The sequence below is a fragment of the Chiloscyllium plagiosum genome, unplaced genomic scaffold, assembly GCF_037043375.1.
Source record: "Chiloscyllium plagiosum isolate Xiang-an unplaced genomic scaffold, Cpla_swu_hap1 HiC_scaffold_27, whole genome shotgun sequence".
In the NCBI taxonomy this organism is placed as follows: Eukaryota; Metazoa; Chordata; class Chondrichthyes; order Orectolobiformes; family Hemiscylliidae; genus Chiloscyllium; species Chiloscyllium plagiosum.
The window spans coordinates 3,627,032-3,699,120 of record NW_028270165.1 but is presented as its reverse complement, the minus strand read 5'-3'; the positions used below and the strand labels follow the sequence as shown (position 1 = coordinate 3,699,120).

At 45.9% G+C, this 72,089-nt stretch overlaps 1 protein-coding gene and 2 non-coding genes across 3 annotated transcripts; 2 read left to right on the top strand and 1 right to left on the bottom strand.

The window, feature by feature from the left end:
* The first annotated feature begins 2,251 nt into the window (after positions 1-2,251).
* On the top strand, positions 2,252-2,341 carry trnap-cgg (transfer RNA proline (anticodon CGG)). The gene is given in 2 exon segments: positions 2,252-2,287; positions 2,306-2,341. It is a non-coding gene; the product is annotated as a tRNA-Pro (tRNA).
* A 39,823-nt stretch (positions 2,342-42,164) lies between these two features.
* On the bottom strand, positions 42,165-42,238 carry trnan-guu (transfer RNA asparagine (anticodon GUU)). The gene has a single exon. It is a non-coding gene; the product is annotated as a tRNA-Asn (tRNA).
* Positions 42,239-54,684: 12,446 nt separating this feature from the next.
* On the top strand, positions 54,685-70,077 carry LOC148142886 (uncharacterized). The gene is made up of 4 exons (XM_087973882.1): positions 54,685-54,762; positions 60,153-60,334; positions 67,839-68,423; positions 68,497-70,077. The coding sequence occupies exons 3-4, from the start codon at positions 68,238-68,240 to the stop codon at positions 69,067-69,069; spliced, it is 759 nt and encodes a 252-aa protein (XP_087830008.1). The 5' UTR covers positions 54,685-54,762; positions 60,153-60,334; positions 67,839-68,237; the 3' UTR covers positions 69,070-70,077.
* The last annotated feature ends 2,012 nt before the right edge of the window (positions 70,078-72,089 follow it).

The following is a 72,089-nucleotide window of genomic DNA, read 5'->3' as shown; positions in this document are numbered from 1 at the left end:
CAAAGATCAGCAAGGCGGCCTTTGTGTGGAGCTGCAGTAGATGGGGGGCGGGTGGGGGGGAGATACTGAACGGATATTGTGCATCAGTGTTTACTGTGGAGAAGGGCATGGAAGATCTAGAATGTGAGAAAGTAGATGGTGACATGTTGAAAAAATGCCCATATTACAGATGAGAAATTGCTGGATATCTTGATATGCATAAAAGTGGATAAATCCCAAGGACCTGATCAGGAGTACCCGAGAACTCTGTGGGAAACTGGGGAAGTGATTACTGGGCCTCTTACTGAGATATTTGTATCATCAATAGTCTCAGGTGAGGTGCCAGAAGGCTAGAGGGTGGCTAACGTGGTGCCACTATTTAAGAAAGGAGGTAAGGAAAAGCCAGGGAACTATAGACCAGTGAACCTGACATCCGTGATGGGCAAGGTTTTGGAGAGAATCCTAAGAGACAGGATTTACATGTATTTGGAAAGGCAAGAATTGATTAGGGATAGTCAGCATGGCTTTATGCTTGGGAAATCATGTCTCATGAACATGATTGGGTTTTTTGAAGAAGTCACAAAGTGGATTGATGAGGGCAGAGCGATGGACGTGATCTATATGGACTTCAGGAAGGCGATCATCAAGGTTCCCCATGGGAGACTGGTGAGCAAGGTTTAATCTCATGGCATGCAGGGACAACTAGCCATTTGGATACAGAACTGGCTAGAAGGCAGAAGACAGAGGGTGGTGATGGAGGTTGCTTTTCAGACTGAAGGCCTGTGACCAATGGTGTGTCACAAGGATTGATGCTGGGCCCGCTACTTTTTGTCATTTATATAAATGATTTGGATGTAAACGGAGGAGGTATAGTTAGCAAGTTTGTAGATGACACCAAAATTGGAGGTGTAGTGGACAGAAAAGAAGGTTACCTCAGATCACAACGGAACCTTGATCAGATGGGCCAATGGGCTGAGGAATGGCAGTTGGAGGTTAATGTAGATAAATATGAGGTGCTGCATTTTGGAAAATCAAATCAGAGCAGGACTTTTACACTTAATGGTAAGTTCCTTGGAAGTGTTGCTGAACAAAGAGACCTTGGAGTTCAGGTTGATAGTTCCTTAGAAGTAGAGACGCAGGCAGATTGGATAGTAAAGAAGGCGTTTGGTGTGCTTTCCTTTGTTGGTCAGAGCATCGAGGATAGATGTTGGGAGCTCATGTTGCCAATGTACAGAACATTGGTCAGGCCACGTTTGGAATATTGCATGTAATTTTGGTCTGCTTCCTATCGGAAAGATGTTGTGAAACTAGAAAATGTGTAGAAAAGATTTACAGGGATGTTGCCAGGGTTGGAGATTGGAGGGTCGGAAGGTTTTATGGGGATTTGGGACAAGTGCTGGCAAATGGGACTAGATTAGGTTAGGATATCTGGGCTGCATGGATGAGCTGGACCGAAGGGTCTCTTTCCGTGCTGTACATCTGTGTCACTCTGTGAGACTCCATGGGATTCTCTGCCCAAGAGAGCAGTTGAGACAGCTTCATGAAGTTTATTGAAGACGCAGTTGGATGGGTTTTTGCATGGTAGGGGAATTAAGGGTAGTCGGGATAGTGCAGGTTGGTGGAGCTGTGATCTTAATGAATGACGGAGCAGGCTTGACCAAATGGTCTACTCCTGCTTCTGTTACTTTGAATCTGTAACACTGCATTTCCCGCGGCCGGAGTTTTCCCACGGCACAAGGAGGTTTTCTATAGTATATTTAAACCCCTTGCTTTGCTTGAACTCAATCTGCATAGACTTGGAGGAGAGTGGGATTTGCAAAGTGCCCTCCCCTCCACACGTGCCTTAACTGCAGGACAGCTGTCCGGCCCGCCCTCCATTGTTGACGTCACAATGCGGATGCAGCCCTGTCAGTTTCAGAGTGAAACTCCCTCCCTCTGGGCAACATCTGGGATTAAAGCAATGTCTCCCCCTTTCCATATACCATCCTCCAGCAGCCAGGGGGAAGGGGAGGTAGGGGTGGGTGAAACACTGTTCACTTGTAGCAACTGGAGTGAATCCAGGGAGGGAGCAGACACTCCAAAGGTGCTCAAATACTTTCTATCTCTCTTAAAGCTATTTTCCTTGTGTATTCCCTCAGTTTGGCACGTATACAGTTTGCACCCTAGAAAAGGATTGCTTCTTTCCTCATGTTCACAACGAAAAGGTTCGATTTCCAAGGAACTGAGCAGCATTGGCACATTGCTCAAAAAATGGAGGACGCCCTGGGCCTGTGGCTCGTTGGTCTAGGGGTATGATTCTCGCTTCGGGCCTTCTGGTGCGTGGGCATGCGAGAGATCCCGGGTTCAAATCCCGGACGAGTCCTGCCTTCTTACTCTGCCTTGTACAAAAACGGCCAGTCAATACTCTCAAAAAGCAGCTTATGAACGCGGCAAGGGCTGCACTTATTCAAAGAGAATACGTGCGTTACTTCACACAGAGGGTGGTGGGCGTTTGGAACGCGTTGCCAGCAGAGGCAGGCACGGTAGATTCATTTAAAATGCGTCTGGGTAAATGCATGAGTGGGTGGGGAGTAGAGGGATACAGATGCTTAGGAATTGACCGACAGGTTTAGAGAGTACATTTGGATCGGCTCAAGCTTGAAGGGCCTGTTCCTGAGGTGTAAACTTTCTTTGTTCTATATGGTGTATATCTGATATTGTTGACTGTTGTAAAAGTTTCTTTGTAATTATTATTCACCTTCTCATGTAGTAATGGAGTTACGTCCTTTTTTTGTCATAACTTTTTATTTAATAGGTTAGCAGGAAGTCATTCAGCAATTTTACTGCCTTTCTTTTCTCAAGCAACCTTAACATTTCATTTTCATATCCTTGATTCAGCTCCATTTCCAGCATCTTTGTATGCAGTTTGTTCCATGTTATTGTCACTGAAATGAAGTTTTCCTCCATGCACAGCTAAGCCGATCTGGCTGCATGAGGGTTTTCAGGTTTCTGTGGCCTGGATAATATGTGATCAGCAGACATCTCGCAATCTACAGGAATTGCCACCTATGTTATGTTCATTAACTGTACTGACAGTGATCACTTATTTTGTGATTTTTCTTTGCAAGAAGACGTGCAGAAAGAAATCTGAAAACAAATGATACATCAACTTCTGACAGAGCCACTTGATTCATTGGGACTTGAATATCAGCAGCCATTTCAATCAAGAAGGCATGTTTGCTTTTGTTTGTTTGAGAGATTTTGGACAGTCCTGTGGCAGGAAGAATACTGAGACACCGAGTGAGGGAGATTCAGTGCGCTGACTGTGAAAAGTGCTTCAAACCATTTACTCAGCTTGGAGAAAGCAAAGTCTCACCCCTCAAGGTGAGAAAGACTATGTACCCGTTCTGTTTGTAATTTCAATCCCAGAGCAACACAAGGAAAGTTCCCTCCAAAGGGGAAACCTTGGAAATGTGGGGTCTGTGGGAATAGATTCCCTTCCCCATCCCTGCTGGAAACCCACAGACGCATTCACACCGGGAGAGGCCATTCACCTGCTCAGTGTGTGGGAAGGGCTTCAGTCGGATCTGCCATCTGCAGACGCATGAGTGAGTCCACAAGGGAGAGAAGCCATTCACGTGCCCCATGTGCGGGAGGGGTTTCAGTCAGTCAGCTGCACTGCTGACCCACCAGCGGGTCCACCTGGAGAGAGGCCGTTCACCTGCTGTCAGTGCCGGAAGGGATTCACCTACTCCTCCCACCTGCGGAGGCACCAGTGAGTTCACGCGCCATCACAGGGGGGTTGAAGGAGCGATGGCCGAGTGCCAAGTGCTTATGCACGAAACGTCGATTCTCCTGCTCCTTGGATGCTGCCGGACCTGCTGTGCTTTTCCAACACCATACTCTCGACTCTGATCGCCAGCATCTGTATTTTTCACTTTCTCCTCGAGGGCAAGGTTGGACTTGTCTTTGATTCACTCATTCACTCCTTACAGCCTGTCCTTTGTTGTGGCCTAACTGCACATACATCAATGCAAGTTTCAGAAAGATTTGTGCAGCTTTTTTTTGAAAAAAAAAATAACATTCTTCCCGACTGTAACGAAGTTTCTGAATATTTGGTTTTAGTTATTCTCAATTTTAAAAATCTGGAATTTCTCACATGCCGTGTTTCCCAGATAAAGTCATCACCATCCATTCTCTCTCTTCCCTGAGAAAAACTTCATACAGCAATCAAAGAGGGCTGAGGCACGAGAAAGGACGATTGTGGGGGTGGGGGGGGTGGGTGAAGGGATCGCTGGTGGTGGCGGAGAAGGGAGGAAAATGGACAGGGGAACAGACTGGGGTTCAGAAGTTTGGGGGAGAGAATAGAGGGTGCAGTATGAGGAGAGAGAATAGGCAGGGGGCAGTGGATGTGGAGAAAATGGACAGGGGGGCAGAATGTGAAGAGAGAGACAGCACAAATGCCACCTTCTCCAGGACTCGTGTCAGTCTCCCACGAACTGGAACCCACTCCTCCCACATTTCTCAAAAGACGCGTGGCTAAGGCAGTGGAACCATATCATCCCTACAGGCCATTCACACCGACCTTCCCAACAGCATCCCACTTAGACTCACTCGTTTAGGCTACAGCCCTGCAGTTCCCCATGGCTATTTCCTGACGAAGGGTTTTGCCCGAAACGTCGAGTCTACTGCTCCTCGGATGCTCCCTGACCTGCTGTGCTTTTCCAGCTCCACAATCTCGACCCTAATCTCCAGCATCTGCAGTCCTCACTTTCCCCCAGTAAGGGGTGAATGTTCTATTCCTAGTCTTTTAGATCTTTTAAAATCTTTCTCCCACACCCTAAACCTTTACCCTCTAGTTTTGGAATACCTCTTACCTAGGGAAAAGACAGAAACTTTGAGCAGACAGACAAAATGCAAAAGAAATAAAATCATAATTTTCCAGCATTTGGACGCTGAATATTTGTCATGATCGGGAGGTGCCCGTGTTGGACTAAGGTGTACGAAGTTAAAAATCACACAACACCAGGTTACAGTCCAATCGGCTTGTTTGGAAGCACTAGCTTTCGGAGCGCTGCTACTTCATCAGGTGGTTGTGGAATATCAGATCGTAAGATCATAAATTCTGTGTCTTACGATGTTATACTCTACAATCAGCTGATGAAGGAGCAGGGCTCCGAAAGCTAGTGCTTCCAAATAAGTCTGTTGGACTATCACCAGGTGCTTTGTGATTTTTAACTTTAAAATTTGTAAAAAATTCCTGCACACTGAGCATGCTCCATGGTGTCAGCAAGCACTGCGCATACTCTTGGGTGTCCACAGAAACGGCGAGCGAGCTCCTTTCCATGGAGCAATGGAGAACCTTGGAGGACGGGAAGGAGTCTGGTCCTCCTGCCAATCAGAGCCGGCCATTGTGGAAATGCGGAGGTTGTACCAAGAGCTCTGAAGGTGCTGCTGTTCTTTTCTCTCTGCAGAAGGTTAAACTTCACCCCAGACTGTAACTTCCTTCCTCTGTCTAACATTTGTGAGTACAACAGTGTTTTTCTCACCATTTTTTCATTCTGGGGTTCAAGAGTGAACCGAGGGAGGGGCCAGACTCTGGAAAAGTTGATCCAGGTCTGTGTGTCAACTTGCAAACACATGGAAAATGCAATATCACAATGTGAAGTTATAGCCTTTGTAGTGTGAATAAATAGCAGAAAGGAGGTGCATTGTTTAAATGGTGATATGTTGAGATGTGGCGAAAGTGAGATGCTGGAGTTCAGAGTTGAATATTGTGGCGCTGGAAAACCACAGTCGGTCAGGCAGCAACTGAGGAGAAGGAGATTCGACGTTTCGGGCACGAGCCCTTCATCAGGAGTGATGTGTGGATAGACAAAGGGGCCTTACTGTCCTTCTACACCAGTCACTGCCAGTTGTCAGAAAGTGCAGCAAGCAATGAGCAAAGCAAGTGGTATATCAGCAAGAGGAATTGAGTTCAGAAGTGGGGATGTCTTCCTGCAGTTAGGTCGGTTATTGAATGTATTCAAGGCTGAGTTCATGTGACTTTGAAGAACAAAGAAGTTACGGGAGAAGGCAAGAAAATGGTTTTAAAACCAGTACAGAACAGTTACAGAGTCATACAGCACAGAAACAGACCATTCAATCGAACTAGTCCATGCTGACGGTGTTCTGAAACTAAACTGGTCCCACCTGCCAGTGATTGTCCCATATCCCTCCGAACCTTTCCAAATGTCTTTTAAACATTGTAACTGTACCTGCATCCAGCAACTCCTCTGGACATTGATTCCTCACACGAACTACTCTTTATCTTTAAAAAAAAAGGTGCCCCTCATTTCTTTTTAAAATATTTCTTTCTTCACCTTCAAAATTTGCTCCCTAATCTTGAAACACCCACACCAGGGAAAGAATACCTGCCGTTCACCTCATCTGTACCTCTCATGATTTTTCATCCTCTCGAAGGTCACCTCTCAACCTCTGATGCTCCAGTGAAAAAAGACCCAGCCTTTCCATCTAGATGCAGGTATATTTATATCCAGTTATGAACTGTTCAATACTGGTGCCAGCTGGAAAGACAAATGACCTATTCCGGCTTCCAATTCTCTCACTGTGTCCAGGACAGCAAGAGACCATACGACATTGGTGCAGAAATTAAGCCATTTAGCCCATCAGATCTGCTCCACCATTCAATCACGGCTTATACGTTTCTCGACCCCATTTTGAAATATGGATTTTGGAAAGGCAGATCAGGGCAGGATCTACACATTTAATGGGGAGTGTTGTTGAATAAACATACCTTGGAGTGTTGGTTCATTGTGGAGTCGCAGGTAGGCAGGATAGCAAAGAAGGTTTTTGGTATATTTGCTTTAAAAGGTCAGTGCATTTCAATACAGATGTTGGGAGGTCATGTTGCGGCTGTACAGGAAATTGATTAGGCCACTTTTGGAATACTGTGTTCGGTTCTGGTTTCTCTGCTACAGGAAAAGTGTTACGAACCTTTGCAAGGATTTGGAAAAGATTTACAAGGCTATTGCAAGAGTTGGAGGGTTTGATCTATATGGAGAGGCTGAATAGGCCGGGGCTGTTTACTCTGGATCATTGGGGGCTGAGGGATGACTTTATAGAAGTTCATAAGGAGCATGGATAGGGTGAACAGCCAAAATCTTTTCCCCAGAGTGGGGGAGTCCAAAACTAGAGGGCATAGGTGTGATGTAAGAGGGGAAATATTTAAAAAGGAACTTTACAGGCACCTTTCTCACACAGAGGGTGTTGTGTGTATGGAATGAGCTGCCAGAGGAAGTGGTGGAGGCTGGTATAATTAAAGCATGTTAAAAGGCATATGGTAATAGGGAGAATTGAGAGGGATAAGGGTTATTTGCTGACAAATGAGCACCATGTTAATTTGGGATATCTGTTCAGCACGGACAATTTGGACTGAAGGAAAGCAGAAGTGTCATTGTGAAGACTGGACTTTCAAAGCAGCTTTCAAAGATGTTTTGTCCTTACTGGGAGCAGAAGCTACAATGAAATCTTTCATTTGTGAGACAGCAACTGAGTGAGTGAGGACATTCAGGATATTGGTGGAAAGTGGGAATTTTTTGCAATGTGGAGTTGAAGTGATTTAAGTAAAGTGTGCTGAGTAAGGAACCGAGTGAAGGGTTAGGTGAGTTTTTGTTTTAAACTGCTCATTTCTTTCAGCCTCCAACATTGTATTTCCAATGCTGTCCATCAGTGGGAGTGGTGAATCAGTAACTGGTATCGTTAGAAGCCTTATGATTTTCAGTACTGCAGGTATAGCATTGTCTCATCAGCTTTGTAAAGGTTACTGGTAGCAGCGGGAGGCGTGGGCTGGATTCACTGGAAATTATTAAGCAGTTTGATAACCTACGTACAAGAGGGCAGGGTGGGACTTGTCTTTCGATTTGCAGAAGGTGGGAAGTTTTGGTGCTGTGGTCCATGGCAAACACAACTGCGGTAACTCATAGAATCACGACAGCGTGGAAGCAGGCCATTCATCCCATCAAGTCCACACTGACCCATCCGACGAGCATGCCACCCAGACCCACCCTATCTAGTTGTTTCTGCTGGTGAGTGAGACTAGGTCACAAGATTAGGGGGAGTAGGTTTAAGACAGAGGAGAAGGAACTGCTTTTCCCGGAGAGTGGTGAACCATTGGAATTCTCTGCCCAAAGAAGCAGTAGAAGCAGCCATATTCAAGACATAGTTCGATGGGACTTTGTATGGTAGGTGAATTTAGGATAGTCAGGATAATGCAGGTATGAGGAGCTGAGACGATGGATAGATAAGCCATGATATTAATGAATGGTGGAGTAGTTAGATGGACCAAATGACCTACTCCTGCTTCTGTTGCTGCAAATGTATGAACATGCATTTTTCATGGCCAATCCGTATCAAGGCAGGTGAGCAATGTGGTGATGTGGAAATGAACATCAGAGAATGATAGAAAGGGACACGGAAAGTAAATGTCCCAGTCCAAAGATGTGCGGGTCAGGTCAAATGATCATGCTAAATTGTCCATAGTGTTAGGTTCATTAATCAGAAAGAAATGGGTCTGGGTGGGTTACTCTTCAGGGTGTTGGTGTGGACTTGTTGGACCGAAGGGCCTGTTTCCACACTGAAGGGAATCGAATCTAATCAATCAAAACTGGATTCTTCAGAACACAAGAATTGAAACTGAAGACTGTATGGCTGAATGTGTGCTGCAATGTAACACAACTGAATGAATTGACTGCACACATTGAAGAGAATAATTATGATCTGAGACTCCTTACAGGGACATGGCTTCATGATGACAAGGATTGGATCTGAATATTGAGGGGGTACGTGGCATTCAAGTTGAATAGGAAGCGAGGTAAAGTTGGAGGGTTGGCACTGCTAATCAAAGCACTAACAACATGGTACTCTGGTGTCAGCTCGGATTTCAGGTCCTGATTTCTCTGTCCTCTTCTCCCTGTTCCTACAGAGTAAGATGTTGTCTATTCTCAGCTCAGCTGGCTTTCTGCTGAAACTTTGAGCCCCTTTTACACCTTCCAGAGCAATAAAATATTTAGTCGATCAAGGTCCAATCCACAATGTTCTCTGCCTGACAACCATCCAGACTGAGAGAGTTATTGGAGCAGGGAATAAAACAAGAAAAATGAAACAAAATGAGACATAAATGCACATTTGGCGCTTAAAGTGTGTTCATTAGATAATAAATCAGAATTAGGGGTCTCCCAGGATTCTTATCATCCCCTACTTGAGGAATTCTCTCTCCCTAACAATATTTACATCAACAGAAATAAAGCATCTGTTATCAAATAGACATAGAGATATACAGCACGGAAATAGACTTTTTGATCCAACACATCCATGCTGACAAGATGTCCTATATAAATCTAGTGTCCCATTTGCCAGCATTTGGCCCATATCCCTCCAAACCTTTCCTATTCACACACCCATCCAGATGCCTTTTAAATGTTGTAATTGTACCAGCCTCCACCACTTCCTCTAGCCTATTCACCCTATCCATGCCCCTCATGATTTTATAAATGTCCATAAGATCACCCCTCAGCCTCCGACACTCCAGGGAAGCAGCCCCATCCTCTTCAGGCTCTTCTTATACCACAAACTCTCCTCGTGGGCGGCACGGTGGCACAGTGGTTAGCACTGCTGCCTCGCAGCGCCAGAGACCCGGGTTCAATTCCCGACTCAGGCGACTGACTGTGTGGAGTTTGCACGTTCTTCCCGTGTCTGCGTGGGTTTCCTCCGGGTGCTCCGGTTTCCTCCGGGTGCTCCGGTTTCCTCCCACAGTCCAAAGATGTGCAGATTAGGTGAATTGGCCATACTAAATTGCCCGTAGTGTTAGGTAAGGGGTAAATGTAGGGGTATGGGTGTGTTTCGCTTCGGCGGGTCGGTGTGGACTTGTTGGGCCGACTGGCCTGTTTCCACACTGTAGTCTAATCTAATCTAAATCTACCCTGGCGACATCCTTATCAATCTTTTCTGCACACTTTCAAGTTTCACAACATCGTTCCTATCCTTCAGTAGGGAGACCAGAATCGAATGCAATAATCCAAAAGTGGCCGAACCAATGTCCTGTACAGCTACAACATGACCTCCCAACGCCTGTACACAATACATTCAATGGGCCAAATGGCCTCTTTCTACACTGCAGCGATCTAATGATTTGATTTTGTATCAGAGTCAATTTCAGTCACTATCTCTGGGTTATGGTGTGTCAGGGTGGGATCACCAGTACCAGAATTGCATGCAATAATCCAAACGTGGCCTAACCAATGTCTTCTACAGTCGCAACGTGACCTCCCGACTCCTGCACTCAGTGCACTGACCAATAAAGGCAAGCATATCAAACACCTTCTTCACTATGCTGTCTATGTGCGACTCCCCTTTCAAGGAACTATGAACTTACCATCGAGTCATACAGCATGATCATGGACCTTTGGTCCAACCAGTCCTTGCCAACCATAATCCCAAACTAAATCAGTCTCTCCTGCCTGCTGTTGGCCTGTATCCCTCCAAACCTTTCCTATTCATGTACTAAAACAAATGTCTTTTTATTGTACCCGCATCCACCGCTTCCTGAGGAGGTTCATTCCACACATCAACCACCCTCTGTGTAAAATTAGTATTTGAATGGCAAGGATGAAGTTGAATTGAAATGGTTCATTAAAATAAACAGCTTCTACCAAACCCCTTACAGCAGGTATGGTAGCAACTCCAACTCTGGAGTCTCTCAAATCGGTATTTCCATGGAGTGGAGTGGGGAGTAAAGTGTTGGATTCACAGAGTGTTGGATTCTGAGAGTGTAAAGCTAAAATTAAACCCTGTGCTTTGCTTGAACTCAAACCACATTGACGTGGAGGAGATCGAAAGGAGTTTGCAAAGTGTCCTCCCCTCCCCATGTGCCTCAGCTGCAGGGCAGCGCAGGGGCAATGCGTCCCCACCCCATTGTGGACGTCTCAACGTGGAGGTAGCCCTGTCAATTTCAGAGTGAAACTCTCTCCCTCTGGGCAACATCTGGGAGCAAAGCAATGTCTCCCCCTTTCCATTCCTCAACCTGGGAGGGGGAGAGAGAGAGAGAGACAGGCGGGGGGGGGGGGGTGGAGACTGTTCACTTGTCGCAACTGGAGTGACTCCATGGATTGCTCAGATGCTCTCTGTCCCTCTCAAAGGTATTTTCCTGATGTATTCCCTCAGTTTGGCACGTATAGAGTTTGCACCCTGGAAAAGGTTTCCTTCTTTCCTCATGTTCAGAATTATAAGGGTAGTTTCTCATGGAACTGAGCAGTATTTAAGGGATTGGCACATTGATTTCAAAGGAAGACATATGTTGCTTCATATGGGAAATATCTGATATTGTTGGCTGTTATAAAAACTTTGTGTCTATGATTTTTCACCTTCTAATGCAGTAATGGAGTTACGTTCTATATTTCTTGTCTTTTTTTAATTTACTAGGACAGCAGGAAGTCATTCAGTAACTTCACTGGCTTTCTTTTCACAAGCAGCCTTGACATTTCATGATCATATTCTTGATTCAGCTCCATTTCTAACACCTTTGTCGACAGCTTGTTCCAGGTCATTGCCATCTAAATTACGTTTTCCTCCATACACACTTAAGGCTATCTTGTTGCATTAGGGTTTTCTGCGTCCTGCATAACATTTGGTCAGCACTCATCTAGCAATCTACAGGAATTGCCACCGATGTTATGTTCATTTAACAGTACTGACAGTGATCACTCAATTTGTGATTCTTTTTGCAGGAAGACATGCAGAAAGAAATCTGAAAACAAATGATACGTCATCATCTGACAGAGCCACTTGAATCAATGGGGCTTGAATATCAGCAGCATTCAATTTGAGAAGAAATGTTTGCTTTTGTCTGTGTGAGAGAATGTGTGAGCGCGACACAAAGAATGCTCCCCTCATGGGGAAATCATGGAAATGTGGGGACTGTGGGATAGGGTTCCCTTCCCCATTGGGGCTAGACACCCACAGATGCGTTCTCACTGGGGAGACGCCGTTCTCCTGCTTAGTTTGCGGGAAGGGATTCAGTTGGCTGTGCAGCCTGCAGACACACCAGCGAGTTCACATGAGGGAGCGGCTATTCATCTGCCACCATTGTGGTAAAGGAATCATTCAGTCGTCCCACCTGTAGACACACCAGCAGGTTCACAGTCGGGAGAGGCCGTTCTCCTGCTCTCTGTGTGGGCAGCGATTCATCGATGCATCCCAACTCCCGAAACGCCAGTGGGTTCACCTGGGGGAGAGGCCGTTCACCTGCTCTGAGTGCAGGAAGAGATTTGTCGATTCCTACACCCTGCAGACCCACCAGCAGGTCCACATCGGAGAAGCGTCGTTTAGCTGCCTTAAGTGCGAGAAGAGCTTCAGTCATGTGGGCAACTTGTGGAGGCACCAGCCGATCCACACCAGAGAGGGGCCGTTCACATGCTCTGTGTGCGGGAAGGGGTTCACTCAGACATCTACACTGTAATCTACCAAAGGGTCCATATCATGGAGAGGGCGTTCATCTGCTTTCAGTGTGGAAAGGGCTTCACCCGCTCCTCCCAACTGCGGAGCCACCAGCGAGTTCTGGAATTTTTTGAGGATGTAACTCTGAAGATGGACAAGGGAGATCCAGTGGATATAGTGTATCTGGACTTTCAGAAAGCCTTTGATAAGATCCCACATAGGACGTTAGTGAGCAAACTAAGGGCGCATGGTACTGGGGGCAAAGTACTGACTTGGATTGAAAATTGGTTGGCTGACAGGAAACAAGAGTAGTGATCAATGGTGCCCTTCCAGAATGGCAGGTGGAGACCAGTGGAGCACCGCAGTGATCAGTGCTGGGTCCCCAGCTTTTTACAATATATGATATTAATGATATAAAAATTAATGATATAAAAGATGGTATTAATAGTAATATTAGCAAATTTGCTGATGATACAGAGCTGGGTGGCAGGGTGCAATGTGAGGAGGATGTTAGGAGATTACAGGGTGACCTGGACAGGTTAGGTGAGTGGACAGATGCATGGCAGATGCAGTTTAATGTGGATAAATGTATGGTTATCCACATTGGTGGCAAGAACAGGAAGGCAGATTACTACCTAAATGGAGTCAAGTTAGGTAAAGGGCCAGTACAAAGAGATCTGGGTGTTCTTGTACACCAGTCAATGAAGGTAAGCATGCAGGTACAGCAGGTAGTGAAGAAAGCTAATAGCATGCTGGCCTGAAATATTGTGTGCAGTTCTGGTCTCCAAATTTGAGGAAAGACATTCTGGCTATTGAGGGAGTGCAGCGTAGGTTCGCGAGGTCAATTCTTTGAATAGAGGGACTATCTTATGCTGAAAGATTGGAGCGACTGGGCTTGTATACCCTTGAGTTTAGAAGACTGAGAGGGGATCTGATTGAGATGTATAAGATTATTAAAGGATTGGACACTCTGGAGGCAGGAAATATGTTTCCGCTGATGGGTGAGTCCCGAACCAGAGGACACAACTTAAAAATAAGGGGGAGACCATTTAGGACAGAGATGAGGAGAAACTTCTTCACCCAGAGAGTGGTGGCTGTGTGGAATGCTCTGCCCTAGAAGGCAGTGGAGGCCCAGACTCTGGATTCGTTTTAGAAAGAGTTGGATATTGCTCTCAAAGATAGTGGAATCAAGGGTTATGGAGATAAGGCAGGAACAGGATACTGATTGAGGATGATCAGCCATGATCATAATGAATGGTGGTGCAGGCTCGAAGGGCAGAATGGCCTACTCCTGCACCTATTGTCTATTGAGTTCACGTGCCATTGCAGGGGGATTGAAGGAGCGACGACCGAGTGCCATTATTGACTGGACTATCAACCCAGTTCCGGGGATTCCCGGGGTTTGAATCCAGCCAAGGCAGATAGTGGGATTGGAATTCGTTCAGAAATTTGGAGTTCTGAATCTAATAATGAAACCATTTTGGGGGGTAGAAAGTGCCATCTAATTCACTCGTGTCCCATTTAGGAAAGGAAACTGCCATTGTGGGAAAGGATTCACTCAGTCATCTCAACTGCATCCTTTATCGGTCTGGCGTCCACCTGACTCCGGACCCACAGCAGCATGGTTAACCATTGACTGCCCCCTCCCCCTCCCCCCCCCCCCATGTCAAATGAGTGGGAGTAACTTAAATGGATACAGCGTGTGGGTTGAAATTGTTGAGTGAGGCAATACTTCCTTCAGCTTAAGGCTGTACCAAGGATCCAATTATAAAGGGACAACTCGGTGCTGACCAACAGTAAAGGAAGTGGAGTTGGGAGGAGTGTGTGAGCTTTGAGCTGTTTAAAAAAACGCTTCTTTTCATGCACTTTTTTTGCTGGGGAGATCTGAAGCTGTAACAAAGTTGGGTGGCAAGAAAGGTTACTTGAACTTAACCCCAGTCTCAGACTGTCAATGAAAGCTATGAGATCCAATAGGTTTTTATTTTAAAACTGCTTATTTCTTTCAACCTCTTGGACTAAGTTTCCAATATCGTGTATCAGAAGGAGCAGTGAATGAGTAGCTGATATCATTAGAAATTGTAATTTTTTCATCCCTGCAGGTATTGCATCGTTTAATCGACATTGTAAGGTTTACTGGCAACACCTGGAGGTGTGGGATGTATTCACAAGAAACAAAGTTTAAAATCATAAAACACCAGGCTATAGTCCAACATGTTTATTTGGAAGCACTAACTTTCGGAACACTGCTCCTTCATCAGGTGTTTGTGGAACAGGATCGTAGGAGAATTTATAGCAAAATATCGCAGTTTCATGCAACAGAAATGATATAGACCAAATTTAGATTGTTGTGAAGTCTTTCATCTTTTAGAATGGGTTGCAGGTTTTGGTTCATTAATATGTAAATCCCAGAACTTGTTTGAAGACACATTCGAGACAACTGAAGGTCTGTATCCCAATCTTGAGTGAGACTGGTTGTATTTCCAAAGTAGGAATTTATAAAATCTCACATGGATTAACTGCCTGTAGATTGTATTTGGCTCAAAAAGAGCACAATGTATTTGCAAATACAAAATCACACTAAAGCCTTATATGTAAGTGCGCATGCATGAGAGTATGGGTGAGTGTGTGCGTGCTTGATAAAGTGTGTGAGTGATAGAGTATCAGCCTGTGAGAGGGTGTATTTGTGTGTGTGTCTGAGGGAGGGATCTGTGTGAATGTGAGAGTGTGTGCTTTGTGTGGGTGTGAGAGCGCGTGACAGTGAAGTGGGGTTACCTGTCATGTGACATGAATCCAAGGTCCTGGTTGATGCCATCCTCATGTGTTCCGAACTTGGATACTAGCCTCTGCTGGGCCACTAAAACTGAATAAGAAGTTACATAGCACACATTGGAGAGGGCAGGGTGGGATTTGTCTTTCGATTTGCAGAAGTTGGGAGGTTCTGAGTGCTGGAAACTAGGGAACACACATGCTGGAGGAACTTCGCCTCAGAGAGATGCAGCTGGAAGCCAGGCTGCAGACACGTTGGGGGAAATCATCAAACCCCCTACACTGTGAAAACAGGCCCTTTGGCCCAACAATGCACACTGACCCCCCCCCCCCTCCCCCTTAGAGCATCCCACTCAATAACCTCCACAGCGAATCCCTGAATTTAGAACACCCAATCCACTCTAAGCTGCGCATCTTGGGAGGAAACCAGAGCACCCAGAGATTGCGGGGGGGTGGGGGGTGGCAGGAAAGTGCAAACTCCACACAGACAAACACCCTGAGGGTGGGATCGAACTCAACTCCCTGGCACTGTGAGGCAGCGGTGCTAACCACTGAGCTGCTGCCGCGCCGCCCACAGTCTTGGATTGAAGGAATCGATTGGCTTCATGCCAGTCCTGGTGACACTCCAACCCGTTTGGGAAATTGAATTTGCTTCCACAGAGTTTCCACGGTACAGGGGTCATTGCGTCTCAGCAGCTTCAACGATCAAAAGAAGGGCTCGTCTACAGCGAAAACACTAGTCCACATTTCGCTACAGAGTTAAAGTTCTCTGCACAGTCAGAACCCTGGAACACTCCCACGCAGGCTGCGTGTAATCGCGGGGCTTCTCAAGTCACGTTGATGTTTGAAATAACTTCCCCTCCTGGATTTAAACGCTGCTGATATTCAGGCCCTGAGTAAATTTCTTGTGCACGCCTGAACAGCAAATCCTCCTCTGCTGATACCTTGAGAAAACAGATCATTGCTGTCAGTGCAGGGCAGGAAATAGGATAAGAGAATTCTAGTTTGTACCGAACAGCCTTCCCTCTCTCCAACCCGAAATCTCTGTCTCCCAATTCCTCCACCTTTCAATGGATTCCAACTCGAATTCATTCTTCCATCCTCCTGTTTTTGCCCAGCTCCCCTCACCAGAAAGCGCTTACTCTCGGTTCAGTTTCTTACTCACTTCTTGCCATTCCCAGTATATTGCCCACATCTTTATTTAGTTTTTAAAGCAGAAAGGCAGGGGTTTGCTGATGCCAGGATCTGAGGGTAATTGCGCTCACGCTCCAGATTCTCTCTCACGTCATTCACAATAATCTGCACTGCACATGTGCAAAGAAGGGGATGCTGGGAGTGGGTGGGACGCATTCACCAACTCCCCATTCAATCAAGACCCAATCATGCCCACAGCGCCCCCTGTCTATTCTCTCTCGCTATCCCTAGCTTCACCCCTCTCACACATGCCACCCACTGCACCTCCGTCCATTCTATCGCCATACCCTCTGCCCCCTGTCCAGTCCAGTCTCTCGTCCACCCTCTGCCTTCCTCCATCCAGTCCCTCTCCCTACACTCATTCTCTCTCCTCCCACTCTCTGCCCCCCTCCATTCTGTCTCTTCCCCCACCCTCTGCTCTCCATCTATTCCCTCTCTCTCCCCCGACTCTCTCCGAACATTCATTGTTGCTCTCTTTCTCCTCCACCCTCTGCCCCTTCCATTCTCTCCCCACCCACTGAAACACGTCCATTCTCTCTCCCCACACTCTGCAACCCCATTCTCTCTCTCTCTGACAAACGCTCTGCCCCCCACCCTGTGCACCCCCAGGGTTTCTCTAATTCCAATGCTCTGTCCCCGTATCCATTTCTCTCTCTCTCTTCCCCCTCGCCTCTGTTTCCTGTTCAATTTCTCTACCCGCACCCCCACCCTGATCCTTTCTTCTGCCTCGAGCGCTCTTTGATCACTGTACCAGCCCTTCTAAGGATAGAGAGAGAGCGGTTGGTGATCACTCTACCTGGGAAATGGGAGGGTGTGGTGTGAGAAAGGCTGATCTTTAACATTGAGAACTGCTAAAATGATATTTTCAAAGACATCAGTAAAGTTTGAAAGCAAATTCAATTATTTTTAAAAAACGCTGCAGACATTTTTCTGAAACTTGCATTGAAATCTGTGCAATTAGGCCACAGTTGAGGGCCGGCTGTACGGATGGAATGGCCAATTACTCGTCTTGTGAAGTTGGTACAGATTAAGTAGAAATAGAGTCATAGAGTTGCAGAGCAGGGAAACAAACCTTTCGGTGCATGCCAACCACATATTCTAAATTAATCTGGTGATCCATTTGCCACCATTTGGCCCATATCTCTCTCAACCCTTCCTATTCATATACCCGTTCAGATGCTTTTTAAATGTTGTAATTGTTCCAGACTCGACCACTGTCTCTGGCAGCTCATTCCATACATATACCACGCTCTGCATGAAAATGTTACCAGTTCTGTCTCATTTAAACCTTTCCCCTCTCAACCTAAACCTATGCCCCTCCAGTTTTAGATTTCCTCTACCCTGGGGAAAAGACATTCAAAAGTTGAGCAGCCAGACAAAATGCAAAAGGAATAAACTGTTGAGCTCCAGGAAAACAAAAGAAGTGGGCTCCAGCCTTTTCTTCTCTCCGATTGGCAGTTGGACCAGCATCTCCACTGGGCATACTGCGCATGCTTCTCGATGTCAGGAAGCATTGCACATGTACGCTGGTGTCAGCAAAATACTGCGCATGCTCTTTGCTGTTAGCGGAAATGGCACTCAATATTCTTCTGATCGACCCTGAAGGACCGGAAGGAGTGTGATCCTCCTGCCATTGAGAGCCTCCCCACTATTGTCGGAATGCGGAAGTTGGACCATGCGCTTGTGAAGGTGTTGCTGCTCCTCTCTCTATGAATGAAGATTGAACTTCATCCCAGACTGCAACTTCTTTCCTCTGTCCAACATCTGTGAGTACAACACACTGTTCTCACCCCCTTTTCCATTTTATTTTTTCACTCTGGTGTTCAGTTCTTGACTTGCAGCAAAGTTGGTTCAGGTATGTGTCTTAATTGGCAAACACATGGTAAATGTAGTAACGCAGTGTGAAATTATAGCCTTTCCTATGAAATAAAAACAGAAAGGAGGTACATTGTTTAAATGGTGATATATTGGGATGTGGAGAAAGTGAGGACTGCAGATACCGGAAATCAGAGTCGAAAATTGTGGCGCTGGAAAAGCACAGCTGGTCTGACAGCATCCGAGGTGCAGAACAGTCAACGTTTTGGGCAAAAGCCCTTCATCAGGAATGATGTGTGGATGTACAAACGTGCCTCAGCTACCTTCTGCTCAGGCTTTCTACTCCAGTCAATGCCAGTTGTCACATAGGTGTAGCAAGCAATCAGCAAGGCAAGTGGTATATGAGCAAGAGGAACTGAGTTCAAAGTGGGGATGCCTTCCTGTAGTTAGGGAGATATTGAATATATTCAAAGCTGAGTTCATCTGACTTTTCAATGTCAAAAATAGTTATGGGGGAAGGTGAAAATTTGTTTTAAAATATTTTTATTCGAAACTTTTTCAAATCTCTCACAAGACCTCTATATACAAAAAACAACAATACCAAAATACAGAAAAATAGCAGTACAACAATGTCATATTATGATACTATTAATAATGAGTTACCTATTATTCTACAAGAACAAACTTAGCTTAAACTAAGCTACAATCAAACTGAAAACAAATAAAATTAAACATAATTTAAGTTAATTTGAATTCTATCACATTACTTTATTCTATTTCACTCACCACACCTCCATTAAGGCTCCAATCCATGGGAGTACCAGTTATTGCACCCGTATTCCTTTCACCCAGCCTTGCCCTCCCAGGGGCCCATGAGCGCCCAGACTGATTCCCACAGTTATACCACGGCTCTAATTAATACTGCTGATCAGTCTGCATGAATATAATTTGGAAAGGGCCGCCACGTCTTGTAAAACTACTATTTTGTGGTGCACCATATTTGTGAGGTCATCTTGGGGGGGATGCTCCATCATCAGCATATGCCACCCCATAAGCCCTGGGGGTTTTTCCAACATCCAATTCATTAAAATGTTCTTCCTTACACAGTCTGTTCCTGTGTTCTCTGAGAGAAGGCAAATTTAGCAACCCCAGAAGAAGAAATACCGGATTCACTTTAACTTCAATCCCCCAGGATGTCCTTCAGCTCCCTTACTATAGCACTCCAGTATCTCTGGATCTTACAACATGAACAATAGCAGTGTGTGAGTGCCTATACTAATTTTACATTTGGGACACCCTGGTGATGCTCCTCTCTGGCACCACATAAGCCCTGTGTAAAATCTTCAATTGCATGCCCTGTGCTTTGTTACATATTGAAATTTTCCTTTCATTTCCCATATATCTTGCCATGCTTCTAATGAAATATCCTATCCTAGCTCTCGATTCCACATCCTAGAGAGACCCTCCACATCCCCTAAGGTACGTCCCTTCTGTAAATGATACAACGTACTAACTGAAAGAGCGCCTGTACACCAGAGTACTCTTTCCTCCACATTTGTCCTGTAATGCTGAGCCAGGAGCGTGGTCTTCCTCTGTATATAATCCCTTAGCTGAAAGTACCGGAAAAGGACCCTATTAGACAATGCATATTTCTGACTTAGCTGGCTAAATGATATCAAGACCTAACCCTCGAATAAATCTTCCCTACAGGAGATTCCCTTATTCTCCCATGACTTAAAGCCGGAGTCCCTTGCCCCAGGTTTAAATCCTTGGGCTGCCACCAGTGGGGTAATCAGCGAGGTCATCAGCCAATTGCCCTTGTCTTGCCTCATTATCCTCCAGGTTTTCACTGGATTTAAAATGATTGTACTCTTACACTGCTCAGTCTCGGATTTCATCTGATCAACGAATAATAGATTAACTAGGGGACATCTCGACTGCAATGCTTCAACGTCAAGCAAAATCGACCCCGAGTCCCCCGTACCCAGTCACCCACATATGCTAAGAAAGCGCTTATTTGATATCTCTTCAAGTCCAAAAGATCCACTCCTCCTCATCCTGTGAGAGCTTCAATTTGGTAAACTTAATTAGGGGGCGGCTGCGACCCAAATAAAAGAACCTAGCCAACCATTGAGCCTCAGTAATACTCATCTGGGTAGCAACAACAGGAGCATTCTCATGGGGTACAGTAGGCGAGGAACAACATTCATTTTAATCAGAGCTATTCGGCCTAACCATGATAACGGTAATCCGTCCCATCGCTGCAAATCCTGCTTTATCCTCTCCAGTAATTGTACATAGTTAGCTTTATACAGCTGGTGGAAGGCAGTGGTAATATAAATTCCCAAATACGAAAACCCTTTTGACGACCATCTAAACAGGAACTGCATTCCATCCTTCAGATCAGGCACCTCCACTAATTCTCCCACCCCCACCCACCATCGGCATGGCTTCTGATTTTGTAAAGTTGATCCTGCAGCCTGAAAAACTGCCAAATAAAGTAATTGTTTGAATCAATCGAGGAACGGACTCCTCCAGATTGGCCAAGAACAAAAGGACGTCATCAGCATATGGGGTAATCTTATGTTCCCCCATTCCCACTGCTGGCGCCACTATTTCAGGATCCCTCCTGATAGCCTCAGCTAATGGCTCAATTGCCAAGGTAAATAGCAGCGGTGAAAGAGGACATCCCTGTCGACTACCTCTCCCAGTATAAATGTTATCTGACTTAGTGCCATTTGTGATGACTGCTGCCTTAGGATCATTATACAACACCACCACCCATCTAGCAAAGGTTGCCCCCAGACCAAAGCGCTTGAGGACCACAAACAGGTACAGCCATTCTATCTGGTCAAATGCCTTTTCTGCATCTAGGGAGGCCACTGAACCCAGGATCAACCTTTGCTGGCATACCTGCACCATGTTCAGTACCCTCCTGATATTGTTGGAGGAGCTACGACCCTTAAAACCCATCTGATCATCTTTCATAATATAGGGCAACACCTTTTCCAACCTCAGGGCCAGCGTCTTGAGTAGAATTTTAAAATCTACATTCAACAGTGAAATGGGTCTGTATGAAGCACATTCTTCGGGCTCTTTCCCCTTCTTTAAAATGAGGGAGATATTAGCCTCCCTAAGAGAGGGCGGAAGATAATCCTGTACATATGAATAGCTATACATCCCCAGAGGTGGCTCCACCAACACATTTATGAATTCCTTATAGAATTCACTTGGGAATCCATCTGACCCCGGTGCTTTGCCACCTTGGAGATGCTTTATTGCATCCTGCACCTCATGTATCGTCAAAGGCATTTTCAAAAGGAAACCTGTTCCGCGTTTATACTAGGGAGGTGCAGGATCTCAAAAAACGCCTGCATTCTCGCTGCACTGTGTTCATCTCCCTCCGACTGATATAACTCTGCAAAGTATTCCCTAAATCTAACATTAATCTTCTTTAACTCACGGGTAACTGTGCCAACCTTCTCTCTAACAGACATAATAGATTGGGAAGCATTTTCTTTCTCGTCAGATATCTACGTGGCTTATCTCCAAATTCAAACAATCTTTGTTGAGCAAAGCAGACCTTTTTTTTCCCAGTGTGTGCAATGAGTTGGGAGCAGCCCGGAGAGCTGCAGCTTGACCAGTGAAGGCCTATTATAATATACTTCCTCAGCTCTCTGCAGCTGGGTCTCCAACATCTGTTGTTGCTCCTTCCTCTGCGTCCTTCTAGTCGTTGAATAAAAAATAATCAGGCCTCATAAATATGCCTTAGTGGCCTCCTCCAGTATTTCCGGATTACTGGCCGTACCCGAGTTGATATCCCAGAAGGCCCTGAACTCTTGTGATGTACTCAACAAATTTGCTATCCCTTAACAGGAATGGGTCCATGCACCGGTGCTGTGCATCCATTCCACCACTCTTGATTTTACCATCTAAATACACTGGAACATGGTCCGAGACAGCTATATTGCCAATTTCACCAGCCAATGTTCTGTCCAAGCAATCCAATGGCATTAAAGATTGTCAGTTCCCATGTGGTACTTATATGGGTTGGAAGCTGCCCCGATTGTGGGAAGGTGTTCACTCGCTCCTCCCACCTCGTGATTCACCGGGGGTCCAGAACCGGTGAGAAACCCTTCCCCTGCCCCAAATGTGGGAAGGCCTTCAGCGATTCCTCTGGTCTGCTGGCCCACCGGCGGGTCCACACCGGCGAGAGGCCATTCACCTGCTCTGTCTGCGGGAAGTACTTTACACGCTTTCCGACCTGCTGAAGCACCAGCGGGTCCACACTGGGGAAAGGCCCTTCAGCTGCTCTGTGTGCGGGAAGGGCTTTACCCAGGCCTCCCACCTGCTGACACACCGGTGGGTCCACACTGTGGAGAGGCCGTTCACCTGCCTCGAGTGCGAGAAGGGCTTTGCTGTCTCCTCCACTCTACTGACGCACCAGCGGGTCCACACTGGGGAGAGGCCATTTGCCTGCCCCATGTGTGGGCAGAGGCTCACAATGTCCTGCAGCTTGAACAAGCACCAGCGGAGGCACCAATGCTCCCAACAATCAGATTCTGCCAGTAATGCTGCTGAGGGTCACCCCCAGGACTGAACCTCCTGCCCTTTCTGACAGTGGGGGTCGTGGGAGAGTTGGTAGGGTTTTTTGTTTTCTACTGGGGGAGTAGAGGGGGAAGGCGGGGTGGTGGCTCAGTGGTTAGCACTGCTGCCTCATGGCGCCAGGGACCCAGATTTGATTCCATCCTCAGGGTGACTGTCTGTGTGGAGTTTGCATGTAATTCCCCCCTGTGTCTGCGTGGGTTTCCTCTGCGTGTTGCAGTGTCTTCCCAAAGTCCAAACGTGCGCATGTTTGGGCGAATTGGCCAAGCTAAATAGTCCCATAGTGTTCAGGAATGTGTAGGTGTGGTGCATTAGTTAGGTGTAAGTGCAGAGTGATAGGGTAGGAGAATGTGTCTGGGTGAGTTACTCTTCAAAGGGTCGCTCTGAACTTGTTGGTCAGAAGGGCCTGTTTCCACACAGTCGTGATTCTACGGTTCTGTGAATATTGCTTACAGTGGGCGCTGCTGCTCATTGAGCCCAGGGCCCGCACAAACCTAAGACCACAAGACCATTGGAGCAGAAGTTAGGATATTTTGACCCATCGAATCTGCTCCACCATTTGTTAGAGACAAAATAAAAAACTGCAGATGCTGGAATCTAATATAGATAAGCAGGAGGCTGGGCACAACAAGACAGGCAGACCAGGAGGTGGAGAAGTCAGCATTTCAGGCATTACCCCTCAGGACTGAAGAAGGGTTCTACCCGAAACTTGACATCTCCATCAGAAGTGATTTATCAGTTTGAACGAGAGGGCATAGGTTTAGAGTGAGAGGGGAAAGATTTAAAAGGGACCTAAAGGGAAAGCATTTGACGCAGAGTGTGGTGCGTGTATGGAAGAAGCTGCCAGAGGAAGTGGAGGAGGCTGGTAGAATTTAAAAGACATTTGGTTGGGGACATGAATAGAAAGGGTTAGAGGGATTTGGGCCAAGTGCTGGCAAATGGGACTAGATTAATTTAGAATATCTGGTCAGCGTGGACGAGTTGGACTGAAGGATCTGTTTCCGCGCTGTACCTCTATGACTACTGGTCCTGAGGTAAGTTTAGAATTGAGTAACTTTGAATAATTCAATCTTGTTGAATTCACCTCCTGGAAGGTTTCAAATGAACCCCTCCAAGCGATATGAGTTAACTACGCCGAGTTGGATAAAGTATCCCATCAAGTTCAACATGAATGCGCAGTTCAAGAAGTCAGAGGTCACACAACACCAGGTTACAGTCCAACAGGTCTATTTGAAATCCCAAGCTTTGGGAGCATTGCTCCTTCATCAGTGCTGCTCCTTCATCACTTCACCTGATGAAGGAACAGTGCTTCGAAAACTCATGAGTTCAAATCAATCTATTGGGATTCTCACCTGGTGTTGTGTGACTTCTGACCTGTCCATCCCCAGCACCTCCACATCAGAGTTGACGAATGAGATCAGATTTGATTCAGCATGTTTTAGTGAGATATTCATCTGGATGTCCTTATGCCTGAAACATCGATTCTCCTGCGCCTAGGCAGTGGTGTCTTATATTCCCGTAGACGTCTTGTGACCGGGTTCATATGCTCTGTTTTGTGATGTATGAGTAAATGTTCAGAACAAAAGATTAATGCAGCCCTTTATTCATGTCTCATTATTAAAAACACTTTCTCCATTTACAGATGTGACTGAGAAGCTTCTCCCAATGAATCTTTGACTGATAACAGCATTTGTCAGGCTTTTGAAAGTCACTGCAGCTCTGTCATAGCACAGGGGAGGGCTCTTTCAGACACAACGCGTCATGCAGAAAATTCTCCCACATTAGTTGAGCAAAGTTAACGTCTTTTTAAGACATTGTGAAACTTGAAAGGGTTTAGAAAAGGTTTGGAAGGATGTTGCCAGGGTTGCAAGTTTTGAGCTACAGGGAGAGGCTGAATACCCTGGTACTATTTTCCATGAAGCTTTAGAGTCAGCCAGAAACATCTGTTGAATCAGGAAACATCTCTTCCTGCAGCAGCTTCAGACAGACTGCTTGCTAAAATCAAAAGCAGGGGAAAAGAATGGGACAACTGCCCTTTCATCGTAGAAGTGTTTTAGAAGAAAAAATGTCAAACCCTTTTCCCGGATTATTGCCTTAGCCAGTATCTGTTAACCATTAGCAAACACCTTAATCCTAGATGAATGGGAAGCCTTTTACAACCCCTCCTGAAAATAAACCAACAACGTAATCTTAAAGGAGCAACATGATCACAACAAAAAGCACTTGAACTGAAACATTTGTTACAAAAGGCTGTACAGTTAGCAGGACAAGAAAACGGTTTTCAATTTCACCAATCAATTTAAATCAGCCGCATTGGCTACCAAAAACTTATTAAATTTAAATCCTAAAGTATTGACAACATGGCCAATCCTATCATAAAGAATTGGCGCTCTCAGTCATCTGTGTATTAGAGAAAGCATCATTTAGAAAAACAGAGAAGGGCATTCCTGACAGAGGAATCGGAGGAGGCATCCCCGACAGAAGATGGCACAGAATATTCCGGAAGACTCATAACCTGGTTGTAATCTGAGAGATTAAATTCTATTTTGCGTTATCTGAGTGGGACATGTATTGATTGGAACAGCATACCAGAAGAATCTTGATTTATTCCAGAATACCCAGTAGTTCGGACGGATTTATTCAGTTTGTTAGTAGTTTTGTTCATTTGTTTACCGTGAGAGTTGGCTAAATAAATTGTCGATTGTCGATTTTAAAGTGTCAGGGATTTACTTTTAACACTACAGCAGGTTACACCACTTATCACACTGACTTTACAGATTAATGGGCAACGTGCCACTCTTTGGACGTTTCAGTTTGAGATCTTGGTGAGTGGGGTGGGTGGGTTCAGCCTTCGCTTTGTAACAGTATTGATGACATTCTCTTGAATGCAATGGAGTCAATATTAATCGCAGCATCTTGGTGTGGTTGTGGGTGAATCACCTTAATTTGGCTCCTGACTCAGAAACCGCACACAGAATCAACTGCTGAAACAATGATTTTCACTTTATTGCATGTAGCAACCACAAATACAACCCCTCACGTTCATTCAGCTTCACCCCCCACCAAACTTGGCTATCACCCAGTTGATGGCTGAATTTATCTGGGTTTCCACCGACAGTGCCCATCTCTGGAAGTGTCCAGGGTTTTGATACAGTCTTATTCTTCTAAGTACTGCTGCTGCTGCATCATTCTGGAGTTGAATTTTGGTGGCGTTTCCTCAATTTCAAATCTGTGGTGTGAGTTTTTTTTAAAGACTCTAACATCACCTCACATTGCTGGAGACCTCAGGTCTGCAGCTTACCTTCTTATCCTTGAGGGTTAGCTATCTGTTTGAAACAGCCTGCCCTGCAATTAACCCCTCTATGTAAAGGCTTTCCTTCGACAGGCAGAATTAATTGTCCTTTTGTCACACCATTATTAAACAACATTATCTTGCCTGTCCCAAGAAACAACTTATTGTGTTGCCTCCTTCTTTCCATGGATGTTAACTAGCAGAAATTAAGCCATTTATTGTATTGAATCTGCTCTGCCATTCAATCATGGCTGATAAGTTTCTTAACCCCATTCTCCCTATCACCTTTGAGCCCCTTGATACTCAAGAATGAGTAAATGGTGGAGCAGACTCAATGGGCTGAATGGCCTAATTTCACTTCCTGTGGTGTCACAGTTTCTCGTCCGCCCTTTCGTTTCTTGGTCCAGAAAGAGTTCTTGTTGACTCGTGAAGTTTGGGAAGCTCTGGAGTTTACAGGTGCACACCACGCTCCTCTCTGCCTCCTCCCAGAATAACGATTCCTCCTGAAATACTGGCAGTTCTTGAGATCCCTGGATATCCCGGAATACAAATCTGTGCGTCTGGAAGTCTCTGCTGCTACCCTGGAACAGAAGGATTATGGGGAGAAAATTCAGAAATCCGAAGAGCAAAGAGACTTGGGACTTCTAGCCCAGGATTCTCTCAAGGTAAATTTACAGTTTGAGTCAGTAGTTAGGAAGGCAAATGCAACAATGGCATTTATTTTGACAGGACTTGAATATAAAAGCAGGGAAACACTTCTGAGGATCTGTAAGGTTCCAGTCAGGCCACAATTGGAGTACTGTACACAGTTTTGGGCCCCATATCTCAGGAAGGATGTACTGGCCCTGGAACATGTTCAGAGGAGGTTGATGAGAAAGGTCCCAGGATTGAAAAGCTCAGCATATGAAGAACATTTGAGGATTCTGGGTCTATACTCAATGGAGTTTAGAAGATGACAAGGGAACTAATTGAAACCTACAGCATACTGAACAGCTTAGACAGAGTGGATGTTTGGAAAATATTTCCATGGGTAGGAGAAACGAGGAGCCAAGGGCTCAGCCTTCAAGTAAAGGGAAGACCTTTTGGAACTGAGATAAGGAGAACTTCTTCAGACAGAGAGTGGTGTAACTATGGAATTCACTGCCCCAGAAGGCTGTGGAGGCCAGATCGTTGAATATATTTAAGATGGGGATAACGAGGTTCTTGAATATCAAGAGGATCGAATGTTACGGGGAGAAAGGGGTTGAGAAACTTATCAGCCATAATTGAATGGTGGAGCAGACTCAATGGGTTGAATGGCATAATGTCTGCTCCTATAATCTTATGATATGCTGATGTGTGGAGGGGTGAGAATGGGGGAAAAGAGATAAAGAGGGGAACACAATTAAGGTGAAGCTGGATACAGATACATAGGAAATACAAGAATTGTACGATAAATTTCAGACCACATAGAAGCACTGGCATACAGAGGGATCTGGCCAAATACATCTCCAAAAGTGGCAATACAGGCGGGTAACGAGATCAAGAAGGCACATAGCACGTTTGCCTTGAGTGTAAGAGTTGGCGAGTTATGTTACAGCTATTTATTCCGGTCACATTCAGAATATTGCGTGCAGTTCTGGTCCCCACACTACCAGAAGGACATGGATGCTCTGGGAGAGGGTATAGAGAAGGTTCACTCGGACATTGCCTGGTCTGGAGGTCTCATTATGAGAAGAGATGGGATAAACTTGGATTATTTTCACTGTAAAGATGGAGGCAGAGGGATGGCCTCAACAAAATGATGAGACACACAGATTGACTGGACGGGGGCGGCGTGGTGACTCAATCATTAGCACTGATGCCTCACAGCGCCAGGGAAACTGGTTCAATTTCAGTCCCAGGTGACTGTCTGTGTGGAGTTTGCACATTCTCCCTGTGTCGATATGGGTTTCCTCCGGTTTCGTCTCACAATCCAAATGTGTAGGTTAGGGTGGAGTGGCTATGCTAAATTATCCCAATGCCTAGGGATTGGCAGGTTAAGTTGGATTGTCCGTGCTTAAATTGCCCCACAGTGTTCAGGAATGTGAAAGTTAGATACATTAGTCAGGGATAAATGTCGAGTAATAGGGGTAGGGAAATGGGTCTGTGTGGATTATTCTTTGGATGTTTGGTGTTGGGCCAGATAGTCTGTTAGATAGTCAGAGGCTCCCCCGCCCCCACCCCACCCCGCCCCACCAGGTGGAAAAGTCAACGACAAGAGGGCACAAGTTCAAGGCGAGAGGGGTACAGTCTGCGGGAGAATTGAAAGGGAAGATTTTTCACACAGTTGGATGGTAGATGCCTGGAATGCATTGCCAATGGATGTAGTGGTAAGAGGCACCTTAGCAACACTTAAGGTGTATCTGGATAGACACATGAATGGGAGGTGTATGCAGGGACAGAAACCACGCATCAGCAATAAATAGCAGGCCTAAGTTAGGATTAACAATTGGCACAGGCTTGGGGGTGAAGGGGGTAGGGGGTAAAGTGAACTTTCAAAAAGCAGGGGATACCTGTATGCTGATGAAGGGGTGGGTGGAGGCTCAGGTGGAGCATAAACACTGACAGAGGCCAATTGGATCGACTGTGCTGGAGACTCAATGGGACAGAGACAAATGTATCTATTTCAGATCTACCTGCACTTCAGCCGCTTCTGTGGACTGTTTCCGTAGGGAATGTGCAATCCCAGGCTCAGAGAGCGTCAGCCCCCACTGGAAGTAAAATGGGTGACAGAGCGGCCATTCAGCATACAGGAACCCCTTACCCTCCCACTTCACCCACTAAACAGGGTTCAAGATGTGACTCTCAGCAGCGGTAACAGCAGAGTCCAACCTGAATCCCTGCGCCATCTCACTTGTGAAGTTGCTGGTGTCTCCACAAGTTGTACGACTGGGTGAAGCCCTTCCCGCACACTGGACAGGTGAACGGCCGCTCCTTGGTGTGGATGTGCTGGTGTTTGCGCAGGGTGAAGGAATCACAGAAGATATTGCTCCACACGGGACAGGTGAACGGCTTCTCCCCAGTGTGGACGCGGAAGCTGAGCAGCAGGTGATACGACTGGGTGTAGCCCTTCCCGCACACGGAGCAGGAAAACGGTTTCTCCCCGGTGTGCATCCGCTGGTGCGGCAGCAGGTGGTGTGACTGAGTGAAGCCCTGCCCACACACGGGACAGATGAACGGGTTCTTGCTGGTGTGGACCCTCTGGTGGGCCAGGAGGTGGTGTAACTGAGTGCAGGTGAACAGCCGCTGCCCGGTGTGCAAACGCCAATAATCTCCAGCGCAAATAGCGAAGGGAAACCATTCCCACACTCCCCACATTTCCACGGTTTCTCCATGGTGCAGGTGCCCTCGTCTGTCTCAGACCTTTACAATCTGTTGAAAACTTGCTCACGCTTACAGCATGTGTGTGGTGTTACTGGTGAACCCCCTGATAATTGGAACACTCTCATTCAGTCTGTAAAGCTTGTTCCAGTCACTACTCAGGTGTGTGGGTATGTGAGACTCTGAGTTTCCAGTCACACTGACGTTTAAAACCTAACTAAGCAGACAGACCTTCTCCCCTTTGTTTTCAAGGCCATCAATATCCACGTCCTCGTGAATCAAGTGACTGTCAGACCTTGATGTGATGTTTGGTCTGAGATTTCTGCCTCCAAATTCTTCTCTTGTAATATTCCTGTGAAGTGCTTGCAAAGGTCATCACAGTCAGTCCATGATAGAAAGTCTGAACGTAATTCTCGTTACTGTGGAACATTCTTTCCTCTCAATTCCAAAGATCTTTGCGTCGATCTTTATGTAACTGTAAACCAACAGGGTTATGTGGCAGACTGCATACCTCCACGAAGAGTTCACATGGACTCAAGTTGCAAATGGACCTCTGTAGTGCAGTATTGACACTCTTACTGAAGATCTACAATATGCTGCAGTACGATATTACAAGTCCAGGAACAACTGCAAATCAGATAAAATCTTTTCAGAATTTGGACCATGAACTTCTGAAGCTGCTGCTGCTCTTCCTCTCCCTCTCTGAATGAAGATTGATCTTCACCCAGACTGCAACTTCCTTCCTCTGTCCAAATATTTGTGAACACATCCCTTTTTTTGAAGGATGGCATGTTTTCTGATCATCACAATTAAAGGGGTGTCTTCCCCCTGATATGCAAAGGGACAGTCAGTCAGGGGAGGGCAGGGTCACGTCGTGTGTTGTTGTGTGGAATCTGTGACAGCTGCAACAATTCATCCCAACTCCTGTACTCAGTGCTCTGACTGATGAAAGAAAGCATGCCGAAAGTCTTCTTCACTGCCCTGTCTACCCATGACTCCACTTTCTAGGAACTATGAACCTGCACCTTTACATCTCTTGGTTTGAAATACTGCATAGGAAACATATTTGGTGCTTGCTGGTATGTATTATTATTTGGTGCTTATCTCGACTCTAATTCGGTATTTTATACTGAATGCCATGATTGCTGAAGGCCAGTGTGCCCAAATTTTCTACCTGTGACTCCACTTTCAGAGAACTGTGAACATGTACTCCAAGATCCCTCTGTTCCACTACACTCCTTAAGGTCCTACCATTCACCATGAAATTCCTACCTTGATTTGACTATACAAAATGTAAGACCTCACACTTATCTATATTAAACTCCATTTGCCATGAACCTTAAACCTGTGCCCTCTAATTTTGGACTCCCCCACCCCAAGAGAAAAGACCTTGCCTATTTACCCTATCCATGTCCCTCATGATTTTATAAATGCCTTTAATGTCACCTCTCAGCCTCCAAAGCTCCAGAGAAAATAGCTCCAGTCTATTCAATCTCTTCCTGTAGCTCAAACCCTCCAACCCTGGCAGCATCCTTGTAAATGTTTTCTGACTCTTTCAAGTTTCACAACACCCTTCCTGCAGCAGAAAGCACAGAATTGCATGCATTATTGCAACAATGATGGAACCAATGTCCTCTCTGAAGAGGATTTTAAAACAATATTTATAACTACAAGCAAATCAGGTTAGTTGGGCATGACTTTCCCATAGTTTTGGTTGTCCTTCATTAACCTATGCTTTATAATATATAAGAAAATATTTTGAGGGATGGAATTGTTGCGAGCACGTCCAACATTTGCTCCCCATCCCTCATGGCCTTTGGACTGAGCAATAGGCTACATGCTAGAAGGCAGTTGAGAGTCAACCACATTGTAGTAGGTCTGGAGTCACATGATGTGAGCGTGTGCACGCGTGTGTAGAGTTGTGAGTGGTAGATTTCCCTCCCTAAAAGAACACTTTCACAACACTCTGTAATGATTGGACAAAAACAACAGTTCTGGCAGCATCTATGAGGAGACGACAGTGTTACTGTTTTGAGCCCGGTGGCCCTTTAAAATTAGGCTGGATTCAAAACATTAACTGTTTTCTTTCCACAGATGCTGCCAGACCTGCTGCATTTCCCCAGCAATTGTTCCTTTTGTTGCTGATCTCCAACAGCTGCAATTCATTGTCTTAGCCAATAATGGTTTCCTGGTTGCCAGTACAGAGACAAACTCTCATTTCCAGATCTTTTTATTCGTTGAAAATAAAGTCCACTAGCATCCATGATGGGATTTTAATTTTTGTTCTCAGAAGACCGAGATCTCTGGGCTACTTAACCAGTATCACGAGATCACAATCTTCCCTTCACTTACAGTGACATTGACAATCTTGTCCTGAATATTTTTCATTATTCATTCATGGAACGTGACACTTGGTCTCCCAAAAAATAACCAAGTGCCAATTCAGAGAGCAGTTAAGAGTCAACCACATGACTTTGGATCAAGAGTGACACATTCACCAAACTGGGAAAGGACTGAAGATTTCCTTCCTTAAAAAAGGTTATTAGTGAACAAGATAGGTACTTATGACAATTGATAAGATCACCAAAGCAGCGATAAGTTAATATTCCAGATACATAAATTGATTTCAAATTGCATCGGGGCCATAGCAGCATCAATTTGAAACTCCAGATGTTAAATCCACGAACAATGCCCAAATGCTACCAACTCCCTACAATCTCTAGGCTTCCCAACACTGACTGGTCTGTATTTGCCAGTTGCATCCTTTTCCTCCTTACTATTTACTATTCAATTCAGCCCATTGAGTTGACGCTGCCATTTATTCAGATCACGATTATTCTGTGAAACATTTACTCCATTTTGCTGCCATTTCCCTATAATCCTCAATTTGCTTAATGATTAAAAAAAATCTATCTCAACCTTGAATGCACGTAACAACCCAGGCTCAACAGCCCTCTGTAGTATCAAGTTCCACAGATTTACTGCCCTCAGGAGAAATTCCTATCTGTCCTAAACATGCAATCTCCTATTTGGAGGTTACTTCCTCTGGTCCCAGACTCACCCACTTTTCCACGTCTAGCCTGTCAAGTCTCCTCAGAATCTTGTACGTGACAATAAGGTTACCTCTAATTCTTCTAACTTCTAATAAGCACAGGCCCAACCTATTCAGTTCTCCTCATAAGACATTCTTTCTATCCCTGGTATCATCATGGTCAACCTTCTCTGGCCTGCCTCCAATGCCAATATATCTTTCCTCAGGTAAAGGTCCCTAAACTGTTCACAGTATTCAGTTGTGGCCTGACTAATGCCTTACATAGGTTCACTATAACCTTCCTACATTTCTACTCTATTGAAAAGGCCAACCTCCCATTTGTCTCCCTGTTACTCACTGAAATTGGATGAAGAGATTCGTGGACGTGATTCCAAATCCCTCTATTCTTAAGCTTTCTCCATTTAATATTCAGTTCTTCACCTCCTAACAAACTGTATTACCTCATTTTCCCATCTGTCAAGCTTTCGCTCATTTGCTTAACCTGTCTATATCCCTCTCCAGATATCTAATGTCATCCTCATCACCTGCTTTCACATCAAATGTCTCTTCTGCAAATTTAGCAATAGTACCTTCATTTTACTTATCCAAGTAATTCGTGTATATATTGTAAATAATGTTGCCCCCAGCGCTGATCCCTGTGGTACACCACGAGTTACAAGTTGTCATCCTGAACATGCCACTTACCACAACTGTGGTAGTTAGCCAATCATCTATCCATGCTAACATAAAGCCTCCCAACACCGTGGGCTCTTTGCTTACTATTTCATAAGATGTGAATATCATTGGCTGTGCCAAGAACTCTTCCCAAACTGACCTTGAAAAGGTGGTGCTGATCTGCTTCTTAAATTGCTTCACAAATATGATGTGGACTGCAACAATATTCAGGAGTGAGTTCCAGCATTTTGGTCAATAACAACATCCTTTCAGGCGTGGGAGTATTTGAACTACATTATTCCTGTGTCTAGACCCTCATGACTTGAAAAACGTCACTCAGGCCAGCTTTCAACCTGCTGTTCTCCAAGGAGAACTGTCCCAACTTTCCAATCTACCTTCATTGCTGACAATCCACATACACGGCACCATTAACGTCAACCTGTTCAGCTCTGTCTGCAATCACTTCACTTCCCCGCTTCCTGAAATTTCACGCTCACAATTGAGCAATAATGCAGCTGGAGGATTCATTCAGAGTCAGCCTGCGCGGGCGAACGATGTGCAATGCTTGTTTTTACTTTGAGCAAGTATTTCCTTTTACCCTGTTCGCTGTCATGGGAGCTCGGCCCCATCCCTCCTTCAGGCAGTCCGATCTCGTTTAATAAATGTGCTTTTTGAGAAAATTGCGTCGGCGTTTCTGCAGCAGGCAACTTAAGCAATGACGGCTCGTACGGGATTCGAACCCAGGATCTCTCGCAAGTCCACCGAACTGTAGGCCTGAAGCGAGAATCATATCGCTAAACCAACAACCCATCGGGCCGCTCAGCCGCGCGCTGCCCTGACCCCGGACGCTCCAAGCGCCCTCCCCTGAAGCAGCTGAGACTTTCTCAGTGTGAAATACGTTTGAGTTGCTCCAAGAATCGCAGGCAGCAAAGAGATTCCACAACATTTGCTTCTCATTCCGTCTCCCTGCGCTCAGGAAGCTGCTGGTTGTCTCGATCCCAGTAACTGGACTCTCTCCACTGGCGGATAATTAAACCATTTTGTTTCGACTTGCAACCTGTTCTGGGGGAGGGCAGAGCCCATTCGCTCTTCTGCTTTCTCTCAATCATTTGGGATGGGAGACGTCAGTTACACTAATGCGGAGGAAATGGGCAAGTTTTAACTACATTACAAAGGTCTGTAATCAAAGAGACAGCAAGATGCTGTGCTGGTGGGACAGAGCGAAATGGACACCGGAAACTGTTCCCTCAGGTAAATTCATATGAGTGTATTTGTGTGCTGCCGGCTCGGTGCTCAGAATTTGTCTTCACACAGCAATCCTGCAGAAAGACTTTTCTAACACGGCCATGTGTTTCTTTGCTGCGAACGGGCAGCAGTGAACATCTGAGCCCAAACTGTCCCAGATGAAGTTGAAAATGAGCCATTGTTTCTCCCTCAGCCGCTCTGTCCCAGAGACAGGGAGAGGGGCGGCATAAACGCGTGACGTCATTCCGCCGCAGCCTGAAGCCGTTCAGTCCATCATTTCCATGTGACTCTCTGTCACTATAATCTCTCCGAGGTGATTCGCAATCGGTGATATGTGTCCTAACCATGGGAACTGTGTCTGTATGGTGATGCTGCTTTCGAAATGCTGATCGTCCTGTCATTCACGTCTGAACCGGAGTGGGGAATTATTGCAGGGAATGAATACGACCGCAAATAATGTGGCTTTGCGGCTCAGTGGTTAACACTGCTGTCTCAGAACGGTACCTGAATTCGATCCTACCCTTGTGCGGCTTGTTTGTGTGGAGTGTGTTCAATCCCCCGTGTCTGCGTGGGTTTTCTGCGGTGCTCCGGATTCCTTCCACAGTCGAAAGATGTGCAGGTTAGGTGGACTGACCATGCTAAACTGTCCCATAGTGCCCAGAGGTCGGTGGGTTAGACGCATCAGTCAGAAGTAAATTCTGGATCAGTGGTGCTGGAAGAGCACAGCAATTCAGGCAGCATCCGAGGACAGGCAAAATCGACTTTTCGGGCAAAAGCCCTTCATCAGGAATAAAGGCAGAGAGCCTGAAGCGTGGAGAGATAAGCTAGAGGAGGGTGGGGGTGGGGAGAGAGTGGCATAGAGTACAATAGGTCTGTGGGGAAGGAGATGAAGGTGATAGGTCAGGGAGGAGAGGGTGGAGTGGATAGGTGGAAAAGGAGCTGGGCAGGTCGGACAAGTCCGGACAGGTCAGGGGATCGAGTTGCTGGAGGTGAGAAGCTAGGATGAGGTGGGGGAAGGGGAAATGAGGAAACTGTTGAAATCCACATTGATGCCCTGGGGTTGAAGTGTTCCGAGGCGGAAGATGAGGCGTTCTTCCTCCAGGCGTCTGGTGGTGAGGGAGCGGCGGTGGAGGAGGCCCAGCACCTCCATATCCTCGGCAGAGTGGGAGGGGGAGTTGAAATGTTGAGCCACTGGGCGATTTGGTTGATTGGTGCGGGTGTCTCGGAGATGTTCCCTAAAGCGCTCTGCTAGGAGGCGCCCAGTCTCCCCAATGTAGAGGAGACTGCATCGGGAGCAACAGATACAATAGATGATATTAGTGGATGTGCAGGTAAAACTTTGATGGATGTGGAAAGCTCCTTTGGGGCCTTGGATAGAGGTGAGGGAGGAGGTGTGGGTGCAGGTTTTACAGTTCCTGCGGTGGCAGGGGAAAGTGCCAGGATGGGAGGGTGGGTCGTAGGGGGGCGTGGACCTGACCAGGTAGTCACGGAGGGAGCGGTCTTTGCGGAAGGCGGAGAGTGGTGGGGAGGGAAATATATCCCTGGTGGTGGGGTCTGTTTGGAGGTGGCGGAAATGTCAGCGGATGATTTGGTTTATGCGAAGGTTGGTAGGGTGGAAGGTGAGCACCAGGGGCGTTCTGTCCTTGTTGCGGTTGGAGGGGTTGGGTCTGAGGGCGGAGGTGCGGGATGTGGATGAGATGCGTTGGAGGGCATCGTTAACCACGTGGGAAGGGAAATTGCGGTCTCTAAAGAAGGAGGCCATCTGGTGTGTTCTGTGATGGAACCGCTCCTCCTGGGAGCAGATACGGCGGAGGCGGAGGAATTGGGAATACGGGATGGCATTTTTGCAAGAGGTAGGGTGGGAAGAGGTGTAATCCAGGTAGCTGTGGGAGTCGGTGGGTTTGTAGAAGATGTCAGTGTCAAGTCGGTCGTCACTGATGGAGATGGAGAGGTCCAGGAAGGGGAGGGAGGTGTCAGAGATGGTCCAGGTAAATTTAAGGTCAGGGTGGAATGTGTTGGTGAAGTTGATGAATTGCTCAACCTCCTCGCGGGAGCACGAGGTGGCGCCAATGCAGTCATCAATGTAGCGGAGGAAGAGGTGGGGAGTGGTGCCGGGGTAATTACGGAAGATCAACTGCTCTATGTAGCCAACAAAGAGACAGACATAGCTGGGGCCCATACGTGTGCCCATGGCTCCCCTTTGGTCTGGAGGAAGTGGGAGGATTCAAAGGAGAAATTGTTAAGGGTGAGGACCAGTTCGGCCAAACGAATGAGAGTGTCGGTGGAGGGGTACTGTTGGGAACGTCTGGAGAGGAAAAAACGGAGGGCTTGGAGGCCCTGGTCATGGCGGATGGAGGTGTAGAGGAATTGGATATCCATGGTGAAGATGAGGCGTTGGGGGCCGGGGAAACGGAAGTCTTGGAGGAGGTGGAGGGCGTGGGTGGTGTCTCGAACGTATGTGGGGAATTCCTGGACTAGGGGGGATAGGACAGTGTCGAGGTAGTTAGAGATGAGTTCAGTGGGGCAGGAACATGCTGTGACAATGGGTCGGCCAGGGTGGTCACGCTTGTGGATCTTGGGAAGGAGGTAGAACCGGGCAGTGCGGGGTTCCCGGACTATGAGGTTGGAAGCTGTGGGTGGGAGATCTCCTGAGGTGATGAGGTTCTGTATGGTCTGGGAGATGACGGTGTGGTGATGGGGGTTGGGGTCATGGTCAAGGGGGCGGTAGGAAGAGGTGTCCTCGAGTTGGCGTTTGGCTTCAGCGATGTAGAGGTCAGTGCGCCAGACTACCACTGCGCCCCCTTTGTCCGCTGGCTTGATGGTGAGGTCAGGATTGGAGCAGAGAGATTGGAGGGCTGCGCGTTGTGAGGGTGAGAGGTTGGAGTGGGCGAGGGGGGTCGACAGGTTGAGGCGGTTAATGTCCCGGCGGCAGTTGGAAATGAAGAGGTCGAGCTTTTTACCACAGTCAGAAGTCAATGTCCGGTCTGGGCGGGTTACTCTTCGGAGGGTTGATAAGGACTTGTTGAGCAGGAGGGCCTGTTTCCGCAGTGTAGGGATTAGAATTCGAATTGTTTCAACTTCACCAGCTCATTCCCATTTCAGAGAAGAGGTGTTCGGATTCAGTTCAGAGCAGACTGGCAGAAAGCAACTCAAATCTCCACAAGCACTTCCCCTCAATTGTGTAAGTTGGGCCAGTGTTTAGTGACATATTCAGCTCAGATGCTCGAAGATTTGGGAAGCAAAGGCAAAGGCAAGATATAGAACAGAGTACCGTTACAAAGGGAAGCAATAGCAGACGATAGTTTCGATCGAGGGACATGAACCCAGCACCCTCCCGCTGCGACACTACTTTCCCACGCGGAGTGTTTTCCATAGATCCCTTCAGCCTTTTGTCTGGCACGCGGCAGGCACGTTCGAGCCTGATGTCAAAGATCTCCACTGCTGTCGTGTAATATGCTGTTTCGCGGACGTATGGAGGCTGTGTAAATATAAACTTATTTCTAAATTCCCACATTCTGTTGGTCGAACTGTGATTTCACACTGAATCACAACATGTGTCACAGCGCAGACGGAGGCCATGCGGCCCACCTTCGATCTGCTGGTTGCGCACTGTTCGAAAACGTGTGTCTCAATTCGTATTTCCGTGCCTGTTTTGTGTAAATCTGCACATCTGAACGTGACCACCGAATTCCCTTTCGGGTCCATTGAATCTTCCTCTTTGTCAATGTCAAATAGGGATTTACTGACACTAACCACTCCCTGTACGAAAACGTTCTTCCTAATGCCACTTTTACTTCTTTCCCTCCTGACTTTAAAACTCTGCCGAATCGTTGTGGATCCTTTCAGGCGTGGGAGCATTTTCACAACATTATTTCCTGTGTCTAGGCCTCTCATGATTTGCAAGGCTTGTGTTCTCCGTGGAGAGCAGTCCCAATTTTCCAATTTTGCTTCATTGCTGACATTCCTCAAACACCGCATCTCTGGCAAGTCGGAGTAGTAGAAGACCCAAAGCGCGATTCATACCCCGAGACCAACGAGCTAGATACCAGGCGCACACCATCGCCCGTACCCGCCCCACCTCTTGAACTAGCTGAGACTTGCTCAGTGTGAAATACATTTGAGATTGCTCTTAGAATTGCAAGCGGCAAACAGTTTCCAGAACAGCTGCTTCTCATTCTGTCTCCTTACTGCTTTTTGTCCCGTCCCCAGGAACCGGGCTCTCTCCACTGTCAGATAATTCAACCGTTTTGTTTCTAAACATTTTTCTGATACCCAGGTGGCCAGTGACAAGCACTGCCCTCCTCAACATAGGGTACAGAGAACAGGAGAAGACCACAAAGAACTCCACGAGTGTGTCACCTCAACTGTGCACATTGGGCCAGTATATCCATGTGAAATATTTATGTTGAGTTTTTTGGGAAGCAAATGAGAAGGCGAGGTGCAGAACAGAGCGCCCTTAGACAGGAAAGCTGCTAAAGACGACATTACGTGAATAGGAGAGAATAGGACATGGCGGATTTCAGGCCCGAAAATCATGGAACTGTAGGTGGGGCTGGAGGGTCTTCAAGTGGAAAATGAGGTGTTGTTCTTCCATCTGGAGCTGAGCTTTGCTGGAACACTGCTGCAAGCCTGAGACAGAGATGTTGGCCAGGGAACAGGGTGGCGTGTTAAAGTGGCAGGAAAGCAGAAGCTCAGGGCCTTTTTTTGCGGGCAGAATTGAGATGTTCTGCGAAACCGTCACCCAGTTTATGCTTCATGCTACTTTGCGGAAACGACACTGTGAGCAGCGAATGCAGTAGACTAGGTTGTGGCAAATGTGCAGGCAAAGTGCTGCTTGACCTGGCAGGTATGTTTGAGCCCTTGGATATTCAGGAGGGAGCAGGTAAGTGAGCAGGTGTTACACATTCGGTGGTTGCAGTGGAAACTGCCTTGGCACTATGGGAGGTGGGTGTGGAGTGTTGCGAGCGAAGGAAGAGTGGACCTGAGGTGTAAGCCCTGCCCATTTACCTCCTCTCATGTATAAATCCGTGAAGTTGGAAGAACTTTCCAAAGAATGATTCAGTACCACGTGACTCATGAACTAATTCGTATTCATGTTCCGGGGCCAGCATCATTATTGTGTCACAGCAGCTGCAGGCCATCACCGGGGGCTCGCCCTATGACGTCACGGTGCAGCTGGAAGCCCCGGGACAGTTTATCAAAGAAACCCCTGTATCGGGAAGCACTGAGATAGCTAACTACTGTCAGTTTACATGGGAACACATCTCCACATTACACAGCCTCGAGGCAAGCTTCCCGTCCTTCCACTTAAAGTTCAAGAGCCCTCAAACCGAAATTCCCCAGGTACATTTGGAAGAATTTTTTCCAGGTGTTCGCAAAGTATATCTATGAGCACTTTGTTAAAGTTTGAATTTTGCGAGTGTTGAAATTTTGTGCTTTTGAGCGAAATCACAGTTCGAAGAAACAGAATGTGGTAATTTAGACAGAGTTTGTATTTGCGCGTCAGCGATATGTCTGCGGGTGCGTGATGGGAGCATCACCCAGAAGGGAAACCATTTCTCCTGTTCACTCAATGTCCTCTTTAGCAGCTTTCCCGTATAACGGCGCACTGTTCTGCACCTCGCCTTCTCATCTGCTTCCCGAAACACATCGACATATGTATTTCACATTGATACACAGGCCCAATGTGCACAGTTGAGATGACACACTCGTGCAGGTCTGTGTGGTCTTCTCCTGTTCTCTGTTGAGGAGGGCAATGCTTGTCACTGGTCACTCAGGTGTCAGAGAAAAGTTTAGAAACAAAACGGTTTAATTTTCTGCCAGTAGAGAGGGCCCGGTTCCTGGAGACGGGACAAACGACAGCAGGGAGACAGAATGAGAATCAGCTGTTCTGGAAATTCTTTGCCTGACCCCATTAAAAACAGACAACTTCGCAACTGGAGGGAGAACAGCAAACAGACCGCCCCGGGGCGGGCTTGAACCATCAACCTTTCAGTTAGCAGCCGAACGCGCTGACCAATTGCGCCACAGAGACAAGGAGCCACGCCCCTTTCCCCATCGCTTAGGGGAGGCTATTAGTGAATTCATAATTCAGCTTGCCCATCCGAGAATTACATTTGTCGTCTATCAGTTTTACTTTTCCATAATAAAGCCTGGGAGATTTATTGTGGAGATACGGGGACAGTCTGAAGACACATCCATGTCACGAGGAACTAGCTTTCTTACTCTGGGGCCGTCGCCCTTCGAGCCTTTCAGTGTTTTGCCTGTTCCCGAGTTCTCTCATTGGCTCGGAGACGAGAAGGGGTTTGAATTCCTGATGTGCAGGAACGACAATTCTTTCAATGTCTCAGATCAGTTCATGTCCCGAGAACATCAGAGTCAATCTCCCGGCCTTTTCAACAAGGGGACGGTGTCTGCACTGTCTCTGCTCAGTCAGACAGTTCATCTTTCATTCTCCTCTAAATATGCTTCCCAAAGAGTTTCCAAAGATTCACAAAGCTGGAGACTGGGATTTCTGTTTTGCTTCATGAACATTGTTCCATTTCCTAACTGACAATATTTTGCACAAACCTCTTCCCAATTGTACGCCATGATTCATTTCCAGGGATGAGGAATTTCCAGTTTGGAGAGACATTCCCAAGGTTGGGAATGTTCGCTTTGGAGCATAGAAGGTTAACTGGAGATTTCCTGGGGTTTTGGGAGAAGAAGCGGTGGGAATGGGCAGATTAATGATTAGACGAACCAATTGCCACTGACCAGAGTCAGTTCCCAGAGGACAGGGATTGAAATTCTTGAATGAAAAGCAGCACTTGTGCCTAATAAACACAGAGAATACTGCAGAAAGCCAACAGGTCGAGCAGCATCTGTGGAAAGGTAAACTGAGCTGACATTTTGAGTCAGTACGTTGTTTGTTCAGAACCCGAGTTTCCTGCATGGCAATCAATTCCCAGACATGAGAAAACGGGACTTTATTGAGACGGGTTTTGTGAAGTTTGAGCGATAATGTAACCAACAGGAAGTCATTTAAAATCGCCAGCGAAGAAAGCATCGTCAGCAGGTTACCACCCTGGGCGGGGGAGCCCCAAAGGATCTCTACGCCAGCACCTTAAGTGTTCGGCCACAGCTAAGCGCCCAAAATTGTGGTGTAAAATTTTTCATGGAATTGTTCTAAAAGGAAAGGTGAGTACTGGGCTTGTCTTGTCCGCGCCATAGCCCCAACATATCCTGTTGCCCTGGATTTGATCAGGACAGAGGAGGCTGATGGGAGATCGAATTGAACTACACACATTGATGACTGATAGAGCGGGTGGGAAGGATCCATTTCCATGCGTAGAGAGATTAATAATCAGGGCCGAAAATAAGGAGCCACTTCAAGAAATTTGGGGTTCATTCAGCAAAGCTAATGTAGAACTGTTCACAGAAAACTGTGAGGAAAGTCTCTCGAGTTATTTTGATGATGCTAACACAATCGATAGGATGAACGTAGATTGGTAAATGCATTTGGTGACAGTTCTGTTCTAGCCCTGTGACCGAAACCTGGATCTGAAGGATTCTGTTTTCTCCGACAGGAACTGTCAAACCTGCAGAGTTTCTCTTTTTGTCTCGGCTTCTCCGCATCCGCAGTCCCTGACGTTCGACATTAATTCAATTCAGAAACCCCTTTGTGGAGAAGATTTCCGTTTGGGGAACATTTTCCTGACCCCATTAAAAGCACACAGCTTCAAAGCCAAGTAAGAACAGCGAACACACCGCCCCTGGGTGGGCTCGAACCACCAACCTTTCGGTTAACAGCCGAACGCGCTGACCAATTGCGCCACAGAGACAGGCGACTGCATGGGTTGCGCCATCGCTTAGGGGAGGCTATTAGTGAATTCATAATTCAGCGTCCCCGCCGAGAATTACAATTGTCCTCTATCAGTTTTACTTTTTCAGAATAAAGCCTGGGAGATTTATTGTGGAGACACCAGGGACAGTCTGATCCCACACATCCATGTCAGGAGGAACTAGCTTTCTTACTCCGGGGCCGTCGCCCTTCGAGCCTTTCAGTGTTTTGCCTGTTCCCGAGTTCTCTCATTGGCTCGGAGGCGAGAAGGGGTTTGAATTCCTGATGTGCAGGAACGACAATTCTTTCAATGTCTCAGATCAGTTCATGTCCCGAGAATATCAGAGTCAATCTGCCGGTCTCTTTAACAAGGGGACGGTGTCTGGACTGTCTCTACTCAGTTGGACAGTTCATCTTTCATTCTCCTCTAAATACGCTTCCCAAAGAGTTTCTAAAGATTCACAAAGCTGGAGACTGGGATTTCTGTTTTGCTTCATGAACATTTTTCCATTTCCTAACTGAGAATATTTTGCCAAAATCTCTTCCCAATTGTACCCCTTGCGTCATGTCCAGGGATGAGGAATTTCCATTTTGGAGAGACATTCCCAAGGTTGGGAATGTTCGCTTTGGAGCATAGAAGGTTAACTGGAGATTTCCTGGGGCTGTTGGTAATGATGGGAGAAGAAGCGGTGGGAATGGGCAGATGAATGATCAGAAGAATCAATTGCCACTGACCAGAGTCAGTTACCAGAGGAAAGGGAATGAAGTTCTTGAATGAAAAGCTGCACTTGTGCCTAATAAACACAGAATACTGCAGAAAGCCAACAGGTCGAGCAGCATTTGTGGAAAGGTAAACAGAGCTGACGTTGTGAGGCTGGTACGGTGTTTGTTCAGAACCCGAGTTTCCTGCATGGCAATCAATTCCCAGACATGAGGAAACGGGACTTTATTGAGACGGGTTTTGTGAAGTTTGAGCGATAATGCAACCAACAGGAAGTCATTTAAAATCGCCAGCGAAGAAAGCATAGCCAGCAGGTTACCACCCTGGGCGGGGGAGCCCCAAAGGATCTCTACGCCAACACCTTAAGTGTTCGGCCACAAATGCACGCCCAAAGTTGTGGTGTAAAATTTCTCATGGAATGGTTCTAACAGGAAAGGTGAGTATTGGGCTTGTCCTGTCCGCGCCATAGCCCCAACGTATCCTGTTCCCCTGGATTTGATCAGGACAGAGGAGGCTGATGGGAGATCGAACTGAACTACACACATTGATGAGAGATATAGCGGGTGGGAAGGATCCATTCCCATGCGTAGAGAGATTAATAATCAGGGCCGAAAATAAGGAGCCACTTCAAGAAAATTGGGGTTCATTCAGCAAAGCTAATGCAGAACTGTTCACAGAAAATTGTGATGAAAGTCTCTCGAGTTATTTTGATGAGGAGTGTTGATGATGCTAATACAATCGATAGGATGAACGTAGATTGGTAAATGTATTTGGTGACAGTTCTGTTCTAGCCCTGTGAGCGAAACCTGGATCTGAAGGAATAAAAGGGACATTAACAACATCGATCTGAAATTGGATACGTGACAAGAAACAGAGCCATCATTAACAGTTGGCTTTTGAACTGCAGAAGGTTTCTCGTGAAATTAGCTTGAGGCTTGAGGTATGCAAGGTCAAGATAATTTAGGTAAAACACGGAAACGCTATCCTCATTAGAAGACAGTGAAAGGATTACAAGACGCAAATTAAACAGTTTGGACAAGTGATACAGGGGACTGGGAAGATAAGTATTATAAACTGTGAACAACAAAGTTCTGGAGCACAACACTTACATTCAAAGACCGAAAACATCCAGGTCCTGATTAATCAGATTGCATTGTGGTGCTTTTCTGCAAAACATCCACTTGAAATGTCCTACAAAAGAGTGAAAAACCCATCCCTGTCAGCCCAAGATAGAAAATCCGTAGGGATGAACGTTTGCTGATTTTCTGAAGATTCACAAAGCTAAGACTGGGATTTGGTGATTGTTTCCTTTCCACTCCCAGGAGCCGCAGTGGTTGAGGCGGTGAGTTGGGGAAAGTGAAATATGCCCGTGAGCAGAGTGTGGGGCTATTTCAGCTTCCCCTCCTCTGACAGCGCTGTGACTTGACTCCGATGTTCTCAGGGACATTTATTGACGCGAGACAGTGAAAAGATTCTCATTCCCGCAGATCGGGAATTCAAACCGTATGCCGGCTTCAGGACAATGAGAAAGATTAATTGGGGTGTGTGAAGAAGCTGTGAGCTGCATTTCAAACAGGTAGGTGGAGTCAGATGCGTCATCCATTGCGCCCCTGGCACTGTGCGTATCTAACGCCACCATGCTGCAGAGCTCTGACGTTAACACGGACATGCGCAGCAATGGGAACATTCACAAGGTGAACAACCAAAGATAATCACCGTCACTGCTTCCCTTCCACAGGCCCAACTTTGTGAAGCAGTATCTTTCACTGGCAAATAAAACACCCTTGTCCTCAGGTGCCTGCTTCATTTCGATCACGATTTCAAGCCCCTCACTATTCTAGTCTCATTTCCAAACACTTTGCTCACAGCCTCAAACGAAGCTCTGCGGGTATCTGCTTGTTCCACCCGAACAGGCAGTGGGTTGCAGATTCCCACCAGTCCCAATGTGAGTGAAATATTTTTCCCCCTCCGCTGATTTGAATCTTAAAGAAGAAGCCGGGGAGCAAGTTCCCTTTCTTTTCGACGACATTTCTCATTTTGTGCTCGGCAGGGTTCACACCTGCGTGGGGAAACCGCAATGGATTTCAAGTCCATCGCATGAACCACTCGGCCCACGAATACAGAACCACACTGACAGCTTCACTTCCCAGGTCTGTCTGCCTGTGGAGCTGAGAAAGAGTGAATCATCGCAGAGTTTGTTTGAATCCAATCACTTCACAGTGATTCGAAAGGGTTAAATATCTGCACATGGCGGGTGTCGGTGTTTCATCCCGAAAGGTGAAATGAACTTTCCGTTAAAAACAAAAGGAGAAATTGCAGGAGGAACTCAGCAGGTCAGGCAACATCTGTGGAAAGAGAATCAGAGACAACATTTCAAAATTCTGTTTTCTCCGACAGGTACTGTCAAATCTGCCGAGTTTGTCTTTTTGTCTCGGCTTCTCAGCATCCACAGTCCCTTACGTTAGACATTAATTCAATTCAGAAACCCCTTTGTGGAGAGGATTTCCGTTTGGGGAACATTTTCCTGACCCCATTAAAAGCGTTCAGCTTCGAAGCCAAGCGAACACACCGCCCCTGGGTGGGCTCGAACCACCAACCTTTCGGTTAACAGCCGAACGTGCTGACCAATTGCGTCACAGAGACAGGCGTTGGCGTGGGTTGCACCATCGCTTAGGTGAGGCTATTAGTGAATTCATAATTCAGCCTCCCCGCCGAGAATTACAATTGTTGTCTTCCGCGCAGTCTTGCGAGACATTCCGGCTTTCTTAACTTGACTTGTGCAAAAATGCCCGATTAAACTTCTCAAAAAGAACCTTCGTTAAAAGAGGCTGAGCTCCCTGGAGTACGAATGGGACAGGAAGTGAAATGATTGGAGATAGCATTGAACAGGTTGACGTGTTTACTTCCCTAATTTTCTTATCCCTGTGCCAATTGGCACGTGGCTTGGGCAGTCATGTTATTACACACACTGAAGCAGAGGGATTTGAACCTGAGCCTCAGGGCTCTATGGGAGACTACAGCTGCACCACAAAAAAGAACTCTAGTAAATAGGTCCTCTTCTGTTGAATGAGAGGAAACAGCTTCCTCCTCAACATGAGACACGACCACTGTACCCTCCGTGCCCATTACAATAAATTAAGCCTTCTCCTGTTGAATGAATGAGTGGGAACCCCTCTCCGAGCTCCAAGAAGCGGGAGGCCCGGCTGGAGGCTGGATTTGCTCAAGGCTTGTATCTATTAACTTATTTAATTGGTACCTACTGTATGGGGCTATGGTTTACATGAAAACCGGAGGGTCATGTCAGTGTTTGTTTATATTTAGCAGTTGTAGTTGGTAAAATACACTCCCTGGAGGAGCACCTTCTATGCTGCTGCATTTCTTGCCTTCTGCCCTTCCCCCATTTGTTATCTCTCATCTCGATTTTACATTTTCAGTCAAATTTAATTTTACATTAATCAGCCTTGTATTCACTGTGTATTATTAATTAATCTGTTGGATTGTTGTAATGGTGTAATTTCATTTATGTTGTCTGAGTTTGACATTGAATGTGCAGGTGTGAATGCCAGTAAGTTGTGAAAATAAATCAAGAACTTGTGCTTTTTAAACAAAAAGACGAGTTCAATGGTATTACTGGCATTGTCTCCTTTGAGGATGATGATTATAGTCTGACCAACAAACCATTTCGTGCAGTCACCCAGTTTAATTAAAGGCTTTTGGAAAATAATTCTGGCAGGCAAAGATTTATACAACCCAAAATACGGTTGGTAATCATGTGTATTCTTATCTTTTAAGCCGTAACAGATGGCATTGCGTGGCGGTTTGAGACTGAAACTTCCCTCATCAATCTACATTCTTTCCAGTGAAGTGAAAATGGCAGAGTCTCGGGCCACAATCAGGTTTCAGGAACATCCCGGGGAGGTCGCCAGGCCCGAGCGGCAAGACCTGGCTCCTGCCCCCGGGGAGAGGAGACAGTGAGACAGGGTAGGATTGGGAACCGCGGGAGGAGGGAGAGTGGGGAGTTTATAAACTCCTAAGGAGAGGCCTGAGGCCTCGGAATAAAACCCACAAGTCCAGTGTTTACTTCTTTGGGAAGGGACCTCGGGTTGCCGGTGCAACCTGCCGCCATCTTTGTCAGGGTAAGGCGCTGTCTTGGGGCGGGGAGCGCGGGCAGCCATCTTGGTGAGGGCCCCATAACCGTCATTTCCGGAGGAGAATTCCAACCTTGTGGCAAGCTTGGACAGCAGGAAGTCATTCAGCAAATTTACTGGTTTTCTTTTCTCAAGCAACCTTGACATTTCATTATCATGTCCCTGATTCAGCTTCATTTCCAGCACCTTTGGAGGCAGCTAGATCAAGCTAATTGTTACCTAAATGAAGTTTTCCTCCATACACACACAAGGCTACTTGGCTGCATGAGGGTATTCAGGTTTCTGTGTCCTGGATAATATGTGGTCAGCAGGCATCTGGCAATCTACAGGAATTGCCACCTGTGTTATGTTTATTTAACTGTACTGACATTAATCACATATTTTGTGAATTTCTTTTGCAGGAAGACACGCGGAAAGAAATCTGAAAGCAAATGACAACAACTTCTGACAGAGACACTTGATTCATTGGGACTTGAATATCAGCAACTGTTCAAATCGAGAAGAAACGTTTGCTTTTGTTTGCTTCAGAGCGATTTTGGATACTGGTGTGGCAGGAAGAATACTGAGACACACAACTGAGGGAGATTCAGTGCGCTGACTGTGAAAACTGCTTCAACCTAATTACTCAGCTTGGGGGATAAAAATCGAACCATTCACGGTGGGGAGAGACTGTGAACACATTTTGTCTGTAATTTAAAATCCAGAGCGAAACATGGAAAGCTCTCCCTATGGGGAAATTGTGGAAATGTGAGTATTGTGAGAAAGGGTTCCCTTCCTCTTCTGTGCTAGAAACTCACAGACGCATTCACTCCAGGGAGTGGCCATTCACCTGCTCCATGTGCGGGCAGGGATTCAGTTGGATGGACAAGCTGTGTGCACCAGCGGGTCCACACAGGAGAGAAGCCATTCACATACCCCATGTGCGAGAGGGGGTTCGTGCAGTCATCTACACTCCTGATCCACCAGCAGGTCCTCACGGGGGAGAGGCCATTCACATGCCCCGTGTGCAGGAAGGGCTTGTGGGCAATGTACAGCAATATGAGCGGGGCCACACAGGGAAGATGCCATTCACCTGCTCTGAGTGTGAGAAGGAATTCATTGATTCTTCTGGCCTGCTGACCCACCAGCTGGTCCACGCTGGAGACAGCCCACTCCCCCGCTCTCAGCGCGGGAAGGCTTCTTCAGCTCCTCCCACCTGTGGAGACATCCAGTGAATTCATGTGCCATTGCAGGGGGATTGAAAGGACAACGGCCGAGTACCATTAGCAACTGGACTATAAACCCAGTTCTGGGAACTCACAGGTTTGAATCCTGTTGTGGCAGATGACGGAATTGGAATTTGGTCAGAAATCTGGAGTTCAGAATCTAATGATGAAACCGTTTTCAGGGCAACAAAGAAAACCCCCATCTGATTCACTCATGTCCTTTTGAGGGAGGGCAACTGCCGTTGTGGGAAAGGATTCACTCAGTCATCCCAGCTGCATCCTTTACCTGATCTGACCTACACGTGACTCCAGACCCCAGCAATGTGGTGGACTCTTGACTACGCTCCCTCATTCCTGGAAAATAGGTGGGGAGAAATTTACTTGGATACAGACCGTAGGTTGAAATTGCTGAGTGAGGCAATACTTCCGCTGGGTTAAGGCTGTAACAAGGATCCAATTACAAAGGGACACGTCTGTGCTGACCAATAGTAAAGAAAGTTGGGATGGGGAGTGTGTGCACTTTGACCTTGAGCTGTTTTAAAATGAAATAAATTGGTTTTCATATGCCTTTATGCTGGGGAGATCTGAAGCAGTACTGAAGTTGGGTCACAATTAAGGTGGCCTGAACTTACCATCAGACTCAGACACTGATATCTATGAGATCCAACACGTTTTTGTTTTAAAGCTGGTAATTTCTTTCAGCCTCTAACACTAAGTTTCCAATGTTATGTATCAGAAGGAGCAGTGAAATAGTAGCTAGTATTGTTAGAAACTGTTAAGTCTGTCATCTCTGCACGTACTGCGTTGTTTCATCTGCATTGTAAAGTTTACTGCCTGCAGCGGGAACGTGTGGGCTGTGTTCACTAGAAACTAAAAATCACACAACACCAGGTTATAGTCCAATAGGTTTATTTGGAAGGACTAGCTTTCGGAACACTGCTCCTTCGTCAGGTAGCTGTGGAGCAGGATCATAAGGCACAGAATGTATAGCAAAAGATTAGTGTCATGCAATTGAAATGATATATTGAACCAACTTAGATTGCTGTTAAGTATTTCTTCTTTTAGAATGGGTTGAAGGTTTCTGTTCATTAATATGTAAATCCCAGAACTAGTTTTAAGTCACATTCTCCAGATAACTTCAGGTTTTATAAAAAGAGGTGACATCTCAGCTCAGTCAATGTATTAAAGGTGTGAGGTTTGAGTCTGTCTGTATCCCAATCTTGAGTTAGACTGGTTGTATTTTCAAAGTAGGGATTTATAAAATATGAAATGGCTTGACTGCCTGCAGATTGCGCACCTTTTGAGGAAAACTGAATGTATCTGCAAATATAATTCTGAAAATCCAAATTCACCCTGTAGACTTTGTGTGTGTGTGCATAAGAGAGTGCTTGTTTGCATGCTTGGTAAAGTGTGATGGTTTGGAGATGCCGGTGTTGGACTGGGGTGTACAAGGTTAAAAATCACACAACATCAGGTTATAGTCCAATAGGTTTAATCGGAAGCACTAGCTTTTGGAGCGCCGCTCCTTCATCAGGTGATTGTGGAGGACACAATTATAAGGCACAGAATTTATAGCAAAAATTTACAGTGTGATGTAACTGAAATTATACATAGAAAAATACTTTGATTGTTTGTTGAGTCTTTCATCTGTTCAAAAACCATGATAGTTTCACTTCTTTCATATGTAAATAGAGTCATAGAGATGTACAGCATGGAAACAGACCCTTCGGTCCAACCTGTCCATGCCGACCAGATATCCCAACCCAATCTAGTCCCACCTGCCAGCACCCTGCCCATATCCTTCCAATTCATATACCCATCCAAATGCCCCTTAAATGTTCTCAGGTTAACTGTAACAATTGGTGTTAGCTAACATCAATTGTTACAGTTAACCTGAAAATGTAACTTATGTAAATCACAAAACCTTTTTTAGTTTCACTTTTTTCATAGGTAAACTATCATGGTGTTCGAACAGATGAAAAACTCAACAAACAATCAAGGTATTTTTAATGTATAATTTCAGCTACATCACACTGTAAACTTTTGCTATAAATTCTGTGTCTTATAATTGTGTCCTCCACAACCACCTGTTGAAGGAACAGTGCTCCGAACGCTAATGCTTCCAGTTAAACCTGTTGGACTATAACCTGGTGTTGTGTGATTTTTAACTTGGTAAAGTGTAAGTGTGATGGAGTGTAAGCCTGTGAAAGGGTGTATTTGTGTGTATACCTGAGAGAGAAAGTGTGGATAAAAGCGAGGGGTGCATTTTGGTAAAGCAAACAAGGGCAAGGCTTGTACAGTAAATGGTAGAACAGAGAGACCCGGTGGGGGGAAAGTTTCAGGTACATAGTTCTTTGAAAGTTGCATCACCGGTGGACAGGGTGGTTAAGGTGGTGGTTAGCACACTTGCTTTCATTTTTCATATAATTGAGTTTTGGAGTTGGGACGTCATGTTGAGGTTGTACAGGATGTTGATGAGGCCACTTGTAGTGTACTAAGTACATGGAACATAGAAAAATACAGCGCATACAGGCCCTTTGGCCCTCGATGTTGTGCCGATCCAAGCCCACCTAATCTTCAATAGCCCACTATCCTCCATATGCCTACCCAATGCCCGTTTAAATGCCCCTAAAGAGGAAGAGTCCACCACTGCTACTGGCAGGGCATTCCATGAACTCACGACTCCCTGAGTAAAGAATCTACCCCTAACATCTGTCCTATACCTACCGCCCCTTAATTTAAAGCTACGCCCCCTCGTAATAGCTGACTCCATACGTGGAAAAAGGTTCTCATGGTCAACCCTATCTAAACCCCTAATCATCTTGTACACCTCTATCAAGTCACCCTTAAACCTTCTTTTCTTCAATGAAAACAATCCCAAGTGCCTCAGCCTTTCCTCAAACGATCTTCCTATCATACCAGGCAACATCCTGGTAAACCTCTTCTGCACCCGTTCCAGTGCCTCCACATCCTTCCGATAGTATGGCGACCAAAACTGCACACAATACTCCAGATGCGGCCGCACCAGAGTCTTATACAACTGCAACATGACCTCAGGACTCCGGAACTCAATTCCTCTACCAATAAAAGCCAGTACGCCATATGCCTTCTTCACCACACTATTTACCTGGGTGGCAACTTTCAGAGATCTGTGTATATTGACACCAAGATCCCTCTGCTGATCCACACTACCAAGTATCTGACCATTAGCCCAGTACCCCATCTTTTTGTTACTCATACCAAAGTGAATCACCTCACACTTACCCACATTGAACTCCATTTGCCAGCTTTCTGCCCAGCTCTGCAGCTTATCGATATCCCGCTGTAACCTGACACATACTTCCTCACTGTCAACAACTCCCCGACTTTCGTATCATCCGCAAACTTGCTCACCCAACCTTCTAGCCCCTCCTCCAGGTCATTTCATTGGTTTGGTCGCCCTGTTATAGGAAGAATACTATTGGAGAGGGTTTGGAAAAGCTTTCCCTGAATGTTGCCAGGACTGGAGGGTTCAAGTTATAAGGAGAGGCTTGGACTTTTTTCACTGGAACGTAGGAGGTTGAGGGGTGACCTTGCAGAGATTTATAAAATCATGAAGGTTGTAAGTAAAGTGATTAGCAAATGTCTGTTCCTTCAGTGAAGGAGAATTAAAAACTAGGGGACATTTTTTAAGGTGAGAGGAGAGAGATTTTAAAAGGAACCTGAGGGATAACGTTTTTACACAGACGTTTGTTTGTGAGTGAATGAACTTCCAGAAGTGATAGACACCGGTATAGTTACAACATTTAAAAGACATTTGGATGGTGTACTGAAGGTGTAGGTGTGTAATGTACCTTTTGAGAGAGAGGAAGCGAGCAAGGACTGACTGAAAGCACAAAGCGTGCTGAACAATTTAAAAATGTAACATTTGGTTGAAACAAATAGCTGGAGTTGTGTTGCCATTGAACAAAAACAAATTCCAATTTGGCCAATCAGTTTAAAGTATGCCCCGATACCAAAATCCTATCGAATTTGAATTTTACCGTTTGGAATGACACCAAACCAATGAAATGATCTGATGTTTTAGGGTATAAAACCAGACGTTTTGAACAGTTAGAGGGGAAACAGCAAAGACAACCAAGCAAGCACCAACACAAGGCCAGCCGGATATCTCTCGTGAAGAGACAGGTTCTTCCATTTCTATCATTGGGTGACCCAAATGAGACATTTTTACTGATAGCTGCATAATGATCTTCCTGCTGGATTTTTTACTGGGGGCACAGTTTCTAGTGAGAGAAATCCTGTATCCTGGGAAGGTGGGTAAATAAGAAAAAGTGCCGTTGATAGCATTTTAACTGTGGAACTACCAGCTCTTGTGGGAGCAGTGCATTCTTCAAAAACATTTTGGAGGTATTCTGTATAACTGTGAGACTGAAAACAGTTTTCCCACTGAGCGTTAAACAGATACTGAGAATGTAACACGTTATAGAGTGTGCTCCTGGGAAATGGAGGAGGATTGAACTTGCCAACATGAACCAAACTTTGCAGAGAAAGGAAATTTCCTGGGATGGAAGAGCTTGATAGCAGTCAATAATTGTCAGATTATTTGATGAAGATAACAGCTCATATGGGGTGATTACTGGGGATCCCAGAAGATTTGTACAGAACTTGACAAATCTTTAATTAGGTTTGAAACATTGTTTTGTGTTTTGATTGATAAGGTTTATCTAAAGGAAGAAACTGCTAACTTTAAAAAAATCAAGGTTAAGGAGGGACAGATTGATTATATGATTGTTTGAGGACAGATAAAAAGACATTTATTGACATTGACAATAGACAATAGGTGCAGGAGTAGGCCATTCTGCCCTTCGAGCCTGCACCGCATTCAATATGATCATGGATGATCATTCCTAATCAGTATCCTCTTCCTGCATTATCTCCATAACCCTTGATTTCACTATCTTTGAGAGCTCTATCCAACTCTCTTAAACGAATCCAGAGACTGGGCCTCCACTGCGCTCTGGGGCAGAGCATTCCACACAGCCACCACTCTCTGGGTGAATAAGTTTCTTCTCATCTCTGTCCTAAATGGAGATTGGAGTAGAGCTCAGAGTGATACAATTCTAAAGTTTCACTCTGTGCATGAATGGAAAACTGCATAAAGATTGGCTCCTGGTCTTATACTTCACCAATTAAAATTGCTCGTTTGACAACTCTTGTAATCATAGAATCCCCACACTGTGGGAGCAGGCCATTCGGCCCATCGAGTCCACACTGACCCTCCGAAGAGCATCCCACCCAGACCCACCCCAAAACCCATCTCTGAACACTGTGGGGCAATTTAGCAAGGCCAATCCACCCTAACCTGCCCATCTTTGTGACCATGGGTGGAAACTGGAGCACTGAAAGGAGGGCAGAGGAATGTGCAAATCCCACACAGACAGTTGCCAAACAATGGGATCGAACCCGGATCCCTTGCAGTGTGAGGCAGCAGTGTTAACCACTGAGCCAGCGAAATGGCTAATCTTTAAAACATTGAGAATAGCTAAAATAACGTATTTAGAAACATCAATAAAGTCTGAAAGCATATTCAATTGCTTAAAAAAAAGGCTGCAGACATCATTCTGAAACTTGCAGTTAAGCCACAGTTGAGGGCAGGTTGTGAGGGAGGAATGACCTATTCCTAGTCTTGTGAAATTGGTACAGAATATGTAGAAATAGAGTCATAGAATTGCAGAGCACAGGTACAAAGCTTTTGGTCCACGTCGACCACATATCCTAAATTAATCTAGTGACCTGTTTGCCAGTATTTGGCTCATATCTCTCTCAACCCTTCCTATTCATATCGAGGTCTTTCCAGAACCCATCCAGAAGCCTTTTAAATGTTGTAAATGTACTAGCCTTGACACATGGCCTCTGGCAGCTCATTCCATACATGCTCTGCATGAAACTTTATCCTTTTTAAACCTTTCCCCTCTCACCCTAATCCGATGCCCCTCTAGTTTCGGACTTCCTCTACCCTGGGGAAAAGACATATAAAATTGAGCAGCCAGACAAAATTCAAAAACAATAAAATGTTGAGTCCCAGGAAAACAAAGTTGTGGCACCAGTCTTTTTTTACTCTCCTATTAGCATTTGGAATGAAAATCTGTCGGCGATACCAACATCTCCACAGGACATACTACGCATGCTTCTCGGTGTCAGCAAAATACTGCGCATGTATGCCGGTGTCAGCAAAATACTGCGCATGCTCCTATCTGACAGCGGAAACAGCGCGCAACATTCTTTTGATGGACCAATAGAAAGCGCTAGAAGATCGGAAGGAGTGTGGTCTTCCTGCCATTGAGAGCGCCCCTATTCTCAGAATGCGGAAGTTGGACCATGAGCTTGTGAAGCTGTAGTTGCTGTTCCTCTCTGTCTGAATGAAGACTGAGCTTCACCTCAGACTGCAACTTTCCTCTGTCCAACATCTGTGAGTACAACACACTCTTTTCTCACCCCCCTTTTCCATTTTATTTTTTCATTCTGGAGTTCAGTTCTTGACTTGCAGCAAAGTTGGTTAATTGTGTCTTAATTGTCAAACACATGGCAAATGCAGTAACACAGTGTGAAGTTATAGTTTTTCCTGTGAAATAAAAACCGAAAGGAGATGCATTGTTAAATGCATTGTTTATATTGGGATGTGGAACAAGTGAGAACTGCAGATGCTAGAGATCAGAGTCGAAAAATGTGGCGCTGGAAAAGTACAACAGATCAGGCAGCATCCGTGGTGCAGGACAGTCAATGTTTTGGGCAAAAACCATTCATCAGGAATGATGTGTGGATGTACAAAGGTGCCTCAGCTACGTTCTACTCAGGCTTTCTATCCCAGTCAATGCCAGTTGTCAGATAGGTGCAGCAGGCAATGAGCAAGGCAAGTGGTGTATTAGCAAGAGGAATTGAGTTCAGAAGTGGGAATGTCTTCCTGCAGTTAGGGGGTCATTGAATATATTCAAAGCTGAGTTTATCTGACTTTTAAATGTTAAAAGTAGTTATGGGGGAAGGCAAGGAAATTTTTTAAAAAATATTTTATTAGAAACTTTTTCAAATCTTTTACAAAACATCTATAGACAAAAAAGAACAATACCAAAATACAGAAAGATAGAGGCAGTACAACAATGTCATATCAAGATACTATTAATAATTAACTAACGACTATTCTACCAGAACAACCGTACCTACTCAGCTTAAACTAAACTACAATCAATTTTTTAAAAAATTGAATTAAACTGAATTCAAATTAAATTACATCACATTATTTTATTCTATTTCACTCACTACACCTCCACTGAGGCTCCCAGCCCTGGGAGCTCCAGTTATTGTACCTCTAATCTTTTCCCCCAGCCTCCCTTCCCAGGGCCCCACTGGTGCCCAAACTGATTCCTATTGCATACCACGGCCCTAATCAATATTGCTGATAAGTCTGCATCCATATAATTTAGAAAGGGTTGCCATGTCTTGTAAAACCGCTCTGTTCTGTGGTGCACCATATTCATGTGGTAGTCTTGGGGGAGGTGCTCCATCACTAGCCGACGCCACCCCATAAGACCTGGGTTTTTTTCCCCAATGTCTATTTCATTAAAATGTTCTTCCTTGCATAGTGGGTAAGAATGTTACACAGTCTCTTCCCATGTTTCCCAGGAGAGGGCAAATTTGCCAACCCCAGAAGAAGAAATGCCAGATCCACTTTAACTTCAATCCCGAGGATGTCCTTCGACTCCCTTACTATAGCACTCCAGTAAGTCTGGATCTTAAAAAATGACCAATAGCAGTGTGAGAGAGAGAGCCTCTACTAATTTTACATTTGGGACACCCTGGTGGTACTCCTCTCTTGAACTTAGCTAGCCTCTGTGGCACCATATGAGCCTTGTGTAAAATCTTCAATTTCATTGCCTTTGCTGTGTTACGTATTGAAATTTTCCTTACATTTTCCCATATTTCCTTCCATACTTCCAATGAAGTATCCTCTCTGAGCTCCTGATTCCATGTCCTACAGATTCCCTCCATGTCCCCTAAGGCACGTCCCTTTTGTAAATAATACAAAGTACTGACTGAAAGAACACCAGCACACTGGAGTACTCTTTCTCCACGTCTGACCTGGAAAGCTGAGCTGGGACCATTGTCTTTTTCTGTATATAATCCCTTATCTGAAAGTACCGGAATAGGTACAATCCATATTTCTGACTTAGCTGGCTAAATGACATCAAGACCTCCCCCTTGAATAAGTCTCCCAGACAGGAGATTCCCTTATTCTCCCATGACAGAAAGCTGGAGTCCATTGCCCCAGGTTTAAATCCTTGGGCTTCCATCAATGGGGTAAACAGTGAGGTCTTAAGCCAACTGCCCTCATCTTGCTTCATTATCCTCCAGGCTTTCACTGTATTTAAAATGATTGGACTCTTACACTGCTCGGTCATGGATTTCATCTTATCCATAAATAATGAGAGGACATCGCAACGGCGAGGCTTCAACATCAAGCCAAATTGACCTCGAATCACCCCCATGCCCAGCCACCCAGATATGGTAACAAAGTGCATATTTAATGTCTCTTCAAGTCTGGAAGGTTCACCCCACTCCCTCACCCTGCGAGAGCTGCAATTTGGTAAATTTAATTAGGGGGCGCCTGCGACACCAAATAAAAGAACCTAGCCAACCACTGAGCCTCAGTAATACTCATCTGGGTAGCAACAGCGGGAGCATTCTCAAGGGGTACAACAGGCGAGGAAGAACATTCATTTTATTCAGAGCTATTCGGCCTAACCATGATAACGGTAATCCGTCCCACTGCTGCAAATCCTGCTTTATCCTCTCCAGTAATTGTACATGGTTAGCCTTATACAGGTGGTGGAAAGTAGGGGTAATAAAAATTCCCAAATACAAAAACCCTTTTGACAACCATCTAAACAGGAACTGCATTCCATCCTTCAGATCAGGCACCTTCACTAACCCCCCCACCGGCACGGCTTCCGATTTTGTAAAGTTGATCCTGCAGCCCGAAAAACAGCCAAATAAATTTCTTGTTTGAATCAATCGAGAAACTGACTCCTCCAGATTGGCCAAGAACAAAAGGATGTTATCAGCATATTGGGTGATCTTATGCTCGCCCATTCCCACCTCTGGCCCCACTATTTCAGGATCTCTCCTGATTGCCTCAGCTAATGGCTCAATTGCCAAGATAAATAGCAGTGGTGAAAGAGGACACCCCTGTCTACTACCTCTCCCACTATTAAAGTTATCTGACTTACTGCCATTTGTGATGACTGCTGCCTTAGGATCATTATACAACACTACCACCCATCTAGCAAAGTATCCCCCCAGACCAAAATGCTTGTGGACCCCAAACAAGTACAGCCATTCTATCCGGTCAAATGCCTTTTCTGCGTCTCGGGAGACCACCGAACCCAGGATCAATCTTTGCGGCATACCTGCACCATGTTCAGTACCCTCCTGATATTGTTGGAGGAGCTACGACCCTTAAAACCCATCTGATCATCTTTCATAATATAGGGCAACACCTTTTCCAACCTCAGAGCCAGCATCTTGGGTAGAATTTTTCAATCTACATTCAAAAGTGAAATGGGTCTGTATGAAGCACGTTCTTCAGGCTCTTTCCCCTTCTTTAAAATGAAGGCGATATTAGCCTCCCTAAGAGAGGGTGGAAGACAAACCTGTGTATCTGAATAGCTATACATCCCCAGAGGTGGCATTTATGAATTCCTTATAGAATTCACTTGGGAATCCATCTGACCCCGGTGCGTTGCCACTCTGGAGATGCTTTATTGTTTCCTGCACCTCTTGTATCGTCATAGGGGCATTCAACAGGGAAACCTGTTCCGCCTTTATACTGGGGAGGGGCAGGTTCTCCAAATTCAAACAATCTTTGTTTGGCGAAGGAGACCCTTTTTTGCCACCTGTGTGTGCAATGAGTCGAGAGCAGCCCGGAGAGCTGCAGCTTGACCAGTGAAGGCCTAATATAATATACTTCCTCAGCATCTATTGTTGCTCCTCCCTCTGCTTCCTTCTAGTTGTTTAATACGAAATAACTAGGCCTCATAAATATGCCTTAGTGGCCTCCCACAGTATTGCCGGATTACTGGCCTTACTAGAGTTGATATCCCAGAAGACCCTGAACTTTCTTCTGATGTACTCAACGAATTTGCTATCCCTTAACAGGAATGGGTCCGTGCACCAGTGCCATGCATCCATTCCACCACCCTTGATTTGACCATCTAAATACACTGGCATGTCGTCTGAGACAGCTATATTCCCAATTTTACAAGCCAGTGTTCTATCCAAAATATCTGATGACATAAAAAAACATGTCAACTCGCGTGTGGCACTTGTATGGGTTGGAATAGAAAGTAAAGTCTCTTCTATTCAAGTGGAGGTGCCTCCACACATCCACTAACCCCAACTCCTCACACTGGGGCAGCACGGTGGCTCAGTGGTTAGCTCTGCTGCCTCACAGCACCAGGGACCAAGGTCCGATTCCAGCATTAGACGACTGTGTGTGGAGTTTGCACATTCTCCCCGTGTCTGCGTGGTTTTCCTCTGGGTGCTCTGGTTTCCTCACACAGTCCAATGATGTACAGGTAAGGTGAATTGGCCATGCTAAATTGCCCATGGTGTTAGGTGCATTAGCCAGAGGGAAATGGGTCTGGGTGGATTACTCTTCAGAGGGTCAGTGTGGACTTGTTGAGCCGAAGGGCCCATTTCCACACTGTAGGGAAACTAATCATGTCCACCAACTGCTTAGATTGTGCAGTCATACATGCCAGGCCCCTTGTTACCCTGTCTACCTCAGGATCTATGAGGCGATTAAAATCCTCTCCTATGATTGTGCTGTGCACCCCAAGACTCATTAATTTAGCAACTGCATCAATTAGAAGTGTAAGAGGGTGCATGTGGTGGGGGGATACACATTCAGGACGCCATACTCTTCTCCATGTAGTTGAGCTTTAAGAATGATGAACTGTCCAAGTTCATCCTTAATTTGCTCAATTACCTGGAAAGGGAGGTTCCTTCTTATCAGTATAGCCACTCCTCCACTCTTAGAGCTAAAGGATAAGAATACCCTATCATAACTCCCCCACCACCCCACCCCACCTTGCCCATAGCTAACATCCTGGATCCTTCCAGCTGAGGCCGTGCCCTAGCCCCAGGCAATTCACAGATGAAAAAAAACGTTATTTACATTCTGAGAGTTAAAAATGGATGCCCATTCCCCCCACTCCCGCCCTCCCCACCCCCCCCACCCCCCCCCCCCCCCCCCCACACACAAACACACACACACCCCTTCTCCATACATCTTAACCAGAGGTATAGCCACCCCCAAACCAAAACCAAAAGGACAGCAGTTAAAACAAAAGTCCCCACATAATGCACAACTGAACGATATACTAAATAATTCCGGTTTTACATCAAGGCAGTACAGAGAAGCCGATAACCACAAAAAAATGGAGAGAGGAAAAGAAAAGAAGGGGCAGAAAGAACTGTACCATTGTCCATATCGATGGCCCTATCCCGACCTGAGTCCTTGAATTCAGAGAATTCACAAAGTCCTTCACCTTTTCTGCTGAATCAAAATGAGATACCGACCTCCCATGAGCGAAATGCAACATGGCCAGGGACCTCAAGGAATATTGAATGTTCAGATCCCTTAATTTTCTCTTAACTTCATCAAAAGCCCTTTCTCTTCTTAATTCTTCCTCCTGAGAAGTCCTGAAAAGATATTATTCTTGAGCCTTTGTGTATTAAAGCCTGTGGATCTCTTCCCAGTTTTCTTGCTGTTTCAATCACTAACTGTTTTTCTTTATAATGCAGGAGTCGCACAAGGACCGTGCGGGGGCGTGGGTCCGGTCCTGACCTGCACATTGCAATTCGGTGGGCCCGCTCCAAACTCAACAGGCCCGACTCCAACTCCAGCCCCAAGAACGTCAGGAACCACTTCTCCAGGATTCCAACGAGGTCTTCGCCTTCCTCACGTTCCGGAAGACCCACGAGCTGTAAGCTTTTTCTCTTACTTTTGTTTTCCAGGTCGTCCACTTGCTCCTGAAGGACCCGAACCTGGTCTTCCAGCGTTTGGATCCTTCCTCCTGAGACCTCCACCACGGTCTCCGATGCCACGGTCCTCTCTTCCGCTGCCTATTCTCTTCGGGCCAACATTTGAATTTCCTGCTCCATGCTTTTCCAGCGTGGCAGATAGTGGTTCCACCGCTGCTTCAATCTTTTCTCAGAGTTTGGCAAACTCTGAGAGTAACTGCTGCTGCCCCATTAAATCCAATGGGACTGCCCTGGGATTTTGAGCAATGGCTCCAGGCACCCCCGATGCAGTAGGGGAGTGCCCTGCCTGCTGCACCCCTGTCGGCCCCTTTCCTTCATTTGCTTTCATTCTGGTCCTAAAGCTGTCAAACCACAATTATAGCAGCTCCAGATGTTCACTAAGTTTAGTATTTTCTTCTCCTAAGGATGGTTAATGAGGGGGGGGGGGGGTAAAGGTCCACATTGCCAGAGGATATGGCACAGAGCCCAACACAGCAGACCACCGCCATCTTGGATCTCCAAGAAAATGGTTTTCAGACCAGTAGAGAACAGCTACAGGATCATACAGCACAGAAACAGACTCTTCAGTCCAACTAGTCCATGCTATGTTCTCAAATTAAACTGGTCCATTTGCCAGTGACTGGCCCATATCCCTCTGAACCTTTCCTATTCATGTACTTATCCAAATGTCTTCTAAACATTGTTACTGCACCTGCATCCACACTTCCTCTGGACATTGATTCCACACACAAACCACTTTCTTAAAAAAAAGGTTCTCCTCATATCTTTTTAAAATCTTTCTCCTCTCCCCTTCAAAATTTGCTCCCTCATCTTGAAACCCCCACCCTAAGAAAAGGACATCTGCTGGTCACCTCATCTATACCCCTCATGATCTTATAATCCTCTCTATAAAGTCACCTCTCAACCTCCTACACTCCAGTGAAAAACATCACAACCTATCCACCCAGATGTAAGTATATTCATATCCAGTTATGATCTGTTCAGTGCTGGCGCAAGCTCGAAAAACCAAATGGTCTACCCCTGCTCATACTGTGTGAGACCATAAGACACGAGAACAGAAATTAAGCCATTCAACCCATCAAGTCTGCTCCGCCATTCAATCATGGCTGATAAATTTCTCAACCTCATTCTCCTGCTTTCTCCCCATTACCTTCGATTCCCTTGATACTCAAGAAGCTATCTATCTCAGTCTTAAATATACTCGGTGACCTGGCCTCCTGTGGCAATGAATTTTATAGATTCAGCACTCTCTAGCTGAAGACATTTCTTCTTATCTCCATTCAGAAAAGTCTTCCCCTTACTCGAAGGCTGTGCCCTCTCTTACCAATGGAGACATCTTGTCAATGTCCACTCTGTCCTAGCTGTTCAGCATTCTGTCTGTTTCATTTAGATCCCCCCCCCGAGTGTGGGCCTGTTAATCAGCATGAACCACACCCTTCGAGGAATTAGGTTCAGCAAAGTGAGAATGGGGGAGAGTCTGAGGGATGGAGATTTTCAGCTTTCTGGGAATGAGAGAGGAAAGAAAGTTTGATATAAATTAGAATTGATTACATAGGCTGATTGGCCAAGGAGTGGCAGATTGAGTTTAATTTAGATGAGTATGAGATTTTACATTTTGGTAAGGCAAATCAGGGCAGGACTTGTACACCTAATGCTAAGGTCCTGGGGAGTGTAGCAGAACAAAAAGATCTTGGAGAGCAGGTTCATAGTTCCTTGAAAGTGGAGTCGCAAGTCGATCAGATAATGAAGGAGCTGTTTGGTCTACTTTCCTCCATTGGTCAGTACATTGAGTTAGACCATGTTTTGGAATACCACACTCAGTTCTGATCTCCCTGCTGTAGGAAAGATGTTGTGATACTTGAAAGAGTTCAGAAAGGATTTAGAAGGCTGTGCCAGAGTTGGAAGGTTTGAGCTCCAGGGAAAGGCTGAACAGACTGGGTCTGTTTTCACTAGAGTGGAGGCTGAGGGGTGACCTTATAGAAGTTCATAAGGGGCATGGATAGGATGCATAGCCAAGATCTTTTCCCCAGGATATGGGAGTCCAAAAGTATCGGGCATAGTTTTGAGATGAGAGGGGTAACCTGAGGGGAAACTTCCTCACAAAGATGGTGATGTCTCTGTGGAATGAGCCGCCAAAGGAAGCGGTGGAGGATGGTACAATCTGGATGGGTACATGAATAGGAAGGGTTTTGAGGGATATGGACCAAATGCTGGCAAATGGGACTGGATTAATTTAGGATATCTGGTCGGCACCAATGAGTTGGGCTGAAGGGTCTGTTTCCGTGCTGTATGACTCTAATCGTCCTCAGTGAAAGTAGAAGTGTGGTTGTGAAGACTAGACTTTCAGAGCAGTTTTCAAAGATGTTTTGCCCTTCCTGGGAGCAGAAGTTACAACGAATTCTTCCAGTTGTGAGACAGTAACTGAGTGAGGGAGCACATCTGGAATTCTAGTGGAAAGTGGGAATTCATTGCACTGTGGGGATGAAGTGCTTTCAGGTTTACTGGCAGTAAGTACAGTGTGCTGAGTAGAGAACCTAGTGAAGGGTTAGGTGGGTTTTTGTTTTAAACTGCTCATTTCATTCAGCCTTCAACATTGTATTTCCAACGCTGTCCATCAGAAGGAGTGGTGAATCAGGAGCTGATATCGTTAGAAGCCTTACGATTTTCAATACAGCAGGTATTGCATTGTTTCTTCAGCTTTGTAAAGGTTACTAGCAGCAGCAGGTGTGGGCTGTATTCACTAGAAACGATTAAGCAGTTACAGAACACACATACGAGAGGGCAGGGTGGGACTTGTCTTTCGATTTGCAGAAAGTGGGAGGTTCTGGGAGATGTCATCCGGAACGCACACAACCTTGGTAAATCATTGAAGCCCGATAGTGTGGAATCAGGCCATTCAGCCCATAAAGGCAACGCTGACCCCTCTGAAGAGCATGCCACACAGACCACCCCCACCCCACCTATCCTGTCCTGTCGTTTCTGCTGGTGAATTAGACTAGGACTAGGGGACATGGCCTCAAGATTAGGGAGAGTAGATTTAGGACAGAGATGAGGAAGAACTGTTTTTCCTGGAATGTGGTGAATCTATGGAATTGTCTGCCCAAGGAAGCAGTAGCAGCAGCTTTATTAAGTATATTCAGGATACAGTTGGCTGGGTTATTGCATTGTAGGGAATTAAAGGGTAGTTGGGACAATGCAGATAGGAGGAGCTGAGATGATGATCTTAATGAATGGCAGAGCAGGCTGGATGGGCCAAATGGCCTACTCCTGCTTCTATTACTGTGAAACTATAACTGTGCATTTCCCATGGCTAACCCACCTAACTTGCACATCCCTGGACACAATGGGCAATTTAGCATGACCAATCCAAATCAAGGCCGGTGAGCAGTGTGGTGATGTGGAAAATGAACGTTGGAGAACGATAAAAAGGGACAAGGAGGGTAAACGTAACAGCAATCAAAGCTCGATTCAAAAGATCACAAAAAATAAAAGTAAAAGCTGAATGTGTGCTGCATTGTAACAAAAGTGAGTGAATTGGCTGCACACATTGAAGAGAATAATTATGATCTGAGACTCCTTACAAAGAGGTTTAATGGGAAGCTCGGTAAAGGTAGATGGTTGGCATTACTCATCAAAGCACTGATCACAGGGTAGCCTGGTGTCAGCTCGGATTTCAGGTCCTGATTTCTCTGTCGATCTCCCTGTTCCCACAGAGTAAGGTGTCGTATGTCCTCAGCTCTGCTGGGTTTTTGCTGAAACTTTGACCCCCTTTTCCACCTTCCAGAACAATAAAACATTCCGCCACTCAAGGCCCAACCCACATTGCCCCAGCCTGTCAACCATCCAGACAGAGAGACTCATCGTAGCAGGGAATAAACAAGAAAAATGAAACAAACTTAGAAATAAATAGGTGAGCTTGTTTAATGTTTGTTCATTAGGAAGTAAGCCAGAAATAAGGGTCTCCCAGGATTCTTATGGTACCCAACTTGAGGAATTCTCTCTCCCTTCCATCTAACTATTAGTACCCAACTCTGATTTATAACAACATTTACAGAAATAAAGCATTTGTTATCAAATAGACATAGAGATAAACAGCATAGACATAGACATTTGCTTTCTCTCATGCATGCACACATGCATATAAGTGTATAGGGTGAATTTGTATTTGTACAATTATATTTATAGATACATAGAACATTACAGCGCAGTGCAGACCCTTCGGCCCTCAATGTTGCACCGACCTGTGGAACCAATCTGAAGCTCACCTAACCGACACTCTTCCATTCTCGTTCATATGTCTATCCAATGACAATTTAAATGCCCTTAAAGTTGGCGAGTCTACTCCTATTGCAGGCAGTACGTTCCACACCTCTACTACTGAGGAAAGAAACTACCTCTGACCATCTGTCCTATATCTATCACCCCTCAATTTAAAGTTATATCCCCTCGTGCTAGCCATTGCCATCCAAGGAAAAAGGCATTCACTGTCCAACCTATCTAACTCTGATTATCTTATGTCTCAGTTAAGTCATCTTTCAACCTCCTTCTCCCTAACGAAAACAGCCGCAAGCCCCTCAGCCTTTCCTCCTAAGACCTTCCCTCCATACCAGGTAACATCCTAGTAAATCTCTTCTGAATCTTTCCCAAAGCTTCCACATCCTTTCTATAATGCGGTGACCAGAACTGTGCGCAATACTCCAAATCTGGCCGCACCAGAGTTTTGTACAGCTGCAACATGATCTCATGGTTCTGAAACTCAATCCCTCTACCAACAAAAGCTAACACACCGTATGCCTTCTTAACAGCCCTATCAACCTGGGTAACTTTCAAGGATCTACGTACTTGGACACCGAGATCTCTCTGCTCATCTACACTACCAAGAATCTTGCCATTAGCCCAGTACTCTGCATTCCTGTTGCTCTTTCCAAAGTGAATCACCTCACACTTTTCCGCATTAAACTCCATTTTCCACCTCTCAGCCCAGCCCTGCAGCTAATCTATGTCCCTCTGTAACTGACAACATCCTTAGTCAGTAGCCACAACTCTACCGACTTTAGTGTCATCCGCGAATTTACGAACCCACCTTCTATGCCCTCATCCAGGTCATTTATAAAATGAAGAGCAGTGGACCCAAAACAGATCCTTGTGGTAACTCACTAGTAACTGAACTCCAGGATGAATATTTCCCATCAACCACCACCCTCTGTCTTCTTTCAGCTAGCCAATTTCTGATCCAAAAATTTGATTTTGTTCAAAAAATGCGCAGTCTGATGGCAGTCAATGCAGGCAGTGCATGCATGTAATATTTTGTAAATTTCACTTTGGAAACAGAACCTGTCAGATTCAAAATTGGGATACAGACTGACTGTGACCTCATACCTTTAATGCATTGTCTGAGCTGAGATGTCACCTTTTGTTACAAACCTTAAGTTATCTCGAGAAGGTGATTTGTAAGAAGTTCTGAGATTTACATATTAATGATACCTACAACCCATTCTAAAATATTAAAGACTGATGGTTTGCCACGTCTGTATGTTTAGTTTCTCACTGGTGTTGGTGTCAATGCCTTGACCCCGTGTCTGGTTGTTTCTAAAGACGTTGTATTGCAGGTTTATCCTGAATTTATACAGTTTTCCTTTGCTTCCCAAAAACAGATCTGCTCACACTGAGCAGTATCCCAATGTCGTGAAAGTTGTTAACTTTCAGGTAGAGTTATTCAACAGAGATGTTTTTACTTTTTTGGCCCTGAAAGAACCTGAATTAGCATCCTTCAGGAGAATTAGAGTGGAGTGAGAATGGATGGGGGGAGAGAGATTGGGATGGTGCTTTCAATTTTGTGGAATAACAAAAGAAAAGATTGTTCTGCAGAAAAAGAATTGCTTGTTCTGAATTTCGACCCTGGACTGATGTTAAAGTGGAGATTTGAGATGGCCCAGGGAATCCCTTGTGGACTCAGACCTGTAAAGCCTCTCTCTTGGTTCGTCCCGGAAATCGTACTGTTTGGAAGTCTGGAATAAAAACCTGTTATGGACAGTTTAGTATAATTTTAGTTATCCCCTTTATTCACTAATAGCATCACTGTGACAACATAACATTGATACCTATCAGCTAAACTAACTAGGTTCTAATAATCTAGGAGAGTAGGTTACCAGCTGTTCAAATGCCCAGCAGGCTACTCCAAAGTATTGATACAAAGTGGCTTCCTTTGTACAAAAGTTTGAAAAAGAAATTGCATGTTCTTAATTAGACAGATAACAGTGAAAGACAATAATTCATAAGGAAGAAAAGCTAATTGACAGATCTGTGAAGCTTGACTAATCACTCCTACAGGCCCTCAGCCATTCGTCAGGTGGGAAAAACAGCTGAGTTAGGCGCCTGCTAGTGAGATAAACTCCTCTCATAAAGAGGTACCAGTCTCAGCTAATTGGAGAGTTCACAAGATAACCTTGCACAGCTCACATGTCAGATACAGTTGTTTTATAAAACGGCTTCTTCGTAAGGAGGGCAAACGTTCAATCATAAAATGGCTTCCCGACACATTGTGCAAGAATCTCTTCAATATTCGATCTAGAATAATTTCTAAGCTAGGAGCAGACTCCTGCTTTTTAAGCACTAAATCATTCTGTACCTGAGGCTGAGATGTTACTGTAAGGTTGCATTTAAACTGATTCATTCGTCTTCGAATGAAACATGCCTTCTTTTCAAGTTTGTGATTGAAATTCAAATAAGACATAAGATCTGATTAGTTAGAATTGACAGTGGGGCAGTCTGTAAAAACAGCAAGTAAGTTAAAGCTTTATCAGTATTTCCTTTTACAGAGGTTGCATTTCATAGCCAGAATTGGCTACTCAAAAGCATCAAAAAGACTCAAAATGCAATTAAATTCAATCCATAGCAGCTAAGCACCAAGAGTTAATTTTCTACTGGATTCAACAGCCTCAGCACTAAAATGGTGTCTCTCTCTAGTGTCCTTTTGAACTCTCAAGTCAGGGTTTTGTAACAGCAAAGATTTATTTTCTGTGACTGCCCTGCTTGCAAGGGGTATAAGAATCCATTATAATTGACAGCAACTGACCGTTAATTACAAAGTTTTTGATAGTACCAAGTTTCGTTTCAGGGTCAGAATCAAACACTGTCATTAATTTCACAAGGGAATGGCTGTGAATGTTATCACTTGGTGTCCTGTTCATACAGATTCACCAATGCTGAGGCAAACGTTCTTAATTGTCTTACAGCATCCTGTTATCACTTGGTAATCCCAGGTATCCCTATCTTTTGCATTCTTTAAGATCCCCCCTTTTCTGAGCCTTGCTGTCTGTCTATGTTCCAGTGCAATAAATGTGTTCCATAATTCAGCATTACATTTAGTCTAAATGTTTAAAGACAAGTTTTAAGGCTACAGACCTTCTCAGTGACAATGATGACTTTTGTAATCTCTTTTTACAGAGTATTTGATCTGAAAACTGAAGTTTAAAAATCAACAGATGAAGGGCTTATGCCCAAAACGCCGACTCTCCTGCTGCTCAGATGCTGCCTGACCTGCTGTACTTTTCCGCACTTTTCGACTCTGACTCTTCAGCGTCTGCTGTCCTTAATTTCAAGTCAATGTCTGACAGTTGTTCAGTCCATTGGGACTGTAACGAGTTTTGACTAAGATTCTGTGAGAAGGAGCAAAGTTTTTTGGTCCCTGTTTCAGTAAGTTTTCAGCATCAGTGGGACTGAATGAGAGACCCTACTGTTACAGCGCACTGAGTGTGGAACCTAAAACAGTTATCCAGCCTGGAAAGAGGAATTCACGGCGGGGAGGGACTGTACACGTGTTTGTGTGCCGTTGAAGCTTCAGCCATGGAGAAACCTGAGGAATCCCACCCCGTGGAGAAACCTTGGAAGTGTGGCGACTGTGGGAAAGGCTTCCATGTGCCGTCTGTCCTGGAGGCTCATCAGCGCAGTCACACTGGGGTCAGGCCATTCTCCTGCCCTGAGTGCGGGAAGGGGTTCAGCAGTTCCTCCACCCTGCTGAGGCACAGACGGGTCCACATGGGGGAGAGGCCCCTCAGCTGCCCGGAGTGCGGGAAGGCCTTGAGCAATTCCTCTGAAGCACCAGCGGGTCCACACCGGGGAGAGGCCATTCGCCTGCCCAGAGTGCGGGAAGGGGTTCAGCAGTTCCTCCGCCTTGCTGACCCACCGGCGGGTCCACACAGGGGAGAAGCCATTCACTTGCCCAGTGTGCGGGAAGGGGTTCAGCGATTCCTCCGCCCTGCTGACCCACCGGCGGGTCCACACTGGGGAGAGGCCTTTCAGCTGCCCTGAGTGTGGGAAAGCCTTCACCCATGCCTCCAAACTGCTGACCCACCGGTGGGTCCACACCAGGGAGAGGCCCTTCAGTTGCCCCGAGTGTGGGAAGGCCTTCAGCAATTTCTCCCACGTGCTGATCCACCGGCGGGTCCACACCGGGGAGAGGCCATTCGCTTGTCCTGAGTGTGGAAAGGCCTTCAGCAATTCCTCTGACTTACTGAAGCACCAGCGGGTTCACACCGGCGAGCGGCCCTTCAGCTGCCCTGAGTGCGGGAAGGCATTCACCCAGGCCTGCAACTTGCAGAGGCACCAGCGGGGGCACCAGCGCTCCCAACAATCGGATTCTGTCGGTGAGGCTGCTGTGGGTCACCCCCAGGACTGAACCTCCTGCCCAGTCTGACAGTGGGAGAGTTGGTGAGCTTGTTTTGTTTTCTGCTGTATTGCACCCACTCCCACGGTGGCTCAGCGGTGAGTAGCATTGCCTCACAGTGCCAGGGACCCGGCATTGGGGCAACTATCTGTGTGGAGTTTGCACATTCTCCTGTGCCTGCGTGGGTTTTCTCTGGGTGTTCCGGTTTCCTCCCACAGTCCAAAGGTGTGCAGGTAGGGTGGATTGGCGAAGCTAAATTGTCCCAGTGTTCAGGGATGTGTAGGTGTGGTGCATTAGTCAGGAGAAATGTCGAGTAATAGGATAGGGAAATTGATCTGGGTGGGTTACTCTTCAGAGGGTCAGTTTGAACTTGTTGGGCTGAAGGACCTGTGTCCACACTGTAGGGATTCTGTGATTCCATGAACTTTGATCCATTGGGCGCTACTGCACGTTCCCACTGACACAATCTGCACAAACCTAAGCCTGTGAGACCATCAAAGCAGACGCTAGGCCATTCAGCCCATCGAGTCTGCTCTGCCATTCGTGAGAGACAAAAACAAACTGCAGATGCTGGAATCCAAAGTAGGCAAGCAGGAGGCTGGGAGAACGCAGCAAGCCAGGCAGCACCAGCAGTGACGTCAGTGTTTCAGTTATTAACCCAAATCATTGACTTCTCTACCAGAAATGATTTACCAGGATGTTGCTGAGAGGTTGAATAGACTGGGGCTGTTTTCCCTGGAGTGTCAGAGGTTGAGGGGTGACCTTATATGGGTTTATAAAATCATGAGGGGTATGGATAGGGCAAATAACAAGGTCATTTCCCTGGAGGTTGGGCAGTCCAGAACCAGAGGGTTTATGGTGAGAGGGAAAATATTTAAATTGGACCTAAAGGGCAACCTTTTCATACAGAGGGTGACGCATGTATGGAATGAGCTGCCAGAAGAAGTGGTGGAGGGAGGTACAATTACAGCTTTTAAATGGCATCTGGATGGGGACATGAATAGGAATGGTTGAGAGGGATATAGGTCAAGTGCTGGAAACAGACCCTTTGGTCCAACTCATTCATGCTGACCAGATATCCTAAATTAATCTAGTCCCATTTGCCAGCACTTGGCTTGTATCCCTCGAAACTCTTCCTGTTCATACACCCCTCCAGGTGCCTTTGATTAGATTCCCTACAGCGTGGAAACAGGCCCTTCGGCCCAACAAGTTCTCACCGACCCTCCGAAGAGTAACCCACCCGAACACTACAGGCAACTTAGCATGGACCTCAAGGGACAAGCTTTCACACTGAAGGTGGTGCATGTACAGAATGAGCTGCCAGAGGAAGTGGTGGAGGCTGGTACAATTACAACATTTAAAAAGCATCTGGATGGGTATATGAGCTAAATGATGACAAATGGGAGTAGATTAAATTTTGGATGTCTGGACGAGTTGTAGCGAAGGGTCTGTTTCAGTGCTGTACATCTCTACGACTAGGCCTCTCGGGTTCACACACACAGAATCTGTCAGTAACGGTTCGGTTGAAGCAATGTGGTATCTTTTAGAGACTTCGAGTCAAAAGAGATGCACAGCAGTGAAACAGACCCTTCAGTCCAACTCGTCCATGCTGACTGCATATCCCAAATTAATCTCATCCCATTTGCCAGCACTTGTCCATATCCCTCTAAACACTTCCTATTCATGTTCTAATCCAGATGCCTTTTAAATGTTGAAATTGTACCAGCTTCCACCACTTCCTCTGGCAGCTCATTCCATACATACACCACTCTCTCCGTGAAAAGGTCACCCCTCAGGTCCCTTTTAAATCTTTTCCCCCTCATCCTAAACCTCTAGTTTTGGATTCCCCACCCTGGGGAAAAGATTTTGACTATTTACCCTATCTGTGCCCCTCATAATTTTATAAATATCTACCAGGTCACTCCTCAGCCTCCGATGTTCCAGGGAAAATACCTGCAACTTATTCAATCTCTCCCTATAACTCAAACCCTCCAACCTCAGAACCATCCATTTAAATCTTTTCTGAACCTTTTCAAGTTTCACTACATCCTTCCTGGAGACACAATTTGCAGGTGTTCAGTGTTATGGACCAGGCAAGATCCCCTCAAAACATTCTAGGAAGGTAGCCCAGACCCTAACTTTTTTTAGTTGTTTTAGGCAGAGGTATTTCAGGAGTGATGTAGCTGGTCAAATCACTTGGCTTCCAGGAAAACAATTTATTTACACACTGCCGAATGAAACCTTCGTGACCACTCCATTGACTGGTGTTGCCACCTTCAGGGTAAAATCGACTGAACGCCCAGATCTCTAACTCCCCCTCGCGAGAGCCAAGAGTCCTCAGTTCTATTGAGAGGGGGAAATTGGCCGTCAGTCATCTCTGTATTAGAGAATGCATCGTTTAAAAAAAACTGAGAAGGGGATTCCTGACAGAAGATTCAACAGAAGGCGGCACAGAGTATTCCAAGAGACACGTAACCTGGCTGTAATCTGAGAGACTAAATTCCATTTTTTGTTTCGAGAGGCAATCGTATTTATTGTTGAAACTTTATTGCTGGAACAGCACAGCAGGTCAGGCAGCATCCAGGGAACAGGAGATTCGACGTTTCGGGCACAGGCCCTTCTTCAGGAATGAGCAGAGAGTGTTCAGCAGGAGAAGATAAAAGGTAGGGAGGAGGGACTTGGAGGAGGGGCGTTGGAAATGTGATTAGGTGGAAAGAGGTCAAGGTGAGGGTGATAGGTCGGAGTAGGATGGAGGCGGAGAGGTCAAGAAGAAGACTGCAGGTCAGAAAGGCGGTGCCGGGCTGGAGGGATTCGGCTGAGACAAGGTGGGGGAAGGGGGGATGAAGAAACTGGTGAAGTCCAAGTTCATCCCCTGTGGTTGGAGGGTTCCCAGTCGGAAGATAAGACGCTCCTCCTCCGACCGTCGCGTTGTTGTGGTTTGGCGGTGGATGAGTCCAATGACCTGCATATCCTCGGTGGAGTGGGAGGGGGAGTTGAAATGCTGTGCTACAGGGTGGTTGGGTTGGTTCGTC

What these genes read in the sequence shown, in the direction of transcription:
- LOC148142886 (XM_087973882.1), top strand. Translation starts at nt 68,238, where the DNA reads ATGGAGAAACCTGAGGAATCCCACCCCGTGGAGAAACCTTGGAAGTGT. An exon ending in CCCTGCTGAGGCACAGACGG is followed by an intron (nt 68,424 to 68,496) that starts GTCCACATGGGG and finishes CTGAAGCACCAG; the next exon opens with CGGGTCCACACCGGGGAGAG.